This window comes from Periplaneta americana, chromosome 9 (assembly GCF_040183065.1).
Source record: "Periplaneta americana isolate PAMFEO1 chromosome 9, P.americana_PAMFEO1_priV1, whole genome shotgun sequence".
In the NCBI taxonomy this organism is placed as follows: Eukaryota; Metazoa; Arthropoda; class Insecta; order Blattodea; family Blattidae; genus Periplaneta; species Periplaneta americana.
This window is the reverse complement of record NC_091125.1, coordinates 167,705,164-167,777,188: the sequence shown is the minus strand read 5'-3', so window position 1 is coordinate 167,777,188 and position 72,025 is coordinate 167,705,164. Positions and strand designations below refer to the sequence as shown.

Below are 72,025 nucleotides of genomic sequence, written 5' to 3'. Positions count from 1 at the left end.
TGTGAAGTTGTTCAGTTTTAGTCTGTGTCACATGTTCTAAGTGTTAAGTTGTTTTAGTCTGTGTCACATGTTCTAAGTGTTAAGTTGTTTTAGTCTGTGTCACATGTTCTAAGTGTGAAGTTGTTCAGTTTTAGTCTGTGTCACATGTTCTAAGTGTTAAGTTGTTTCAGTCTGTCACATGTTCTAAGTGTGAAGTTGTTCAGTTTTAGTCTGTGTCACATGTTCTAAGTGTTAAGTTGTTTTAGTCTGTGTCACATGTTCAGAGTCTTAATTTAATTAAACGTTAAGTGCAGTAATGTCGCGAAAACGAAAAGCATATTCAGAGAGTGAAAAGCTTAAAATAATTGACTGTGTAAAAAGCAGAGAAACAAAGGCAAACTTGTCGCGAGAATGCGGCATTCCAGAAGGTACAATTAGAGGGTGAAAATATCATTAATGTTATATGGAATGAAAATGGTGGTGAAAATGAAAAAACGATGATGAAGATGTGGTGATGAAAATAATGTAGAAGAGAAAGACAATATTCCAAGAGTTACTGAAGTGATATCTCATGTAGCTCTTGCTTCTCTAATAGAAAAATAAGCCCCAAATATGACCCCAACACTAAATAATTCAGCAAAATTATTGCCTCCAAACTTAGTACTATCTAATTTTCTGATAGCATGCATAATACTTTTGATAGGAAAGACAATGATTTCCACTGTAAAGGAAACAGCTCAGTTAACGTTCGCTTGGCAATGTTTTCCAACGTTGTATGCTCAGCGATGAATACCATAGTGGAACCATAGCTTAAGAGTTATTTAAGGTAGTGTTAGGAACAACCTTCGACAGCCAGTCAGTATTTACAGAAAATAAATGCAAGAGCTCTTTTATGTTCCTATTTCAATAGTAATCCAATATCCAAACTTCGACGTTACATAGTAAGGATATTCTAACCACGATGCTGGAATGGGAGTTCAAGAAATGAAAGTATACATTATTGCCAACTCTTAATAATAAACAGTAACATATTTTGTTTCTTTTATTCTCTATTATTATAATATATATTAAAAAATTCTCTGACAAATCGCACTGTATCAGTTCAGATGTTTGATAGTTAACTGTTTTAACTGAATAGACTACAGTGGACTATAGTGGACTTTATGTTGTCAGCAAACAGCTGGATACATTAAGAAGACTGATTGAGAGTTAACTGTTAAAGTCTGATATTGTTTAGCAATATTCCAATTACAATTGATTAAAGAGAAATCACTTGATGGCAAGAAAGAAACAGAATTTCTATGTAATCTCTTGCTTGGAATAAAATTTAACACATACTTTCTCAAATAAAACATAACATAGAGAAATATAACAGTATCTATGTCCAAAAACAGGTTAAGAGGTCTGCTAACTTTATTATTCATTATTTACAACCCATTCCATTTATTCTTTTCCACTCCAAGCACCGGGTATAGTGTTTACTGGAAATTATAACTCTCATTTTAAACTCTAATGCTCACACAGTAAGAGGACCAACATGATCAATTCTTAATATATTTGCACTTTCAACATCAGTCTTGATTCATGTTAGTAGTTAGACCAGTACTTCTCAAACGATTTGGGTATCATAATTTATAACCTCAAAAATATTTATATCTCAACATAATGGACCTCCATTAAGAACTTTAGTGTAATACATTCCTTCATTTTTTAAATAATGCTTTTCTGCAGGATTAATATACAGGCAAAATATACGTTATTTACAGAATAATATTGTGCCTGGCATGTCAATAACGAGTCTCTCTTGTTTTTTTTGTTCTAAGTTCTATTAGCATAAAGCAGGGTATATGCAGTATTACAAAATGAAGGAAAATACTTCGTGTTAAATCCTTATGTTCATGAAGAATTTTATTGTGTGAAGATAAAGGTGAGTAAAAATGTTATTACTCTTTGCTTCAATATGAATGCAAAATCTGTTTTGTTTCCCTCTTCATATACTTCTCACCTTATAACTTTCTATTCTTTTATAATTAGTACATCATTTACTGCACAATGACACACAGTTTAGATCAATATTTACATTTTGATTTATTTCTGTATGTTATGAAAATTATTGTAAGTTTAACCACAGTCTAGTATATACAGTCACGAAGCTCAATAATAGTAAATATGCATCCATACATAGTTGCTAACCACTAGGATCGCTACTATCGCCTCATCACAGACAATGCGAAATAGTACCTGCACAGTCTATTGTTCCTAGTACCCTCATAAACTCAAGCTTCGTGATTGTATGTACGAGACTGTGGTTTAACACTGAAAAATCAATTGAAAGAAAGAAGAAATTTTGCATTTGATAAAGGACAGAACTAAAATAAATAAATAAACACACCAACAGTAATGAAAAAATAAGAATTAATAATGTACATCCTTAGACACAAAAAATGACCAGCTACCATATATTAAGTCCCCTTTGGAAGATTTCGGTTGATTCTGTGAGCTTAGGTTTACACATGAAGGAATTTCTTATGCACGACTCCTCTGTTTTTCCTTTGTTTTGATTGTTGTTTTCTCTGTCTGTTTAGTATTGTTGATTCAGCCGAATAATATAAATCTAATTCATAGAGGTAATGCTAGTGATAATGGTAATGTTATGTGACTTGTTCTGGTAAAAATAGAAAGTTGTTGAATATGACTATTGAAAATAATGAGATGAAGATAAATGAAGCTCTTACAGGTCAATGAATAATCTATAACGAAGATATATTCAAGGAATAAATTATGTGCAAAATAAACATTCTTTCCTTAGTCATGTGAACCAGGCGCTGATTGAAGTGGACTTTGACAAATTCACGCTACAGGAGATCGGTCACTTTTTGTGTCTAAGGCTGTACATTTTTTCCCTGCACTTAACAACTTCTAAAGAAAATTATCTTTGTTATTTGTTAGCCTCATGACTGTAGGACTGTATTTTAAGGCAGAAATATGGTAATCTGCAGTTGATTTTAAACATCCTTAAAATATACAATGAACATTAATTCTTAAACTCCATATACTAATAAATTAAATATTCCATGTACATTATGGTTTTCAAATTAGTCATTTAGTCATCTATCTGTTGTAAAAACGAAGTATCATTGATTAATAAACCTTTACATAAAGTCCAAAATATTAACTGCAGTTCTAGAACTGAATTTTGTATCACACTGTATTTTATACACTCTGATTTCAATGTCGACTTTTCAGATTTTATGGTGTGCAGAATGTCGACCATAAATGGAACCTTTATATAGGTACGCATACTAGCTATTGATGGTGAAATGAATTGTGTTCATTTGCAACAAAGGAAAAAAAAAAAAGTTTACTACTAAATAATATTTTGTGATATAAGTTAGTAATTTGACAACCAATAGCAACAATGATGCATTTATAATTTCGAATGTTTCATTACAACAGGATACGCGATATATGAATCACGTTCATGAACACACATATAGGTATAAATATTAACACCCAGTTTGAGAGAGGTAAAAGTTGTTCAGGAAGGAGGGCGGAGGTGATCTTTCTTGAATAAATTTTCATTCCTCAGAAATACAAATCAACATATACAAGTATTAACCACGTAAGGTGTTTCAGTGTAGGCTACATTATTAAGGAAGTAACAAAGTAACAAACTGATGGGGGAGGATTATTCTGACCACTCAAAAATTTAACTTCTTTTTTTATCGGTTAATGGCACAGACTTGACAATAGAAGATAATTCCTCACCAACTTCTTATTCAAAGCACATAACTAGAGTGTATTCTGAATTTGTCAATGTTTATCACACTCACTAAACTTGGAAAATATAACTGAAATGTTCCTGGAATAACAACTTACAGCACATTAAGCCATTTTTCCATTTGCAGTGTATATTGAATCCTTAACAACACATTTCCCTCCTAACAAAATATTATTTCCCTCCAACAAACAAAGCAACCTCAAGGAACATATGAATGTTGTTTTGTACAATCTAAAATGTCTCATGCTCTGTATCTCGAATTCAAGATGATGTAGTTAAGCTCTTGTTCCAGAGAACATTCCAATTGTTTCAGCAGCAAAGATAGAGAAAATGAAGCGTACACAAAATGGAGGTCAGATGGTGAAGTACTGGCCAGTATCACTGTAGACAACCCTGAATGGAGGGAGGCCTGTCTATCTCAGCCTCTGACTATACACTGATATGTAAATATATTTACACGTTTAATTCCCAGTAGATGAGTATGTATAATGAAACATACACGACATGTTACACAGGAAAATATAACTAATGTTAATCATATTGTTTATTACAGTGAAGCTCCAATTAATATTGTCTTTGATTATCATTTCCACTAACCGCTGTTTCCTATTTAACCTCCTGAGTCCTGAGAGTATAGTATACTATACTTCATACATGATTATGATATAAGATGTATATGCAGAGACCAGAAGTATAATATAATATACCTGTATTTGTGCCATAACTGTAACTTGCAGAATTTTTTCAGCATTTTCCTCATATCAGTGACTTTTTTTTTGAAGTGTAGAATTATATTAAACTTTAAAAATAAAACAACAAATGTCTCAGGACTCATGACGTTAAGGCAGGAGATGGGTCAAATTTTGGTCATTTTTCGAGATTTTTTTTTTTTTTTTGCAAAAATAATCAGTGACTTTTCACTTACATGTTAGCCAAATGCTATCAACGTAATCGTCCTCAAAATTCATGCTTTAGTTATATTTCACAATAATTACAAACAGGTTTTCATGACGGAAAAGCAATATTTTACGTCATTTTCCCACACTTTTGGTTTTACCGCATTTACTCACATTCAAATACTAAGACTCCAACAAATTTCATGCTAAGAAGTTGAAACTTTCACTGCATATTCTGTAAGATATGGTTAACAAAACTGCAGAACCTTTTTTTCTTTCGGATAAAGTAAATATTTTCAAGTGTTCGCATAGGCTTCCGCGGCTGGTGAACATGGTGTGTGGATAAGCTTCAGGGCTTCTACCACGTTGTCTTGGTGTTATTGGCTGACGTTTCGACCGCTGTGTTGTGGCCATTTTCAGAGCAGTTGTTAGATAAGGAAATAGTCTGCCAGCTCTTATATATATAGTAGTCTCGATGGGGGGGGGGGGGAGTACTTGCTGTGATAGGTCGTAGGTTCTCCTTCTGGAGACTATAAGAGCTGGCAGACCATTTCCTTATCCAACAACTGCTCTGAAGATGGCCACAACACAGCGGTCGAAACGTCAGCCAATAAGACCAAGACAACGCGGTAGAAGCCCTGAAGCTTATCCACACACCAAATATTTTCAAACTTAAAAAAAAAAATAAAATATACTACCTAGACACTAAAAAATTAAAATTTTTTGAACTGAAGGAAATTCTTTTCAGGTCAGAATTTAAATTATGGCTCTGCTGTTAAATTTTATCCATGTCAAAGATGCTGTACTTTTTTTTTTTTTTGAGGCATGTAATTTGTGGAAGTAGATACATTTTGAAAAAGCGAAAACTTTTTGAAAACTCAATAACTATTACACTGATATAAGTGGAACTTAGGGGCATTAATACTAACAAGATGATGATGTTTGCTATATATACAAAAAAAAAAATTAAGTTCCTAACTTAAAAAATGAAGTAAATAGAAATTTCACAAATTTCATTCCTTAATACGATTAAATTTGATTATAATCAAAATTCAACCACTCATCATTTCTGCTAATTTATACTGTAAGTAGATTGGCTATGTCAGTTGATATACAGTGACAGACTGCAAACATATTCATTCCATGTTAGCTCATTGCTTGCAGTCACTGTAATGTAAATATTTTGTTAGTTCAGCATTTTTGTTTCTGTATATGATCACGGCATTCTGTAGACCCTCTGTCCTTGTAACATAAGCATCTAAAGAGCGTGTCAGCTGTTAAAGTTGGTATACCAACATGGCATCTCTCTGAAACAGGCAATTCGTTATTTATTCAACTTTACAGTATTTAAAAATTATTCTGGTATAAGAAATGTAACATATTTAATCATTAATTCAAACTTCGATATTCTCCCACATCATACATGGAACTGATGTCTGTGTTGCGTTATTTGACGATCAAATGAAAGTGAGAGACGAATTTTACAAATTTACACGCGAAACATATTAAGTATTATTATTCCGTAAAGTACGCATTTTTTATTATTTATTTATATATGTATTCTTAAAATAATGTTTATGTGTCATGTTAAATTTTGCTTGCTTTTATTTACGTAATGCACAACTGAGTCAACACAAAAAAATTATCTTCGTACACAATCCACGCTATATTTACAATGGTTTGGAATTATTTATAAAAGAATGTATTCAAAACTAATTTAGAAACATGTTGAAAGAATTATTTTTGCACCAACAATGGATGCTCCCTGGACAAACTGATCGTATTTTAATTATTTGGATGAAAGAAATTTATCTTTGCACCAAAATGTATGCTCCCTGAACTAAAATGATTGTATCTTAATTATTTAAATACAATTATAATTAAGGAACATGTTAAACGAATTATCCTTGCACCAAAACATCGTACTTTAATTACATTATAGTTTCATCTGATATTTTATGAGGTTGTTATGACTGAGATACCTACTGTTAATTGTTTTTATTTATAACGGTAGGCCATGACTGACCAAATACATAAGGACTCATGCTTAGAAGTGTGGAGCTCGAGGTTTGGGATAACCCACAAGCCACAAGTCGTATTAAAGATGTTGCATTGGTAATTATCCAATGTGGATTGTTGTGTATTATATACAGAACTCTGTCCACATCTGTGGAGTAACGGTCAGCGCGTCTGGCCGCGAAACCAGGTGGCCTGGGTTCGAATCCCGGTTGGGGCAAGTTACCTGGTTTAGGTTTTTTCCGGGGTTTTCCCTCAACCCAATATTAGCAAATGCTGGATAACTTTCGGTGCTGGACTCCGGACTCATTTCACCGGCATTATCACCTTCATATCATCAGACGCTAAACAACCTAGATGTTGATACAGCGTCGTAAAATAACCCAATAAAATAAAATAAATACATATACAGAACTGTTACCTATTAAGTATAAAACTTTCGCAGTGATTACATCATGTCTCTAGAGTGGTGTGTTACAATTTTGAGGTTATTTGTAATGATTTAAGTAGATAATACATTTTCCCTCCCATCTGTGATGTAGGAGAATATCAATCACTATTATATTAAATCAATGTGATGATGTTACATTTCTTGTAATACAAGATTATGTTCAAAGTTATAACCTAGAAGAACGATGTTTTTATGTGACTTGGTATTATTTTCGTAACAAGTTGTCCCTATAATAGTTATTTATGATACAAGTTCGTAAAGGTCATCTCTTTGTCACGAGTGTAAAGTGTGTGAAATGAGGCGAAACATTAAATAAATATTTCAAGGTGGATAGGTTGTAAGATCACGATTTCACTTCATGGCCGTCTAAATTCAGAACCATTAAGAAATAAGTATCCATGGAATTACAGCCTATTTTATTTATGATCATGATTTCATGGCCCTCTAAACTGGTCATATAATCAACAAAGAGATTAGGAAAAATTGAATGCTACATCTTTTTGCAATGAGTAGGCTACTACAGATGTAACTTCAGAATAATACGGACTAAAATGTAACATGAATGTTAAGTTTGTTACTTATTTGTATTACGTGTAATAGTACATCATGAAAGATCGAGGTAATGCATTAATTTCTTGTTGAATGAAGTTTGTACATTGAATAAATGCATTTTCTTTGGCAGTGCATAAAGTGATTACTTACTTTTTTATGCATTAGCATTTTAAAGGCTCACTTTGCACACTATCGCAGAAAAAAAATGGGTCATTTTCATAACTATAGCAGTTTTGTGGAAAGAATTAACGACAATCGAAGCTTCACTGTATTCTAGATTGATGTGAAATATAGAGGCTCCATTATGTTATATTATACATGATATAAACTTTACTCATTTTTTAACTTCATTTCACCAACTTCCTTTGAAGGAGGTATGCACACAACCAGTCGATGAAATACTGCTCTAAAGTAGTAATAATATACAACAAAGATTACGTTTATATCACACTACGTCCTGATGGCAGCAACACAAAGATGTTAAAATTCAAGGCAAATCTGTCGGCTAGTTGCATAACAAGCTTATTGCTTAATATCTACTTTGTTTAAAGCTAGGTATATAAACAAATGATGAGACTATACAGACAGTAACTTCAGTTGTGAATTTTTTTGTAATTATTCACAGAGAACAATAAAAATTTAGCCTGAGAAAGTTGTATTGGATCTCTGTTAAGAGGGTTTCTATAATAAACAAGGAATATTTACAACAATCAACATTGTTTCAATTTTCTTGAGATAGTTTGGACTTTCAGAACAATGTATAGCATGAAGGATGCTAGTGATAAAATAATTGTCTGTAACTGTATTCAAAATCAATTACAGCACTTGCATGAAGTAGCAATGCTTGCAGACATTAGACTTCTAAATTTCAGAGGATTACAAATCAAGCATAATGGAGTTTATCACGATCTATACTTTACTTTTGTTGTCACAAGTTTTCAAATTCGACAATTTCATTATTAATTTTTAAGAGAAACATAATGTGCAAAGTACAAAATCCTTGAAACATATACAATCAGAGAGAAAATTATTTCATCTAAGGATAGAACTATAGCATTCCAGTGCTTGGGATTTGAGACATTTATAAATGAAAACGTTACTAACATATATACTAATTCTGCATGATTGTCTATCAATCAGTGTCTTGTTATATCTACCCAAGAAAATCCAACTTGCTTTTATAGAGCATCTTCGTCAGTAAGATTTTCTTCTGACAAGTTCATGTTCAGTCCCATGAAATTTTTTAAGTGAATGCAACTTTACTCTCTTATTGTTCAGCTCTGAACGTAAAATATCTAAGTATATCCATACAGAGTTGTTTCTTTGGATTCTTACAATATGAGAAACTTTATACAATAAGCAATGAAGTAGAAGTGACACTCGAAGCCGAAAGGCACTCCCTGCTGAATATTTCGTAGCATTATTTAGAGATTTAAAATATTCCATCATTCACCATTTTCATAATTTAGCAACTACAAAAACGGAGTAGTCAGACCATTTTAATTTTATACAGCATCTTGCCAAAAAAATGTACATTTTAAAAATGTATTTTCTTTTTTATTGGCAAATTCCGTATATAGGGTCAGACTTGGACTAAATAAATATTTAAATGGCCTTTGTTTGTACCTCTTAACATACAATACAATCCTTCAAACAGAAGTTTTAGAAACCATTTCTTGGCAAACTGCATTTCACACTCTTGGTGTACCATTCACACATACTAATATGATCATCAAAATTACAATTTTACGCTCTAGTAACTGAAAACTATATATATACTCACTGGCACAAAAAGAAAAACACTACATTTTTTGGTAGTATTTAATGTATTCATACAAAATGGCTGTATGCTTGTGAGAAGAAAACAATTGAATTGCTAATTAAACGAAATGTCAGTATATCATTGTATACGTAGTAACCAAAATATTTTTGTGCGAGATCGTGCGTATTTGCTTGTTTTCCGCACAGAACCAATACGCGGTAAGTGTGAAATACCACATTCAGTATTCCCAACGTAACACACATAACAATTTCCCTCTTCTTACCGCTTAAGCACGACATTCATTTTACTGCTTTAGGCTTTTAACATATTATTTTTAGAGACGTTTAACATAGTAATAATTATAAATTGGAAACTTACCACTGCAATTTCACCTAAATTGCAATGTTAATTATTGTTTTTAAATATTTGCAAAAATTAAGTAAAGCCTACTACTCCACGAAACTTATTGCATTCCTGATACAAGTAACATTAAGGAAGCCTTGAAAAAATCAACGAGATTCCAGATGCCAATGTTATTACTGCAATATGTTATATAAATAATATTGTTAAAATATTAAAATGAAAAATAAATCATTACATAACCTTACCGTTTGTTTTAAGTTCGCATTTATAGACTGGGGGGGAAAAAGAAAAGACAGACGTATATCACGGCCTGCTGGAGTATAGTAAACACAGAAAACATTTTACAGCAACAATGTTGAAAGATATTTTGGTTTTCCGAAGTTGGCGTCATTAAACAGAAACCAACATGGAGATTTCATTGCAACTAATTAGAAATTCGTCTTTCAGGTATGTAATAAACGATCTTCGCACAAAATAATGTACGATACACGAGCAGTATGTTTGTTTTCATGTTCTCAGAAATTAAAAAAGCTAAACTACGTTTCGCTTTTTCAATCTTTTCCTCGACCATGAAAACGTCAACATACCGTTCTTGTAACGTATATTACTATTGTTATGTATGGTTATCAAAGCATTAATTTAGATCTTTTAATAAAAAGTAGAAAAAAAAACAGAAATGTTTTGCTTTTTGTGCTAATCAGTAATTAGTTGAAAAACAACCCATTATAAGTTCTCAATAATGAAAATTTGTACAGGCAACTAATATGTATAATTATATACACATTGTCACATGATAGAATTAACACTTCATGACTGAATATTTCACCTCCAGCCCAAGGCTGATTGCTTCACCTTTAACTTAGTACCAAATACAAAATGTGACAAAATAAACAATAGCTCGACCTCACTATAAATTGTGGTACTATAGTTCCATTGTCTAAATTCAACTTCATCACAATAAGTCAGCCAGCAGATATTTATGTCTTACAAATATTAATTAATAAACATTGTTTCTGCAGAAGTCCAATCTACACAACATGAGGCAAGTCCAACTTGTAAAAATTCTTCCAGAAGATATTACTCACCAGTATATAATTCAATAGCCAACAGATTGTATGCAAAATGCCTTGGGGCAGGTTTTCTCAGAGCACTTCAGTTTATCCTACCATTTCCATTCCACCATTACTCCATTATTTATACTGTCGGTGACTCAGGAGAAGACGAGAGCGGACTGAGGAGGAAGGGGTGTGAACAGATAACGTAAGACAAGTGCAATATTTGTACTGCAGTAAGCAGAAACATTAGGTCTCCTTCTGTTCAACTTAGCTTTAATTTCCATACGCATTGTTACTAATGTTTCCTGCACGAGTAATAACCTGGCTACTGGGATGCTTATCTGAGCGATGTTTATAATAATCAACAGCGATTGTCAAGAAGGTCACATTCTTTCCGCTTGTCTTCTCCTGAGTAACGGACAGTATGTAGTAGTTTTACTTAACGATATTTTCAACTGCAGAAGTTATTCATCATTGGAAGTCAACGTGGGTGAAAAATGGCTAGCAAATTTTACCTGCAGCCTTTTATCAGGGACAGGGTTCTTTTACATGCTCTCCAAGCTTCATTTCCCTCCCGGAGGAAGCCATTCTAATGATTTAACACCCTTTAAAATCCACTGCCCAGGTATGAGTCTTTAAATGTTGGAGCCAATGATAATAGTAATCTTAGACCACGGAGAATGGCTCCATTATTGTCACCATTTCACTATTTCTGAATGATCTTTGTATTTTAAAAGAGGCACAAAGTAAAAAAAAAATAATTAAGTTAATAATAATTCTGAATAGTTTGCTAAACATTTAAACGTTACACATTAAAAACAAAACAGCACATCTGTTATATGAAGGTCATTCAAAAAAATAATGCCCCACATTTTTTTTTCTAAAACACTAACAAAGATAGAAAAGTGTATTTTGAGGGCTTGAAAGCTGATGTTTCTCCTGAATGCGTACAAAACTGCAAGTCATTCCAACAGAGCTGTAATGAACTGTTGAAATGGCATTTGTTGCAGATTCCCGTTAGAAGCAGTTATTGAATTTCTGTTCTCAAAAACGTAAGTGTGAACATCCATAAACGTTTGTTTGCAGTGTATGGTAGTCATGCAGTTGACAGGCGCACTGTTGGACAGTGGGGTCAGAGAGTTTGGGCATCAGGAAGTACAGAAACCAAGCTTCGGGATCTGCCACGTGCTGGATGTCCTGCATAGCCAACACTCGAGAGACAGTGATCACGTGAAAGTCATTCATGTGTATTATCACAACACAACACAATAATTAATTGATGAACTAGTGGACTTACTCGTGTTAAATATGAAATATTTGTCCGGCTTACAGCTGTTTCAGTGCTTCACGCATCATCATCAGAGCCTACTATATCGCGGCGTCATCTCGGACTTCTCTGCCTGTTAGGAGGGCGTGTTTTATTGTTGGAAGGTGTTGAAGTGTGGAGTCGAATAGTGTGCGTGTACTGAAATTGATCTGTGTTGAGGATTTGATCGGGGTGTGTTTTAGTGTGTTTGTATATTTCGTATTGTTCTAGTGTGTTGAGTTTTTGGTTCTTGGGTTGTGTGTGTAGGATTTCCATGTCCGTATTTATGTTATTGTATGTATGGTTAGTATTGGTTATGTGATCGGCGTATGTAGATGTATTGTGTCCTCTGGTTATAGCTTTAATGTGTTCTTTGTAGCGTGTTTGGAATGATCTGCCTGTCTGTCCTATGTAGAACTTGTTGCAACTATTACATTTGAGTTTGTATACACCTGTGTGGTCGTATTTATTTGTTTGTGTTTTCTGTGTGTTGAGATGTCTTTGTAGTGTGTTTTCTGTTCTGTATATTATGTTGTATTTCTGTTTTCTGAATGAAGATGCGATCTTATGTGTGCTTTTGTTTTCATATGTTAGTGTGATGTATTTCTTGTGCTCTTGTGTGTACATCACACTAACATATGAAAACAAAAGCACACATAAGATCGCATCTTCATTCAGAAAACAGAAATACAACATAATATACAGAACAGAAAACACACTACAAAGACATCTCAACACACAGAAAACACAAACAAATAAATACAACCACACAGGTGTATACAAACTTAAATGTAATAGTTGCGACAAGTTCTACATAGGACAGACAGGCAGATCATTCCAAACACGCTACAAAGAACACATTAAAGCTATAACCAGAGGACACATTACATCTACATACGCCGATCACATAACCAATACTAACCATTCATACAATAACATAAATACGGACATGGAAATCCTACACACACAACCCAAGAACCAAAAACTCAACACACTAGAACAATACGAAATATACAAACACACTAAAACACACCCCGATCAAATCCTCAACATACAGATCAATTTCAGTACACACACACACTATTCGACTCCACACTTCAACACCTTCCAACAATAAAACACACCCTCCAAACAGGCAGAGAAGTCCGAGATGACGCCGCGATCTAGTAGGCTCTGATGATGGTGCGTGAAGCACTGAAACAGCTGTAAGCCGGACAAATATTTCATATTTAACACGAGTAAGTCTACTAGTTCATCAATTAATTATATTCAAGTGTTAAAAGTGGTGTATGCAAGATTCAAAATGGACAATACAATAAATGGCTCTATAGCTGTCAGTAATCACTGCAAGTGGTTGTTCAATTATTGAAGCTCTTAAATATTCAAGTCTGTTCAAAATGGGTTTCAAGAAGTCTCACCAGCAAATAGGGATTATATAGAATGGACACTGAGCGAATTTTCCTGTGTTTTGTTTCTCTGTGTGCAGGCGTTTAGTTCCACTTTCAAGTGCTAGAGGTTAGTGTAATCGAGCATATGCTAAGATGATAATTGAGAATAGAGTTTCAAACATCGCCTACCTTATTGCATAATCCAGTAACGCTTTGCTTCAAATAAATTCAAGTTAACAGCTTTTCCTTATTTCTCAGTGACAAACTAGTTGTAATAATAATTTTTTATATTTCAGATATAATAAATTATATTATAAAATAATATAATAAATTATAAAATTATGTATCAAATTCATTTAATATTTATATATAATATAATATAGGGATATGGTTTTACTTCTCATAAGAGTTTTGTTTTTCCATTTTCAGTGCTATCAAATCATTACATATTTCAATTGTTGTTGAGGTCAACGTCTCAATTCTCATTATAAAGGAACTCTAGAGTCTAGACATTACAGTTAATGACGGATTTATTATTTTATGGATCCAATTTATTTTGAGTACATAATGTACCTAGATGTATTAATTATATGTGTTGTATTAATTATATGTGTTATATTTCTGCTGTGTCGACTGCTAACTGGTGTGATGTCAGCACCAACTCTAGGGAGAAAGCAGAATCTCACTCTCTAGCTGGCTTGAAGGTCATTGAAATCAGTCCGGCTACATCAAAGGTACCGACGCGAAGTGTCCATTCTTTATAATCCCCATTCACTGGTCTCACTGTAGACCTCAAACTGCAGAGGTAAGCCATTTCTTCTGAATTATTAGAGCACTTTGTAGTCGAAGGAGAGCCCTTTTTATCCCGGATCACTAGAGGTGACAAAACTTGAGTGTATCAATTTGATGCCGGAAGCAAAAAGACAGTCAATGGAGTAGCGTCATTCTCAATCGTCCAGAAAGAAGAAATTCAAAACAGCCTGTTCCACAGGATTGGGTTGGGATTGTGAAAGAGTCATTCTTATGGATGTGATGCCAAGAGAAGCAACCATCAACTTAGAGGCATACATCAACACCCTGAACAAGCTCAAGAAATGCTGGCAAGAATCCAGCAAAAATGTTGCTCTACCTTGACAAGCAAGCCCTCACACAAGTCTGTGAACTCGGGAACACAACACCAAAATAGGTTGGACCGTGCTGCCACATCCACCCTACAGCCCAGATCTATCACTGTCAGACTTTCGCCTCTTTGTATTTCTTAAAAATACTTTGGATAGAACTCATTTGAAAAGTGGCACCAGCATAGGTAATACAGTGAGGAAGTGACTATGCACACAGGACAAGAGCTGGTACTGGCAAGGAATATATGCACACATTCCATGCTGGCGTACGGCCATACAACGTGATGAAAACTTCGTGGAAAAAGAGTATGTGAAGAAACATTAATTTGCATTGTTACCAAACTGCAACAACTTTCAATAATATATTCTGAGAAAAAAATGTGGGGTATTACTTTTTGAACGATCCTCATGTATTATCTGTAATGCTATTTTGATTGTGTGATTTTTTTTGTTTTAGAAGAGCCGTTGCATTAAAGAAATCACTGATGTTTAAAATAAGTAATAACATAAATAAAAATATCTCTGCTACCCAAATACAATCTTTTGGAAGCTGACAGTATTAGTGGATGTACTTGGGACAATTTCGTGTTATAGAATGCATACACGAAAACTTCGGCATATTTCATTATTTTCAGTTGTACCTTCTAAGCTTACCAAAAACTTTAAATTTCTCCATGAAAATCATGCCAACAAAGTTTCACTGTATGCACATGTTATTTTGATTTCACTACCAGCGATGTAGACTGTTCATTAGAAATCCCAGTAAATTTTTATTGCTTAAAGGGAACTTTAGTAAATAAACAAAAAAACATGCTCATGCCGAACATATATTTTTTTTCAGTTGGTTAACGACGCTGTATCAACTACTAGGTTATTTAGCGTTGATGAGATTGGTGATAGCGAGATGGTATGTGGCAAGATGAGGCCGAGGATTCACCATAGATTACCTGGCATTTACCTTATGGTTGGGGAAAACCTCGGAAGAAACCGAACTAGTTAATCAGCCCAAGAGGGGGTCAAATCCACGCCTGAACGCAACTTGAGACCGGCAGCCAAGCGCCTTAACCGACTGAGCCACTGAACATATTCTAAACCCTATGTCGACATCCGCCGATGTTTATTTTCCAGTAAAATTCTTAGTTAATTTACATCTTTATTTCGATTTAAAATAGTTTTATTGTATTTTAGTGAATCTCAATTATTTTGCTCATGTGACGGTAATTCCCTAAATAAAATGTTGAAAGTAACATTTCATTTCTTATTGTTATTGTTGTAGTTTTGTTATTTTTAGTCTGTCTTATCTATTATTGGCAACATTTTTAATACAGTAGAACTCCGTTTATACATTTTTATGGGGTCTGAAGAAGTGAGAAAATTTGCTGATGATTTGGTAGTGTTAGCAGAAGAGGAGACGATACTAAGGGATATGCTACTGGAGCTAAATGACAGCTGTGAGCAGTATGGGATGAAGATAAATGCAAATAAGATGAAGATCATGATTATCGAAATAAAAATAAAGAGGGTAAACATGCGAATTCAAAAAGAGGCAGTAGAACAAGTGGACACCTTCAAATACTTGGGGTGTAATATAAGCAGTAACATGAGCTGCTGCCAGGAAGTCAAAAGGAGGATAGCGATGGCAAAGGAAGCTTTTAATAGAAAAAGGAGCATCCTGTGTGGGCCTCTGAAAAAAGAACTAAGAAAGAGACTAGTAAAGTGTTTCATGTGGAGTGTGGCATTGTGTGAGGCAGAAACATGGACATTACGACGAAGTGAAGAAAAATGACTGGAACCATTAGAAATATGGATATGGAGAAGAATAGAGCATGTGAAATGGACAGACAATATGAAATGAAACTGTGTTGGAAAGAGTGGATGAAGAAAGAATGACGCTGAAACTGATCAGGAAGAGGAAAAGGAATTGGTTGGGTCACTGGCTGACAAGAAACTGCCTACTGAAGGATCCAATGGAAGAAATGGTGAACCATTTAAGTCAATTTAGTAAAAAGTATATAAGAGAAATTTAGAACTTCATACTTCAGCCATTTTTTGAGTCTATAATTTACAACACACAGTTTTTAAGATGCAAGACTGTAGGAAATCTTAGCTGCTTAGAATCAAAACTGGCTGATATATTATGTTTCAAACTCCAATGCAGAAAAATTTACGAAATTGACTTAATGAGCAGTACGTACCTTGTTCTTCCTGTGCGACCTTCATTTAACATGTGATTATTTTTACACACTTACTTACTTACTTATGGGTTTTAAGGAACCCGGAGGTTTATTGCAACCCTCACATAAGCCTGCCATTGGTCCCTATCCTATGCAAGATTAATCCAGACTCTATCATCATATCCCACCTCTCTCAAATTCATTTTAATATTATCCTCCCATCTACGTCTTGGCCTCCCCAAAGGTCTTTTTTTCCTCCAGCCTCCCAACTATCACTCTATATGCATTTCTGGATTCGCTCGTACATGCTACATGCCCTGCCCATCTCAAATGTCTGGATTTAATATTTCTAATTATGTCAGGTGAAGAATACAATGCATGCAGTTCTGCATTGTGTAACTTTCCCCATTCTCCTGTAACTTAATCCCTCTTAACCCCAAATATTTCCTAAGAACTTTGTTCTCAAACACCCTTAATCTCTGTTCCTTTCTCTAAGTGAGAGTCCAAGTTTCACAACCATAAACAACAAACACAAAATATATATACAGTAGAATCCCTATTATCCGAGGTAATGAAGGGGGTGAACTGAGCGGTTAATCGAAAAAGTCGGATAATCCATACCATAAAAGATTTTCGTGAATTTAGTGAATAATGCTTCCACTTTCGTAGTTGAACACGCTAGGTATTGGATCAGAAATTCACTGATATGTCTGGTTGTTAACAACGGGATTTTAGGGAGCAAGAAAATGTCTTGTAATTGCTATCTGTGGAAAGATAGGAATATTGGAGGTCTCATATTGTAGATTTAGATACTTTATATATGCCATCCATGATTTTTATTAAATTGCACATGGTTGTGACTCCAGTCTCGTATTCTGAGATGAGCCACAGTTTCTCGTTTCCCGAAACCACTCAGTTATTTGCGCTTTTTATAGCCTACTTTGCACAACACGATTTCTTTTGATACTCGTGGAAGACATTTTATATAGAAGTTATACAGTACGACAACTTGAACAGTAGACCATACTGTGTAAGGGTAGTCTTGCAATAGCCCTCACTAGTAAAATAGGCTAAGTTGCTAATATAATGAACAGTAGCATACTCCATATATTTCTGTAGGAAAAAAAGCTAGAGAGAGACAGTCGGATAATCCACCAATCGGTTAATAGGGTGACGGATAATTGGGGTTCTACTGCATATATTTTGAACTGCTTGTTTTTGTTTGCTCCTAAGAATTAAACTATATCTTGTGAAATTGTGATAAGTGTTAGTATCAATACATTTTTATGGATAATCTAATAAACAAATTGATTTAGAACATAAAAATGGTATTTTGTATCTTCTGGGGTTTAAAATATGATCGTGTTAAGTGTGAAAAATGGATAAACACAAAAACGTATATCCAAAATAAATTAACATGGAAAGTACAGGAATTTTGAGAGGACCTTGGAGGAGGGGAGGTAGAGGGACAGCAATGAATAAGTGTGAAGCTCACTGTATATCGACATTATAATAATAATTACACAATTTATAATCCTGTGAATCCCTGATGTATAATTTGTGTTGGGCAAGCCCTTAGGTCCACATAACACAGGAGTTTACTCCGAGAGCTCCAGATCCCCTGTGGTATCCCAACAAATCTCCAGCATCATCTCATCACGGGTGTAGTACAGACCAGCCTCTATCCTAAGGAGCACCATGGGCAATGACTCTGTTGGTTAATTGGTCTATACAACTGGCTTCATAGGGGTGAATGACGAACAGTCAAGTGCCAGTAAAAAACTATTAATAATTGAAGCGGTCAGTGGAATAAGTGCTGAAGTCCAAGTTTTTCTGAAAATGGTGTTTTGAGTGTAATTTACTCTTAAAGGCAAGGCGCAAATTATGCACTATTAAAATGACCGATATCCATGCCCGTTACCATATTACAGCGGCATAAAAATTTCAATCCATGGAACAAGGTCCGATGTCTGTGACTTCGGACATTATTGTATTAGCCAAGCTATGAGTATGATTCGGAGACTGTCTCATAGAGGCACTGCAGGTGGAAAAAGTGGAGATCCCAAGTGAATGGACTGAATTTGTTAAATGTCACTTCGAAGTTGTTGAAATGACACAAACTGATTTCAAAGACTTTGATGGGTATTTCACACAGTTTTTCAAGAAAAGCGCATCTCAAAATGGTGATGTTTGAGGTATAAAAATACAAGATTTTCCAATACCATCATTTGCACAAACACCAGGTAGAGGTCAGTAAATTAATGAGAGGAATGGTCATGAGCAGCTTCCGTCTCCTTCAGAATAACATGACTCCCAACCTCACTGTACCACAGCTATATCACGGACAGCTACCCATTAAAAGTGGAAAGGAACGTGATGTATCTAAACTCCTGAAATATCTACCAGAGAATGCACAACAATACTTGCAGAGTATTAAGGGTGAGGAAGGCAGTTTCTCATTACATTGAAATAGTTTCTTTATTATAAGTATCATTATTAATCATATTGGTGTCATATCTATTTTTTTCTAGACAGTTCAAGTGATGTATATTCTGAAAATACAACTTATTCAATAAATAAAATTCAATATTTCAGATTACTGTGCTTGTCTTTTACACTTGCGTAGTACAACAATGTAATAAGGACCGAAGTCCACCACTTACCATCCTATTTATTACCCATACTATTAAACTCAGACGTGAGTGTTCGTTATCAGTCAGAGTAGTGCACTATGACCTACAACTGTGCAAATTTTTGTTAGTGTTGGTCTAATGTTTCAGGAGATGTGATTTTTTTTCGTCTCCTCAAAAATTTACTTCTCTGGACTTCGGTACTTATTCCACTGACCGTTCAATTACAGATATAGATAGGCCTAGTGTTATCATTTGGTATAAAATAAAATGTTAAAAAGAAAGAAAAGTAAAAAATTAAAATGAAGTTGGAGAATGTAATCCTATAACATTTCAGATAATTTTTCAAAATGAATTAATATTAAACCTGTCACGGAGCTATCGAAAAACAACATAAAAATGTACTGGGTTTTCTAATAAATGCTAGTGTACAAATTTAATTATTACATCCTAATATTCCAAGTGTCTCAGCAAGTCGAGATTTTAAATGGATTCTGGAACTACAGTACAATGTGATGTATACTGGCTGTACCGAGAATAAACAACACAACACAAAATTATGAACACACACACACAGTCACACTCAGGAACAAAATATGAACAAGACACGTAAGACATACAAAACCACAATAAACTTCAAACGAATAATTCGTACCAAATATTATCTTATAACTTTCTGATGGCAAGACGTATTGCTATAATAACCACATAAGTAGTGCGACAACTCAAAAAAAAAAAAAGGCAATGAATAGTATCAAATTATATCTCACATGAGGTGAATTGCCAGAATTTCACTACATTCTGTAAGTGGTTTTACATATTTCTATTGACTGAACCAAAACCTCCTTCACTTAAAATGTTTAACATAACACTGCGTCCTTAATGTCAATGCCAATGACTTTGGAATCTCATAATTTTTTTTTCAGTTAAGTAGGAAAGTAAATAAAAAACTGAGATTTTAATTAAATCACAATTATGATATCAGATCAATACTTCACAATAGGTGAATCCAACTGGAGTTTGTAAATTCTGCCAAAAAATTTGGAGTACTGATAACTGTTTGTGTAAACTCTGCCAGAAAGATCTTGGATATGATAATCTCTATACGTAAATTGCGTCAAAATGTTCTGTTTTGTTTCCATGTTATGTTAGTTCTAATATAGTTCCTATTCCAAAGTGATAGAATTTACAGATTATCTGGTAGAAAATTACCTGGACGAAGGGTGTAAAGTTCCATCAACAATATGGGACAAGGTGGATGCAACAGCTGAGCAAACCACAAATGATCGCAAGTCTTTTTAAGAACTTTTTAATCAAATATTTTATTCCCCTCATATAAATTTATTTGTTTTTCTTGCACATATTGTCGTTGGCTTACAAGAAAACACATTTAAGTAAAAAATATTACTCTGAAAAGAAGGAATTTTGAAAGTTCTTGGCAAACTTGAATCCTCAAAATATTATTTTTACTTAGTTGTTTCTCTTTATGTGTATTTCGTTTTCCCATTCTAAGTTTATAGACATACATTATACAGGGCATATCAAAAGTCCGGTAACACTTTCAATATTTTATTACACAAAAACTACACATGATAGCACTTTCAAACACACGTCAGTTTAAAGTCAAACTTTCAAAGTTCTGTTTACACCTTAGAGAGATTCAATGTGTGAACCACGAGTGACTCGGAAAATTAACAAGCACAACTGTCGTGTTTGGGGTACACAGAAACCTCACAGAATCATTGAACATGAGTGTGATTCACCAAAGGTGAATGTTTTCTGCACGTTGTCACAACGAAAACTGTACGGACCTTTCTTCTTCATTGAGGCTACTGTGACTGGACATTCATATCTGGACATGTTGGAGCAATGGTTGGTGCTTCAACTTAGACAAGATCTCGATGACAATTTCATCTTTCAGCAAGATGGGGCTCCGCCACATTTCCACAATGCAGTTCGTGCTTACCTGAATATGGAGATGTCTGATCGTTGGATAGGACGTGCTGGAGTAAGGGACAGATGTTTCATGATATGGCCACCAAGGTCACCCGATATGACTGCATGTGACTTTTTTCTATGGGGGTAGCTAAAGGACCGTGTGTTTGTACCGCCTTTGCCACGTGATTTAGAGGAACTAAAAACCAGAATTCGAGAGGCTGCCGCCACGGTCACAGAGGATATGTTGAAAAGAGTATGGGAAGAGTTTGATTATCATTTGGATATCTGCCGAGTCACTCGTGGTTCACACATTGAATCTCTGTAAGGTGTAAACAGAACTTTGAGAGTTTGACTTTAAACTGACGTGTGTTTGAAAGTGCTATCATTTGTAGTTTTTGTGTAATAAAATATTGAAAGTGTTACCGGACTTTTGATATGCCCTGTATATATACCTTTTTCTCAGAAGTAATATTTTTTACTTAATGTGGTTTCCTTGTAAACTGACGTTGTGATAGTTCATAACAGAAAGGTAGATAAAATATCAAGTGTAAATATAAGAAACAGAAAAAAATGCAAACTGTTTCTTGAACTACTCCACAACATTGTTGAGCAATACAAAAAGTGACACTGCTCACAGAATGGATATGGTAAAACTAGCATCCCACAAATAGTATAATTTTATGCAATAGTTCGTGGTTTCAGTAATTTTTATTCTGAAGCAACAGCTGTGAAGAATTATGTGAAACCAAACAATTTTTAACCAAACCAAGTTTACTGAAAGCCTGCCAGTCCCAAGTCTGGAGAAAGTGGGAAGGAAAAAAATTTTGTTTCGTTGGTTTTGGCAGAATTTACACATGGCCTTAATAAATACCACAACATTTTTGGCAGTACTTACATGCACTTTTCTGGAGTTACCCAAACCTGAGCCAAGAGTGCTACACTGGGCAACTGTTTTACATTATGACATTTTATTTCAAATTTACAGAATATAACACGCTCGTCTTGTAATCAGAATTCTCGCTTTTTCGTTAAAAGGTAGAAACAACTAAAAGTATAATGCATCAATAATGTAAGTTAAATGACAGATTCACTAAGCACCACAGTATAAACCAATATCTTTGGTTCTAAGTGGCATCCAAGAATCATGAGGTGACGAATTTAGGACATTAAAATAAGATACAAAACCGCATATCTTCTCTGTAAATGCATCATTATATTTGATGTCTTCCCGTATTGAATCATACTATGAGCTTTTTCTTTTCAACTAAATTCCGAACAACGAAAATTCTCCAATCTTTTACACAAGGAGGCCACTTGGTAATTAATAACAAGGCTGTGGTATGACCCGTTACTTACACAAATTAAGAATAAAAATAAATTTCAAAATTATGCAAGTATTTTTTTCACCAGGTTTACACAATAAAATTTAAAATACAAATTCAATATATACTGTCTACACTCTAAGAGATATTAATTCTCTCTCTTTTCCTGTCACTTGATGTTGATTCGTAACAGAAGTAACAGAATGTACTATACATGAAATATCAGTCTCAGGAAAGAACTTCTTTACACGACTAGAAGCCGGCTGTCATGGCACGGCAGGAAGAAACACGCACACAGAGATTATCTCGGACTCTGCTCCAATGACGTCATCACCTGGTCCTGCTTGGAGAGGTCAGGCTGCCGCTCCTCGTGCATCGGTTCGTCGGTGACGGGCAGTATGGCGCGGCCGGGCGAAGGACTGTCAACTGGTCGGAATGTGAAACCAGGAGAGTCTGCGCTAGACAGTGACTCAGGGGTTCCAACTGAACTCAGAGATCCGGGAAGGGGACTTGACGTAGCATCTGGTCTGCCCACAACCGTTATAGAAAAGTCAATTTCTCATCTACCACTTGTTTTTGGAAATGAACAATATCATGAGGCATAAATGAAATAAAATAACAAGACACATGATCATATCTGCAATCAGGGTTTAAGGTAGAAAATAAATAATTGTCGCAAAATTGCACAAATGAAAAATTATATTTGTGCAAATTGCAAAATGCTTGTGAAATATTATAAATAATTGTGCAGAAAGATAAAATTAATAAATTATGCAGAAACAAAAAGTTATGTAATTTGTTTCTTGGAGTTTTATTACTTTCAATCCATCTTATCATAGTCTAAATATATTTATGCTCGAGCGTGCCGAAATGTAGTAATTATACACCTGGTAGCAGCCCTTTAATGCACCTCATTAAAGTACACCTATAGTTCAGTTGTTCAGCCAATCAGAAATCACCATTGTATTATAAAAGCGCAAATATCGATATTCTCGGATATGCAATAGAAAGACAACTAGAGAAACGTCACGGAGGCTGGAAATCCAATACTGTCGCAGAAGGTTATGTTCTGCTACTATAATAATTAGCGGTAATTGTAAATATTATTCAAATAAATTCAATTTGTCATCTTGTTTTTCAATGTCTAATTTAATTTCAATGTTATATCAAGATTAATATTTAGTTTACTCTCTAGATTATATCAAGGTCAATGACATTCGTTCCTCGGAAAAAATCAATACTTTCGCGTCTGCGCACATCTCACAATTTAGAACGTCAGTTCCTCTCCGCACTTAGATAACCGTAACATGAATACTTATGAATAATTTCAAGTTACAAATATGGTCGAGCATAAAAAGTCGTATGAAACTTGCCTATAATGGTAATTAAGACGCTCATATGAACAAACATACTCGCGTCTTAATTACTACCATTATAGGCTCGTTGCATAATGTACTATTATGTAAGTAAATCATTAGACGTAGGTATGTTTAGAATCAATTATTGCTGCGTTTACATCACATTAAAATACGTTATTTTATGGACACTCTGAACACAGAAATCCTTTACTAGTAGGCCCTTCAAGATTTATTGTTAGCAGAGTGCTAACTCTTTTACTGAAAGGCGGTTTCTAATTCCAGTTTTTACAAGTTCATGCAACTAAATCCTCACTCACAATTTACGGTATGTGATGGAATTATATAAATTAATTAGAAGAAACTGTTCACTTAACTTACATGAATTTCACCAACTCTTTGAAATCAATTCCTGAACATCTATTGCTCAATACTTTTTTCAACATTGCCCATGCCATTAGCATTTCATTTAAATTCAGATTAGTTCAAACACATCTCTGATTTCATTTTCTCCATTACCGTCTTCGTTTCTGAAGTCCAATGTGGTTGTCGCATTTTGCACATTTACATTCAAAGTCTGTTGCATTTTGAGAAGTCGAGTAGCAAAATGCGACAAATGCGACTGTGGCTTAAACCCTGTCTGCAATGCATTAGTAATTTCAGACTAATAAAGAAAACAGAAAAAAGTAGCATACTAAGAATGAAATACAATAGAATCTCCATTAAGAGTCAGGTGAAGCCACATTAAAACAAATGAACAGCTAAAGAGAAGTGCAGCCACCTGAAGTCAAGAATAACTCTTTAAAAACAAGTCGAAGAGTCACTTCAAGTTTAATGAAGTCTCCTGAAGTCAGTGCTGTTTTGTAAAGTCACCTGAAGTTAAGTGAAGTCACTTTCTGTCAACTGTAGTCACCTGATCTGATGTATAGTGAAATCACCTGTCAGTGTAGCTATCTGAAGTCAAGTGCAGTCACCTGAAGTGTAGTGAAGTCACCTGAAATTAAGTGAAGTCACTTTCTGTCAACTGTAATCACCTGATCTGATGTATTGTGAAATCACCTGTCAGTGTAGCTATCTGAAGTGTAGTGAAGTCACCTGAAATTAAGTGAAGTCACTTTCTGTCAACTGTAGTCACCTGATCTGATGTATAGTGAAATCACCTGTCAGTGTAGCTATCTGAAGTCAAGTGCAGTCACCTGAAGTGTAGTGAAGTCACCTGAAATTAAGTGAAGTCACTTTCTGTCAACTGTAATCACCTGATCTGATGTATAGTGAAATCACTTGTCAGTGTAGCTATCTGAAGTCAAGTGCAGTCACCTGAAATTAAGTGAAGTCACTTTCTGTCAACTGTAATCACCTGATCTGATGTATTGTGAAATCACCTGTCAGTGTAGCTATCTGAAGTCAAGTGCAGTCACCTGAAGTGTAGTGAAGTCACCTGAAATTAAGTGAAGTCACTTTCTGTCAACTGTAATCACCTGATCTGATGTATTGTGAAATCACCTGTCAGTGTAGCTATCTGAAGTCAAGTGCAGTCACCTGAAGTGTAGTGAAGCCATCAGATGTCAGTACAGCTACCTGAAGTGCAGTCACCTGAATTAGGTCCCGTTCACTGGTGCAGAATTTCTCGAAACAGACATTTATTCGAATCAATTTCATCCTGTAAGTAGTGTACACATGGTTCGAGTTTTTCCTGTGCATAATGATATTTAAGTTAATGTACAGGAACACATCGAACTGTGTGTACACTACTTTCTGGATGAAATTAATCTGAATAAATGTTGTTGTTGTTGTTGTTGTCTAGTGCCTTGCATCTGGCAATGAAGCCATTAGCAGTCGTGCTTTCCAATACTTTTGAACTGTAGTTTCTTCTGATCTTAATGCTTCACAGGTCTTCATTCATTTCTGCTGGATCGTTACACAGGACACATATGGGTGAAGCTGAGATGCCTATTCTGTAGAGATGACTTGCTAGACAGTCATGATTTGTCAATAGTCTGAAGGCTGCAACTGCTGTTTTCCTTGGTCTCTGGCGAATTATATCTGGGTTGGAAAGTAGTGTAATCCATTTTTTGTCTTTAGCATTTGATTCTATTTCTTGTAGGTATGAATGAGAAAATTTTGTAGTGATCAAGCGTTTTATTGAGGAATATGAGAAATTAAATTTAGATTTTTGTTTTATTGTTGTGCCTTTCTTGGCAAGTGTGTCTGCGGTTTCATTCCCCATGACTCCACAGTGTGCTGGAATCCATTGGAGATGGACAATCTTATTAACTTTTTGGAGTTGTGTTAACATTTTGTAGCATTCTCTTATTTTTGTTGACTTCTTTGTAGCATTTGAACATATTCTCTGAATTGCAGCTTTAGAATCTGCAAGAATTACTGTCTTGTTATATTTATTTAAGGGAAGATTTAATAATTGTCGGAGAGCAACGTGTATAGCCTCTATTTCACCATCATAATTTGTTGTGTCTCTGCCAACAGAATGATAAAAGGAAAAATGTGTACATGTAACTCCAGCTCCAGTAAGGTTTTCTTGGCGGATCCATCGGTATATATGTGTAGCCATTCTTCTGTAGGGTATCTAGTATTGATCGTTTCCAGTGCTAGAAGTTTTTGTATTTCTTTTGGAGTGTCTGATTTACTTATTTCCTCTGTTAATTCCAAACTGAAGGTAGGTTGCAATAATTCCAATGGATTTTCTCTTATGAGTAAATTTTCTCTGGTGTTAGAAATGTTCAATTTGGATTTAATCTGTGTTACCTTTTCTAAGAAACTACTATGAGTTTTAAGGATTGAAGAAGGGAGGTTCTTTTCTGTCCATTTAGAGTTTGGCAGTCGTAACATTTTCTCATGTTGGAGCAGTGCTTGTTCTTCTATTTTTGTTGTTATTGATGGGATCCGTGTTAAGGCAAGCATGGCATCAACAGGTGTGGATTTAACTGCTCCAGTGATTAGACGAAGAGCCTGATTTTGTAGTTGTTCAAGTTTATTGATGTTAGCATTTGCTACTGTTATTAATGCTTCAGAACAGTACAAGAGGTTTGGTTTAATATACATTTTGTAACTGCCACATTGTAAAAACTGGTGCCCGTTAAGAAAACAGTTACATGAAAGCGACAACATACATGAGTATGAGTCCTAAAGATAAACATTCCGGAGTTAAAACTGTCCCCCAATCGGATCTCCGGGTGGGGACAACTTTAGGCAAATCTCACCATACCAATTTCTGAATAAATGTCTGTTTCGAGAAATTCCCGTATCGTGTGAATGGACTCTTGTAATGAAATAACCTGATGTCAGTGCAGATACATGAAGTCACATGATGCTTAGAAAAGTCATCTGAAGTGACGTTATCTCAAGCCAAATATCACCAAATATCATCACTTGAATAAAGTAAAGTGGCTAAGACAACTGAAGACCAAGTCTTATAATGAAATACACTATAAGTACCTACATAAAAGCAGGTGAAGGCGGACAGTTTTATATGTTTTTATTTAAATACTTATGTAAAACTTTAATTCAGAACTTCACTTACATTCTACTCTGCTACTATAGTAAATTCTTTACTTCAAACTTATTTTTAAACTAACTATCATATTTCTTCGCATAATCGTCGCATTTTTAATGTCTTCTTTTTCGAGTGAAAATATGTTATTGTTTTCTAATGCCAGGCGTTTGACAAACTCATTTGACCTCTTGCACTCCAATATTTTTCAAATATATTATCATGGTCAGCTTCCACAACAACTTATAAATTACACTTGGCAATTCTATCTTCATACATTGAACATTAATGGAACTGTTGCTGGAATGACAAAAACTGCGAGAATTCAAAATGTCTAACTTCATGAATCTATCCGACTTCAACCACTTTTACCAGTAATTAAATTACTAAACAGAAAAGCAAGCAGTTGCATTAGCACAACCAACCTTGAATGAGCCATGAGAAGTCCCCCTCTCTCCACACTATAGCAATTCGGTCGTTTGGTGGGAGGAGAGAGATATTGGTCCTTCTCTTCTTCCAGTTCAAATTTTCGCTTCACTGCAGGGCCAAGAGAGCTGGGACGCATATTTATCGGACTTTGACACCTTCTGAAAAATACATAAAATCTTAAAATAAAGATAAATATAACAAAATAACGGATCTTGTAATAATACTGTGAATATTTTCTGAATGAACAGGCTATGTTGGTAATCCAAATAATAATAATAATAATAATAATAATAATAATAATAATAATAATAATAATAATAATAATAATAATAACAACAACAATAACAGTAGTAGTAATATATCGTGCTTGATAAAGTAAAAAGTGCGAGTACTGAATTTCTCTTTGTTGAAAGTTGGGTTTTTAATGGTATGTATGATATTTTATGCTAGCCTACTACTAAGATTTATTACAAGTGAGGTTGACCTCAAGTGAAGTTGACCACTGGGATTCGGAATTAACAAACGTAAAAGATAAAGGGAAATGAAACGAGCAAAATAATGATTCGATTTGTACATTAAAACAAAAATTTATGTGTTAACATATAGATGATAGTGTAGAATTTGAAGAGAGGCCTTCAGAATTTCCATCGCAATCTTCTGAACCTCATAAAAGGGAATTTAAAAAAAAACGTAATTTTTTGTAAACAACCCCTTGCTCCAAATAGTAAGCCTGTAACATCCCAGTTGTAAAGCGAAATGCCATATTTTTCACTGAGCTATGGAAGACAAGGTACATATTTAGCTCGCTTGTCATCATTTATCTGCAGTGCTTGATTCGTGTCTCGTTCAAAGCAAATCGTAGGGTCTAAGACCATCGCTTTCTGGGTTCTTCTATTGATGGCAATTATACCGACTCTTCTATGAGAATCATCTTCAGACACACAATGAATCTCCTCATGTACTTCCCATCCTCTGTTTCTTAGCAGGTTGGCAATTGCTGTACGGGCATGATGGTGTCTGTTGTTACACAGTAGCTCTCCCTTCTTACAGAACCCCAGTACGTGGCCAAGTGTTTCAGTCACGTTGCAGCCGGGATGGCAACAACAGGTAGTACTGAAGGTTCTGCCAGGGACAGATCTCACTGCGGTGACGTTGCAAGACTCTTGATGGCATTGATGTATTCCGAGGACGAAAGACACTTTTTAGAGGAGATCCAGGAGTTGGCTTTGGGGCATTCTTCAAATGTACACACACCTTTGCCTTTATGTGGGAGCTGGCACCATGACTGGAATGATTGTTTTCTGAGAGCTTCTCTGAGATGTTTTCCTGTAGTTTGAGGAGTGACGCTGTGTGGAGCAATCTTCAGGCGCGTGAGAGATGTTTGCTTCTCCTCTTCTAGATTTCTCATATGATGTAGATGTGCATCATTCACATGTTCCAGTCGCCTACAGATGTTATAGTGTTGAATACTGGCTTCCCATTCAACTCTCAGAATTCCAAGACCTCTTATGTTCTTCGATGCATACAGCGTGGCATTCAGAGTGTCATCTGGGAGGGACAATATTTCCTTGATTACACTTCTGATAATTTTATCAATATTTTTCAAAAAATTTTCAGAAAGTTGGCTGAGTGGAGCGCATTGCTTGTAATGACGCTATAAATTGTGCACAATTATTAACCTAATTCTGGCACTCGTGCCAGAAAAGATTACCTAGCAACTAGTATTCCATGACATCATCACCGCCTTTACAACACAATTTTATATAACGTACCTGTAAGAAAAAGCTTCAGAAGAACAAAATAACATTGTCTTAGAAATGGTTACTTAGGAACCATGCAATATATTACGTTATATCCAGTACTCATGTCCCTACTACGTCATAACATTACATTTTGTAAATTTATAATAGTATTTTTTACACATGTTAATGCTAGAATAGCATAAAACGTTGTAAGTAACACGTGTGTAATCTTCATTATAAACATTCGTGAAAATTCATATTCACTCGTGCCATGATTACCTAGATTATACATTAGTTACATAAATTACTATTATATGTATGTATTCAAAAACTTGAGAAGTGATATTTTAATTTAGAAATCTTCTCACTATTCGTGAGCTGCCACAAGGGACAAAGAGTACTTAACCATATAAATGTTTACAAGTTCAGTGAACCATTGATTTTGTTTTGACAATGAAACTCCTACAAGTACATAGCTGCAAATACATTTTGTGATTGGTGGAAATATACCTAGTTTTAGAGAGGCAAGTGTTATAAAAAAGTAAAGAATGCTAATGAACTTGGTTGCATTTCGAATATAGGTGATGCTTCAGGAGAGCAATTGACCCTTTCAATGCAGCTAAAGTTACAATCGGAATAATAGATGTAGGTATTCCAAGCCTCTTAAACACATCTTTCATGAAGAGAGTAGCGGTACCTCTTGCTCCAACCAGAAGTCCGATTACTTCAAGCTCTTCTAGCTGGTACTTTTGGAGGTAATATGGAATGGTAGGATTGTAGATATTCTTTTTTTTCCTTATCCACTTCTGCTGGCTGTTTCTCATTCGTTTCGAAATGCACAGTGGGATCAATTATGAATCCAGATCTTGTAGATTCCTTGAAAGCTATTATATCTATGCGCCGTGTACTGCCAGTGACGGAGAGACCATGCACTTCTTCAAAGATGTTGTAATTGGCATCTTTAAAGGCAGTGGCTATAATTGATCGTACTTGGTGGTGTCTAGTGTTTCGCAGACCTTCGCCGTGCAGACAGGCTCCCAGGACGTGTGCAAGAGTTTCAAACTCGTTGTGGCAATGCCTACAACGGCTGTCCTGAGATCTTCCCAGCACAGCACGCACTGCAGCAACATTTCTAATCATTTTAATGCCATTGCACCATTCACTGTTGGAGAGTCCTTCGTGTTTACAAATCCATTTGTTGGCACTAGGATATTGCTTAAATAAAACTAAGCCTTTCACTTTCTGTGGATGACGACACCAAATATAATTTTTTTTTAATCCAATGCCATCAGGTTGTCTTTTCGACATTTCTGGTCGTCTTTCCTGGCCATGGCTTAGTTGTAACCCACTTCTGAGGTTGGGGCACCTGGAAGGCAGAGTTACATTACCCCGATGATGTGATAGGATGATTATGATAATGTGGTGCCAGGAGAGGTCTTAAATCTAAACTTAACCTAAATTCCAGACCATGGACGAACACAGGAATAATCCCCTTTAAGGAAAATTCCTGTCCTCTAACCGGGAATCGAACCCGGGACCTCATGAACTATAGCCAGAAGCTCTGACCACTTAGACCGTGAAGCTGGCGACACCAAATATCAAATTCTCTGTTCCTCAGAAGGTTACGAATCTTTGTAGCATTTAAGAAATGTTCATTCTTATGAAATAAGGCATCTTCTGGAACTGAAGGCCATGGCTTGTCATAATATTGTTTTGTTTTTTGATTATGTTGTCCACTGTAACTTAATAGCTAAATTGAGATTGAATAAGATAATCATTATTTTCAGACTAACAACTTATTACTGGCGCGAAGGCTGAGGCAACACTTTTTGAAACATTACATAAATTGTTAACAACGAATACACCTTTTAAATGGACAAATGAGCAATAATTAGTTTAAAAAATTAAACAATAAGATTTTAAAAAAATATATGGTACATCATTTTGATGACAGCAAATCACTGATTCTAAGTTGTGATGCATCAGCTTAGGGTGTTGGAGCTGTTTCATCAAACTTAACAGCTAATAAAAATGAACAACCAATTACATTGGCGTTTTTTTTTTGTAGGTTATTTTAGGACGCTTTATCAACATCTCAGGTTATTTAGCGTCTGAATGAGATGAAGGTGATAATGCCGGTGAAATGAGTCCGAGGTCCAGCACCGAAAGTTACCCAGCATTTGCTCGTATTGGGTTGAGGGAAAACCCCGGAAAAAACCTCAACCAGGTAACTTGCCCCGACCGGGAATCGAACCCAGGCCACCTGGTTTCACGGCCAGATGCGCTGACCGTTACTCCACAGATGTGGACCATTGGAGTTTTCAACAATGTCATCAACACAGAAAAATTATGGCCAAATTGAAACAGGACGAAAAGAAAAGTGAAAAAGTGGAGAAGAAACAGGAAGACAAGGGAAAACAGGACGAAGAAAAACATGGAGAAGAAACAGGAGAGGCCGGAAGGAAATAGGATGAAGATCAATCTTCTTAATGTATCCATCTGTTTGCTGACAACATAAAGTCCACTATAGTCCACTGTAGTCTATTCAGTTGTTGTTTTTCACGAGAAATGAGGGGTATTTTGATCGGTGTTCATTATAGATGCCTGTTGCTAGTAGCCAGAGGTGGGGTGTAGTCAATATATACTGCAGGGCTGTGTCTTCTGCAACTGGCACTGATGATTTTAATTTACTTCTTTTGTGCTTTATGGATGGACAGTATAGAAGAATGTGTTCCAGATCTTCATCATGATTATTACATCACAGACAAGTAGGATTATCAGAAATGTGAAATCGGTGTAGGTACAATTGAGTGACAATGTGACCTATTCTGGCTCTTGTTAAAAATGTTTGAACATGTCTGGGCAAGTTCTTGTACATTTCCAGGTCATTTGGTTCCTTTTGTACACACTGTAAAATTTTTCTTTGTCAGAAGAGAGCCAATTGTTGATCCATAGGTTTATAAAATGAGACTTGACTGAAGCAAAAGCACTGGATAGAGATATCACTTGAAGAGGTCTTGGTTGCAAATATGTTGCCTGTTTTGCAATATTATCGACTTTCTCGTTTCCAGGTATACCACAATGACTAGGTATCCATTGAAATGTTATTTCCTTTTCGAGTTCTTTTAGTTTACTCAGTTACAGGATGAAGAGAAACAGAAAAAAGCGTAGAAGAAACAAGATGAAGAGATACGAAAAAAATGAAGAAACAGGACGAAGAGAAATGGAAATAAATGAAGAGACAGGACAAAGAGAACAAAAAGGCATAAAAAAAAACGTATAAGGAGAAGAAGGAAAAACAAGAAAAGAGAAGAGTCAAGAGGAGACTAAGGATAACAAGGGAGAAAAGATAGTCTATTAAATTTGGAGTAGCAACATGTAGAATTTAAGCTAGATTCAATTTTCAAAGCATCGTGTTTTGTTATAATATTTCAACATCTGTAAAAATCCGAATCATACTTCTTCTCAAATACAATGTTAATATGTAGTCACACTTGGTAACTGGCTATAGCACTCACGTTGTGTATTTTCTTGTTGGGCTGGGTGAAAGACTATTCCATGGTGGCACATTACTGATGTTTGGGGAAAACTGTCGACCAAGTCCAGGGCGTGTGGGTGAAGGGGAAGAGCATCCTGGGGAGCAATTCGGAACGTTGAGCTGTAACGGCGGAAGGATCATTCGTGTAGGTTCTGACCGTCTGCTGTCCATGTGGTCCGACTGTAAAATTTAAAATGAACACATGAGTTGTTATCAGTGACACTTGATGTGTAATGCTCTTTCTAGAGCAACACAATTCAGCTTCACAATGTATAAAATCAGCTTTGCAGAGGGTGCTTACTTACAAAGCATTATCTTGGTGTTAAACAATGACTTCTGTAAAGTTTAAGATTCGTTAATACACACAACTACTAATACATGTTGAATCTTTCGTACACTACTTTTAACACTTGAATATAAATAATTGATTAAATGGCGATCTTACTCGTGTTAATTATGTAAGCATGTGTGGCTTACAGCTGTTTCCATGTTACTTGACACCATCCTCAGAAGGATTGCCAATGGGATCACCCATATCTAGCATACTAGCAGAGATATTTTTACACAACATAGGACAAACATACATACTCAACAATGAACACAACAAATATGCAGACAACATAATATACTGGCACAGATACGTAGACGACATACTCATACTATACAAAGGAAACAAACGACAAACACACAAAATACACCAATACATAAACAAAATACACCTAAAACTCCAATACACACTGGAACTTGAAAACAATAACTACATAAATTTCCTAGACATCACCATAACAAAAGTTGACAACAAACACACCTTCAAAATATACAGAAAACCAACCACCACCACCACACACATACACAACACATCTAATCACCCCATACAACACAAACATGCTGCATTCAGGACAATGGTACACAGATTACTCAACATACCCATGAACCAACAACACTACAATGAAGAAGTGAACACAATCAAATACATAGCACAAGAAAATGGTTACAACCCAAACATAATAGACAACAACATAAGGAAGACAAAACAAACACAAAAACACATAAAACACAACACGAACACAAGAACATAAGAAATACATCACACTAACACACGAAAACAAAAACACACACAACATCGCATCCTCATTCAGAAAACAGAAATACAACATAGCATACAGAACAGAAAACACACTACAAAGACATCTCAACACACAAACAACACAAACAAATAAATACAACCACACAGGTGTATACAAACTCTCATGCAATAGTTGCGACAGTTTCTACATTGGACAGACAGGCAGATCATTCCAAACTCGATACAAAGAACACATTAAAGCAGTAACCAGAGGACACAATACATCTACATATGCCGAACACATAATCAATGCTAACCACACATACAATAACATAAATACAGACATGGAAATCCTACACATACAACCCAAAAACCAAAAAGTCAACACACTAGAACAATATGAAATATACAGACACACTAAAACACACCCTAATCAAATTCTCAACACACAGATCAATTTCAGAACACACACACTATTTGACACAACTCTTCATCACACGAACGCACCCACACAACAGGCAGCGAAGTTGAGACAGCGCCGAGATCTAGTAGGCTCTTAGGATGGTGTCAAGTAGCACCAAAACAGCTGTAAGCCACACATGCTTACATAATTAACACGAGTAAGATGCCATTTAATCAATTATTTAACTACTAATAATACTGTCATTTCAAAATCAAGCTACAGGTTAGCAGTATAAATTAGGTATTACTTTTCCTCCAAATATTTCATAAAATTATTATTTATTTTACTTTCAATACAAGCAGCGGGTCATACCTTGCAGTCTACAGTCAATCCAGGCATAATTGTGAGGTCTTCGTATGACTGGGACATCTGCATTGCTGAACACACTTCTCGTTCATGGGCAGTTTCTCTGCCCATGTCTACACGGTCTTCCTGCTTCAACTGACTGACACGAGGTGTGTGGCGTGGAGGTCCTGAAGGACCCTACACAACAAAATAAAAAGTTCGAAAATCTGTTAAGTCAATTTACATTGAAATGTTCACATGAAGAAATATTTCCCCAGAATTACCTAGACATTTTTAAATGCTGCGGAGTTAATTTGAAAGTCAGTTTAGAATTGTATGGGAAGTGAGGAGGTAGAAAGTGAGTGCAAGTAGTGAAAGTGAACCGTAAAAGTTATCCAATAAAGTGATAAGTGAATTGAACAAGAAATAGCAAGGATGTATTACACACATTAGAACATTGGAACAATAAATGAGACAAATATAATACGATAATGTAGATGAGATAGTAGAAATATTAGTGAATACTAGTCAGAGATAAAAAGGTTTTTACGATAAACAGAAAATTAGGGATAACAGTAATGAAAGATGACAATGATAGTAGCAGAGATGGATGAGTAGATGTAGACGAGAATGTTTCTCTATAAGAGTAAGGTAGACAATATTGCATACTATTCGGGAATGAGATTGAGGGGAGATAAAGATGGTAAAGCGTTAAAAATACTGTACATCAGAAAGGATGGAGGAAGAAATAGACAGAAATAGGGTTTAACTTTAGATAATTGGAAGATATGGGGAGATATAGATGACAGGAGAAATATAAAGGATATGTGATTGAATGTAATCAAGGGAGTGGTAGACCGTATGCAGATATGTGAGGGAAACCCCTACCGGAAAGCCGTATGATGAAAATAAATATGAATATGAGTTTAGAATTACGAAGATATGCTATGAATAACAATGCTTCCTAGAACCATGTCAACATGTTAAAGTGGTCTATAAATGAATGGATCTTAGAAAAAAACACACACAAACTCTCTCTCCCCTCCCCTCTCTACATACATACATATATATATATATATATATATATATATATATATATATACATACATACATACAGGATGTTGTTATACCGCCAGCATTCCATTGTAAGATGTTTAGTTGATTCTGTACCATTAAAGTAGTCCCCGCCCGGAGATCTGATTGGGGGACTATTTTACCTCCAGATAATTTTACCTTAATGGTACTCATTTCATATTGGAGTTAAATGGCAAGTTGTAGCCGATTTAAGTGAACACCATATTTTAACGTTTTGGTGGCTACTTCATTCACACACAACCCCCAGAATGTCTGGAGGACCACACCTGCTGTTGGTCGACGGGTCCATTGGACCTAGCTGGGAGATCTTGTTGATCACCAGCTTTCCCTCCTTAAGTCACTGGAGGACGATTTTAGTGCCATAGCAGGTCAGCACTAGGAACAGAAAAGTAGAAAGAGGATGAAGGAAAAGGAAATGAACACCTAGGCCTCGACTGCTACTTACAGACCTGTTACTAAATCTACGTATTACTCTGTGAAGAGATTTATTAAATCTACATACTTAAGACTTCAACAAACAAAATTTGATAACACAATCCCAAGGGAAAAAATGGAACTCCCTGCATCAAAATCCACAGTTAATTCCCGATTTACCACGAAAATAGTCTGTAGCTGCATTTAGATTGGCAACAGGCCATGATTGTTTGGCCAAACACCTGCATAGAATTGAAATATATCAGTCCCCTAACTGCCCATTGTGCAATTCCAACCAAGAAATGGATTCGGAACACCTCAAAATCTGTGCTTCAGTGGCTGGTCATGATAATATTTTTGAAAAATATTGGAGTGCAAGAGGTCAAATGACTTTATTGTCAAACGCTTGGCATTAGAAAACAATAACAGCAACAACATACAGGGTGTTAAAGAAAGTATCCAATATTTTAGGAAGTGATAGAATGCATCAAAACAATAAAATAATGCCTAATAAACATGGGTCCTACAACACATACTTTCTGAGATCTGAACACTTGTTCATAGGAGGTGCTCAATATGTCCATTCATGGCAATGCACTTCACTGCCCTACAATACAGCAGACTACCAGATAATCATATCGTAGTTGACACCCCTGGCATGGAATACTGATACGTCGCAAGGAATACTCAAAACGAAAGTGTGTTTGCGGATATGAGCGGGGTTCAGCAGAGATGATGATGTGAATTTTCGTAATCAGCATGTGTAGGCTGATGAAAATCCCCATGCAGTTGAAGAAACAAGGCATCAGCACAGATTCTCAATCAGCGTATGGGCAGGTGTTCTTGGCGATAGATTAATAGGGCCATACGTGCTACCACAGAGATTAACTGGGGATCATTATCAGGACTTATTAACGTATTGAAACAAATTTCAAAGAGTGCGTGATTCCTTACGCCGAGGGGCAGAGGAATGCATTGCTATGAATGGATGTAACATTGAGCACCTCCTATGAACAAGTGTTCAGATCTCAGAAAGTATGTGTTGTAGGACCCATATTTATTAGACATTATTTTCTTGTTTTGATCATACTAACACCTCCTAAAATATTGGATCTTACATCCACTCTATATATAATTTATACCTCCAATTGACAACTTAAGAAAAAAAGTTCAGGTCTTAAAATATCTATGCATGAATTAATTTTTTAAAGTATCATGAAATGCCAGGCAAAGCACTTGTCTTTCATACATCCAAAGAGAATTGTAACACCTTCCTTTGTCCAATTTATATCTGCTTTCCTATAATATAAAACTTGTCAATAAAAGGACAAATATAGTAATGATGATTTCCGCCATTTTCTTTGTTTTTTTTTTTTAACTGGTTATTTTATGACACTTTTTCAACTGCTATAGTTATCTAGTGTCTGAGTGAGATGAAGGTGATAATGCCAGCGAAATGAGTCCAGGGTCCAACGCCGAAAGTTACCCAGCATTTGCTCTTATTGGATTGAGGGAAGGCCCCAGAAAAAATCTCAACCAAGTAGCTTGTCCCAACCAGAATTTGAACCCGTTTCAACTCATTTCAGGTCAGGTCAGGAATGCTAATCATTACTTCACAGTGGTGGACTTTTCCTTGCTGCTTCCCAAAATATACATATTGCAAATAACAGAATATTAAAAAACAGCACGATTTGCCACAATGATTACTAGGAGAAATCTGGAACTTCATTTGAAGTATTTGAATTCAGTAAGGCAACATACTTCTTGCATTAAAATTATATCTAGACCTATATGAAGGAACCCATTTCAAACTCAAAGTCATCTTCTCAATTTCTTTTTTCTTTGAAAACTACAAAGAATTAACCAATGAAAGATGTGCTTAATAGTGGCTGAAGAAGGCTCACTGGCAATTTATCTGTATTTGTTTCTTTTCCACTAAAATGGTGTGATGCTTTATGTCTATCTAAGCTTTGAACAGGTGTACACAATTTACAGACTAGTGCCAAAAGTATTTTAGTCTTCTTAATATTTTAATATGAGCAATTGCCGACATTTTCATATATATTTAAGAATAATTTAGGCTTGTATAAAACCTTAGCACAGCCAGTATTAAGCTATGGTAGTGAAGCGTGGACTGTGAAGAATAAAGATGTCAGTAGAATAACAGCAAGTGAGATGAGGTTCATGAGAGTAACAGCCGGATATACTTGCTGGGATCATAAAGAAATGAGGACATAATGCAAGAACTTCAAATAGAACCCATTATACAGTTCATCAGCAAATATCAACTTTAGTGGAAGGGTCATCTCGAACGAATGAATCGATGCAGAATTCCAAAAGCACTGTTTCATTACCATCCGTATGGCAAAAGATCTCTAGGCCGTCCAAAGAAGAGATGAACTGAAAATTCTAGTTTGAGACCGTAACAGGTCACTTGGCCTAATACTTATTAGGATGATGATGATGATGATGATGATGATGATGATGATATAAGAATAATAAAACCAGAGTGAACCAAGTTCACCTTTTTTTTTTAAGAAATAAAATTGTTCACCAGGGTTAATAACTAGTCATTTCATATGTATAACACAATTTAAGTTAGGAAATACCCTAATTATTAAGTCTACTCTGAAATTAATTTAACTTTCCAGAAATTAATTATGAGCCAGGAACTTTAAGACTCGATTTCTCAAGACTATTCCAAACGGACTTGGACCACTCTGATTGTGAACCCCGCATATTATAGTCTATTGTTAGTGATGGCAAATTTTGACAACCATGAAAATTTTATCATGCAGAATATATTACAATTTTTACATGTAGCTGGCCACAGACTGGAAAGTCCGGGGTTCGATCCCAGGTGGTGACATGATTTTTTCTCGTTGCCAAACTTTCAGAACGGCCCCGAGGTTCACTCAGCCTCCTATAAAATTGAGTACCGGGTCTTTCCCGGGGGCGGCCAGAGTGTGGTGCCGACCACACCACCTCATTCTAGTGCAGAGGTCATGGAAAGCATGGGGCTCTACCTCCATGCCCCCCAAGTGCCTTCATGGCATGTTACGGGGATACCTTTACCTCTTTTTTTTTATTATATTATATTATGTTAAAGGTTACATTATGTTATGTGATTACAGTATAATACTTACTGGCTTTTACGGAACCCGGAGGTTCATTGCCGCCCTCACATAAGCCCGCCATTGGTTCCTATCCTGAGCAAGATTAATCCATATCCCACCTCCCTCAAATCCATTTTAATATTATCTTCCCATCTATGTCTCGGCCTTCCTAAAGGTCTTTTTCCCTCCGGCCTCCTAACTAACACTCTATATGCATTTCTGGATTCGCCCATACGTGCTACATGCCCTGCCCATCTCAAACGTCTGGATTTAATGTTCCTAATTATGTCAGGTGAAGAATACAATGCGTGCAGTTCTGCGTTGTGTAACTTTCTCCATTCTCCTGTAACTTCATCCCTCTTAGCCCCAAATATTTTCCTAAGCACCTTATTCTCAAACACCTTTAATCTCTGTTCCTCTCTCAAAGTGAGAGTCCAAGTTTCACAACCATACAGAACAACCGGTAATATAACTGTTTTATAAATTCTAACTTTCAGATTTTTTGACAGCAGACTGGATGATAGAAGCTTCTCAACCGAATTATAACAGGCATTTCCCATATTTATTCTGCGTTTAATTTCCTCCCTTACGATGCTGTATCAACATCTCAGATTATTTAGTGCCTGAATGAAATGAAGGTGATAATGCTGGTCAAATGAGTCCAGGGTCTAGCACTGATAGTTATCCAGCATTTGCTCAAATTGGGTTGAGGGAAAACCCCGGAAAAAACTTCAACCAGATAACTTGCCGCGACTGGGATTCGAACCTGGACCACCTGGTTTTGCGGAACCCGGACCACCTGGTTTTGAGGTCAGACGCGCTAACCATTACTCCACAGGTGTGGCCATTACATAATGTTATGTTACATTATATTTATTATATTATTTTATATTTGAGAATACTGAATCGACGTTTATATTCTAAGATGGAAGGACAGTTGGAAGAAGAGCAGTTTTGCTTCAGGAAGGGAAGAGGTACGAGAGATGCAATTGGACTGCTACGAACAATCAGACAATATTTGTGGACTTAGAAAAGGCGTTTGACAGAGTAGATTGGAATAAACTGATGGGGATCCTAAAGAAAATTGGTGTAGAATTGAAAGAGAGGAAGCTGTCCAGTAATCTTTATATGAAACGAGTCATAGTCAGGATAGGAGAAGAAATGTCAGAAGGAAGTGAAATAGGGAGAAGGGTACATCAAGGATGCCCTTTATCACCTACCCTGTTCAACGTCTACTTGAAGGATTTAGTAAAGAACTGTTTTCAGAACATGGGAGGAGTGATAGTAGAAGGAAGAAGAATAAAGTGCATGGCGTCGTTAGCAGAAGAGGAGATGATACTAAGGAATATGCTAAATGACAGCTGTGAGCAGTATGGAATGAAGATAAATGCAGACAAGACAAAGACCACTGTGACAGGAAGAAAAATAAAGAAGGTAAACTTGCGAATTCTAAATGAGGCAGTAGAGCAAGTGGACAGCTTCAAATACTTGGGGTGTACTATAAGCAGTAACATGAGCTGCTGCCAGGAAGTCAAAAGGAGGATAGCAATGGCCAAGGAAGCTTTTTATAGAAAAAAAAAAAAAAAAGCATCTTGTGCGGACCTCTGGAAAAAGAACTATGGAAGAGACTAGTGAAGTGCTTTGTGTGGAGTGTGACATTGTATGGGGCAGAAACATGGACATTACGATGAAGTGAAGAGGAACAACTAGAAGCATTTGAAATGTGGATATGGAGAAAAATGGAGCGTGTGAAATGGATAGACAGATAAGAAACAAAGCTGTGTTGGAAAGAGTGGATGAAGAAAGAATAATGCTGAAACTGATCAGGAAAGGAACTGGTTGGGTCACTGGCTGAGAAGAAACTGCCTACTGAAGGATACACTAGAAGGAATGGTGAACGGAAGAAGAGTTTGGAGCAGAAGATGTATGTATGTATGTATGTATGTATGTATGTATGTATGTATGTATGTATGTATTTATTCACACTGCAGTGGGTATATACCTGGTGGCAGTGGTAACTAATTATACTCAATAATGACAATAATAAACTTATTAATTAAAAATACAATTAATAATAATACTAATAATTAATACTAACAATAATTAATAATAATAATAATAATAACAACAACAACAGGGAATATACTAAATTAAATGAAACGATCACTTAAAATAACATTTGAAATAAATCTAATTTGTATCTTAAAACTAAGATCGAACTAAAACCCACGAGTATGATATGTTCATATCTGCACAAGTACCTTTCAAATTACACTCATTTCGCTGTCAACTCACTCACTGCACTGGAACTACGACACATTTCACTGATTCTATCCTGATTTCACCAACACTTCAAAACCATTTCACTCTTCAAATACTATGCACTGCCACTATAAACTATAAAGCTTCACTGACAGGAACACGTTTCACTTACACAGCACACTTCACTGACACGACATACTTCTTCACTGATACAACACACTTCACTGACACAACATAATTCTTCACTGATACAACACTTCAATAACAACATATCATTTACACCCTTTAAATACTGTGTATAATTATCGTCTATTAGTAAGGTCCTTAAGCCTATTTTTAAATACATTTTTGGTTGTTGGTAAAGCCTTTAGTAAGTCTGCAGGTAAAGCATTCCAGTCCCTGATAGTACGATTGAGAAAAGAAAACTTTCCAGTGTCCGTCCTCTGCCTTCTTTCCCTCAATTTATATGAGTGGTCGCTCCTTGAAGAGCAATTTGGCGGCTGCAACCTATTTTTATTTCTCTCCAGGCAGGCTCACCTCTGTATGTTTTGAACAGTGCGCATAATCGAATTCGCGTTCTCCTGTCCGTGAGTGTGTCCCATTTTAATGGTGAATTTTTTCGACAACACTTAAGAGCCCATTGTCAGATGATAGACGACATTAAGATATATAAATAATATGCGGAAGGCTGAAAGTAGGAAAGATCAGAGAATGCTGCGTTAGTAGTGAAAGGCCTGCCCTTGGGCAGAACACTGTAAATAAATGAATATTATATTATATATATTATATTTACTTAAACACTTACCCCACTATGACCTGGACTGAAACTTGCACTGAACCTCCGAGTTCTGGGTTGGCTTGCAAAAATGCTGAATGATGAAGTATCTCTGCAAAGACACAAATATCAAATGTTAACTTTCAAAATTTACGTAGATGAACATGTGCACCACTGACACAACACACTCTTTCCTCTCTCTCATTCCACTAACACTCTCCACCTTCCCCTATCATTTGCAATAGTAAAAATTGGCTGACGTGAAGTCTTAAGGGTAGTACAAGTTTCCGATACTGATATAGGAAGGGCTTGGGCTCAGGGGCCTGGCTCTATCAAGACTGAGGTAGGATGACTCACCTGTCAGCATCACATTCACGAATGCCACTTATTGGATTTAGCATACAAAGGGCACTAGGAAAGACTTACAATATAGGGAAATGGTTGGCCAGACACGGCTGGCACCAAAAGGGATGGAAAAGTGGAAAAGGGGGTTGTCCACACCTGTGGAGCAACAGTCAGCACGTCTGGCCACGAAACCAGGTAGCCTGGGTTCGAATCCTGGTCAGGGCAAGTTACCTGGTTGAGGTTTTTTCCGGGGTTTTCCCTCAACCCAATACGAGCAAATGCTGGGTAACTTTCGGTGCTGGACCCCGGACTCATTTCACCGGCATTATCACCTTCATTTCACTCAGACGCTAAATAACCTGAGATGTTGATACAGCGTCGTAAAATAACCCAATAAAAAAAGGGGGGGTTAATAACCGGTCTGGGATGCATTACGACATACCTCTGCTTGCATTCCATGCTAAAAAGTGAAAGTGAAGCATTTTAAAATGTTGGAATGATCGAAAACTGAATTGGGCAATTATCCACTACAATTTCGTTCAATGACTTACACTTAATCAGTACATGAAAGAAATGACTCCTGTGCTGGGTGAAGACTGTCCACTTCGGACAACAATATTTCATTGGCATAGGGAGTGTAAGAAAGAGAGTTCTAAGGTGACTGATATACCGGCAGATAGAGAAGACTCTACATCAGCAGTTCAGATGACCCTGTATTATTGTTTCAATGTAGGAAAAGGTGCTACATTCTCTTTCTGAAGAGCAAATGACACGTCATGTAAAATGGCGCCGGAAAATGCTGAAGATATTTTAAAATGTGATGTTACAGAACATAAAAGCATCATCACAGGTGACAAAACATGGATTTTATTATTATGACGTTCCAACCATGGCCCAAAACCGAGTGTGGGTATTGGAAGATGAGAGTGCAGCAGTGGCTATGAGGAAGTCCAGGTTCTTCACTTCACGGAGCAAATTGTATTCGAAACACCATGTTATTGTTAGTGACTGGTAAATCCGGCCCAGTAACAAATTTCACCCACTCCACTTCTAACAGTCCGCACACTGTCAACAAACACGTGACAAACAGAGGTAGAGGGTAGAGAAGAGACTGCCCTGCTACTGCTACTGCTGATAAAGAAAACATTTTACTCACCGGTGAATCCTAATGGTGTTGCTTCAATTGTTAGCCTCAGAAACCGTTTTAGCTGTATTTGATAACAGCCATCCCATTAACTGAGCACATTAACCTGTTCAAATATTTTGTTTACTATTACATATTACTTGCTTATTTTCTGTTACAAAAAAGGGCGCTATATGAACGGTTGGATACACTTAGATAAATCACACGAGAAATGCCGAAATTCAAACATTATCCAAAATGACATATTGCAAGAAAGGGACGAATTCACATTGCATATTTCTGACAACAAGATCAGAAGGAAAATAAGTTTCAAAAGATTTCTAAGACCCTGGTAAATTACTACGTACATTACTTCGCCGAAATTAACTATTTCATCAAACATTTGTGACAGGTGGTAATTAAAACATTATTGGAATCTTAGGACTGCAGTGTCCTAAATGTAAAATATCAATTAGCAAATACACATTAAAGCGATCTGAGAGTATTCTGAAAATGACTATAACTACATCTAAATAGTAAATACTAGTTCGCTATTATGTAGTTTAATTAGTAACGGGAAAACTTTATGCCAATCCAGTTGCAATCCTTTCAACAGCTGTAAATGAATTAACATACTCCTTTAATAAATTGCGAGTTACTCACACTCTTCAGTAATTTCAAAATTGTTTCGATAAGCTAACTGCAAATTAAAAGGAAGTGCCAGCCAGCATATAAATAATACTTTTAAGAAGTCGCGTTGTGAAAGTAGCTAGCAATAAATTTTCACAAGAAAGAAGTGTAGGGTCTGCAGTTACGACAATGTGTGCTTCCCAACTAGGCAGTCCGAGGTTCCATTCCTGACGTGGGGTGAAATTTATCTCTATGCCACAGGACTCGGTAGGTCTTGCACTTGTCCTGTAACGTCTCCACGATGGTCCTGTATTGTGAGAGATATGCCATCCCCTACATCTCGTTGGCTTGTTGAGTCGGTTAAGGCGGAGATAAAACAAGACAAAGAAAGAAGTTGTGTAGAAGACCTGCCGAAGGATAGCGAGACTCCCTCAAATCATTAAGAAATGGACAAAGGGCTAAAGTAACGAAGAAGTTCATTACGCGTCATCATCAGTAATTATCAAATCAGGCTTGGCATTGAAATCAGGTTCCCGCTTTCAAACTAGGCAGAGGGAGTCGGATGTTAACACCAAATGAGTAAGTCCAAGGCGACATTTATTATAACTAAAAACTTGAAACAATTATAAAGAAGAACACATTAACTAAACTAAATTGTTATAACAAAAACTAAAGCGCCAATAATATATTACAGAACGCGAAAGCGAAAGATCACCATACCAAATGTTTTCAATACGTACAACACGCAGGCAGGCAAGACTGAGGACCTGACCACCTGACAACCATATACTGACTGACAAACTCTCGCTACTGAAGCGTGTGATGGGTGGGGAGCAATTTTCACCCCTAACTTCTCCAAGTTCTAGGGTCGGATTTACCAGTCACTAACAGTAAGTAGTACAGTAAGGTGTGCTTGCCTCAACTCATTCAGGGGCTCAAGAACCTTTGCCGAAGATCATGGCTCAACATTGGCTACTGCACCATAATGCACCTGTTCACAGAGTTAATCTCACATCAATTTTTTGCAAAACCAGGGCTGATTGTGCTTAATCATCCTCCATACAGCACTGACCTTGGACTCTTCCCAGAGGCGAAGATGAAGTACAAGGGTACACTTTTAGACTGGATGAGAAGTTCCTGGCAATACGGGATGAAAAATGTACAAAACTGCCAGAAGAGAAATGACAGAGTTGGTTCAGTCACTGATTTAGATGAATGGACAAGTGTATTTGAGTGTGGTGGAAATTATTGTGAAAAGTACAATGATACTGAAAAACTTTCTTACTGCCCTTTGTATGTAGGGCACACAATGGACCAAAGTAAGCATAAGTGCAAGGACCAGCTCTCGAGAAGTCACCAGCCTTATTTCACAGACCATAACAATGCTTTGTCATAAACTCTTTAAAGAAACTTTATGAATAGCCCATTTACACAGAATTCTTAAGATAAATTGCTGTACACAGATGAAAGGACTGATGGTACCCATGCCAAAAAACAAGTTTTCCAGTATCAAGATAATAAAATCGTGTATTACCGGAAAATCTCAAAGCAGATACTTTGCAGCATCGCAATCCTTTCCCCTTATAGGCTACTTCGTATAATGAGAAAATAAAAATGAAGAGAGAAACTCTGAAATAAAACAGGTTGGCACTTAAAGTTTAATGCAAAATATACAATTTTGCGGATTTTCGTAAATTACGGTACAAAATTAAGAAATAAGATAGGCTAAATTAAATTAATTCTTTGAAACATAATTGAGGAGGGTTTTTGCAAAAGTCGATAGATGCAGAAATCAAGATTTTACAGAAATTACACTAAGTGACAGGATCTATCGAGTTTTGAAAAAACCTGGAAGGTTTGGTAGTCTCTACACACAGTATGAATCAAGTTCTGGTAAATCTGATTTCATAGATCGATTCCGGAGGTAGAAAACATACGATATACATATGTAACTCATTTTCGAAAATTTCTGCATCTATCGATTTTTGCAAAAACGCTCCTCAATTGAAAATAAACATGTACTGTAAATGGTACGTGGTTAATTCTTTACAAGAAGTGAATAAAATGGGACAATTTTTCTTTAATTATTGTAGCCTTCAGTAAGGTCTATATACACTGGTAAATACGTGGTTTTATGCACCAAGGCTCTACCAACTGAGCTACCCAGGAACTCTACCAGACCCCGACTCAATTTCTCCCTTTATATCCACAGACCTCAAAGTGGGCTGACAACTGTCAAGCAACCAACATTGAGTGCACACAAACTCTGTGAGGCTTGAATTGTAGTTTTCTGTTAACGAACCATTACTAACTGCTGGATAGAAGAGGAAGAAGAAGAAGAAGAAGAAGAAGAAGAAGAAGAAGAAGAAGAAGAAGACCATGGAGAGGAATGTGAGGCCTGGAGATGTTCAACATAAGAGCTCTCTGGTGACGAAGAGTGGGATGGGCTGGAGTCATGATGATGATGATGAAGATGATAATGATGATGACGATGATGATAATAATTTAACTTTACTGATCTTGAAGCCCTGGCTGAGAATCAGTCATTGTCTTCTCTGTCGCTCTCACACACACACTTTGGCAAATATTGACTTGTGCTGCATTCGCTGAAAGTTGACATTTGTGGATTCACTTCTTTAATACTCCTCTGACTTTTATTTTTCCAATTTTTGCTACAATAACCTTCATTATTTTCATTTTCTCGCGACACACCAGTTGAAAATGGCTGGTGTAGTGGATAAAGCATCTGACTTTGGATCGAAGGGTTGATGGTTCGAGTCAGAGAGAGAGAGAGAGAGAGAGAGAGGAAGAGAAGAAATGAGAGAATTGCAGAGAAAGAAGAAGAATAGCCTAAAGAAGAGAGAAAGAAAACTAAAGAAAGAGAGAACAGAAATGAGGCTTTTAAGCAAGTGACATCCAGTAATGAAATTTTTAATCTAACAACTGATTCTTTTATTTCCTCACAGAAGCGCTGTCCTTCTATGCCCAAGGTTGCGGGTTCGATCCCGGGCCAGGTCAATGGCATTTAAGTGTGCTTAAATGCGACAGGCTCATGTCAGTAGATTTACTGGCTCCTGCGGGACAAAATTCCAGCACATCCAGCGACGCTGATATAACCTCTGCAGTTGCAAGGATCGTTAAATAAAACACAACATTTAACATCCTCACAGAAGGCACTACTCCCCACTCTAACCCCCCCCCCTCCTCTTTCCTCAACACCCAAATGCTTCCTGTGGTAGGGAAACAGTGATTCACTTCTACATTTTATATTGATGAAACAAAGAGTCTGTACAGGATTTCATTTTGAATAAAACTTACTTAAGAACAAGACCATCCAGTTGTATGTAGAAAAACAATACATGTGAATGATGTGAATTATCAATGTACCAATATCATATAAGATGGACAGCACTTCCAGCAGCTACTGTGAGGAGGGTGAGTACCGAAAGTTATTAACAGGACTATAAAAATTTTAAGCTGGCTCATCAGCCTAGCAAAAGTTTTACTTGTCATCATGGTCGAACTACTGAAGAGCAGTTTAAAAAATCAGAATTTCTTTCGCTTGTCACAGAAGAGCAGACTTCCCCGATTATTAATGTAACAGAGTATGTAAGGTTTAATCTGGCAAAACGTCGTGAGTGCACAGATACAAGTAGTGGTGGTAGCCAACAGAAACACAGGGGACATTTACTGTGGCAAAAACTTAATTTATACATATGATAAAGGCCAAAAAAAAAAAAAAAAAAAAAAAAAAAAAACAAGAACCACAAGAATAATGTAATAAACGAATGATACTACAGTCATTTGTTCTTACTACTACATCATTTTGACAACATAATTATGTTGCCTGAAGGCAGCGTGCAATATAGGCCTACAACTATAATCTGATGTAAACCCATGGCCATGGTCAATAAAAACCTATAAACATGACTAACATATTTTGATTACATGTTCATGAGGCCTAGTCATTAAGAGAAAAGGTATAAAACGCATGCCAAAATAATACACTGAACATGGCCGAAAATAGAAGTGGCGGTGTAAACTCAGTCGTATATTAAGGTAGGCCTACAGGTAATATTCAAAATCTTAGAAAGACATCTATAAAAACACAGTGTCTGGTTACAGAAATAAAACTCTTCTACTGTAAAATACGGAATTAGTACCGGTAGGCCTATTCTATTTATTTTACTTATTGCAACAAAGTTGAATTTGTGCAAAAATGTTATGTTCTAAGCCTAAATGTATAACCAAATCTAATTTCATTTTACATACTAAATAGTACTTTCGTGAAACATAGCTAGGCCTATAGTATTATCATGACCAATGCGACACTTTTGGAGCTCATTGAATCAGCCTATTTCATACAACATTACCTTAAGAGTAACAAGAATGAATGATTAAAATAACATTTAAAACTAATGAGATACAGGCCTATAGTCCGTAGATTACACAAACTGGAAATTACTCATAGAGGGAGGCAATATACAGCCTATAAATTGCTACTAAATCTAAACCAAATCCCAACTCATACGAGTACTTCAGACATATAACATATCAAGCACACAGCACTGGAGAAAATTAACAGCTCAAATTTGTACGGAAGATGTCAATCATCATGACAACTCTCTGTGACACCGACTTCAAATAAAAATTACCTTGTTGATGATGATGTGGATGCTGTTGTCATGGTTGTATTGAGTTCGTTTATCATTGGAGCACTACTAGAGCGTTTCAAACTCACGGGTGAATCAACATCCATGATGATCAGTGAATATTTTCACTTAAACTGATATTGATGGTACGGACAAAAGCACATACACCAAAGTTCATACAAATTCTTCTGTCCAACATTTGATTAAATACGGTATCACTTTTTCTAAAAAAAAATAGTACGAACAAAATCTACATTTACAAATAAATTATGTAACTATATATAATTATAAATTAATGTATTATATATCGATTATTTACATTTATTGTTAAATTTTTAGCACTTTTATGTGCATAACTCAACCCGACCAACCCTGGGAACCGCTGGAAACTGTTACGAATGTTGTGAAGTTAGACACTATGTAAAAGTAACCAGAGTGTATCGAAACTTGGAGAAATCGATTTTACCATATCAGTTTACTAAAATATTCTTAGTATACGTAGAAACCACGAAAGCGCTGTAAACACAATCTTAAATTTATTCACCAATTTATATATCATAAATGTAGAGACATTCAATATATCGGAGCTATGTAAGTCTATCCAAGTGCAACGTGGACTGCAATAAAATGGAAGTGTAAGAGGTCATATTGACCTTTGTACTATGTTATCAAATTGTGGTGGCATAAACTGATGTATTGTAGGCCCTACTACAGTATTTTTTGCGTGTATAAGACGCACATTTTTTAAACTAAATTATTGATTCAAATATTGGGATGCGTCCTGCACTCTAGATAATTAAAAGTATGCTAGAGGCCTACTTTACAAAAATTTATGGTGAATGTTACTTATGTCCCGCCCACTATATGAGACATAGGCCAGTTTTACACTAATTCTAAACATATTTAGTATAACTTGTTGCTTGTGTTGAGTTTCTCCTAGTATGAATCTGGAAGATGCCAGATTTAGACCTAGGCAACCTAGGTAGTTGTCTAGGGCGGCAGTTTCCAGGGGAGCGGCATTTTCTCTCTCTTCCTTTTTTTTATCTTTCATTTTCGTTTTACAGTGAAATTTATTTTTGCAGCACTTCTTGGTAAATCATTTCTGAAGTTTATTCTTGAACACCTAATGGAAGTCGGATAATGTATTGTTATCACATTGTTGTGATCATGGCGAGAGTAAAAGAAAAGTGTGCAGGTGCATAGTTATATTGTAATGCCGGTATCACGTTATTATACTATAAAACTGCTTGTATAAACAAGAATGCATTGTTGAAAATCAAATTGAATGAGTGTTTATTATATTATACAGTAGTTATGAATGGTGACCAGAATTCTCAGTTACATTTCCAATATAATATATCGTCAATAATACTATTTAATAACTTTCCAGCTTGTGCACTATATAATTCGAAAGGTTTATTCCGCAAAGTGTTGGAGTTCATTTTTCATTTCCTATCGAAGTAAGATATACCGGTACTCGTAATAATTATACTTATACCACCAACAAAACCAATGCTTAAAAATAAACCACAGCTTGCCTTTCACAAATCAATTTTGTTTCAACAATGAACAAGTTTGAATATATATTTTTTTTTGCATCGAGTCTGATGTGCTTCGTCAGATTGACTTTGATGACATCGTCAATGCTTTCTCTGTAAAGAAAGTGCGAAGGAAATCTTTATAATTCACAAGTTAGATGCATATATTTTGACTCCAGTAATTTATTGTTTTCTGAATTGTAACATTTCATTTAAAACTAATTTAAACCAAACATGGCCTGTATAATAACTGCTCATGAACTGTTTGTAAGAGTTGGGGGCGACAAATTTTAGCACTGTCTTGGGACGGCACTATACCTAAATCCGGCCCTGAAGACGCTGTGCCATTGTTGCCGAGTCATGAAACGTCGCGCCCAACCATAACTCGCCTTAAATTCGACGCGAGAAATATTCATCCTGTCTGCTATCATACGAGCCTCGAACTGCAACATTTCAATAGAGACTGCAAGTTCATCAGTACAAATTTTTCGAACATAATCCACGAGCTCTGTCTCTAGTTACGGATATTTCGTCTTCTTTTTCCTAAACGATTGTCGGTTTTTAGATGTTTTTCGAAGGCCTCCTTTGCTTCAATCCACTGGCGAACGTTTACCTTGTTAACAACAAATTTTCTCCTTGCAGCCCTATTCCCATTTCCTTATGCATAACGCACCACTTCTAGTTTGAATTTTGCAGTATAACATGTCTGACTTTACCGATTCTACTACGGTACTTTCACTTACTCTTACAAGCAAACGTTCTGATGGGTGTACATAAAAGAGTTAAATTTTTTTCTTGCACCATGTTAATAATGTCAAAAGAAGTGCTCATACAAATTTTGGGCACTCGACCGCAATTACGAGGCCGTCCAGAACGTGATTTTCCTTGGGTTCTTTTGTAGAAAAAAGCACAATTTCATGGAAATATTTATTGAAACATATACAGCAATTGTTGCGCTATTTGTCAACGTATCCCCCACTGGAATTGAGACATTTGTCATACCATGGGATCAATTTTTGTGTCGTAGAAGTCAGCCGCCTCAGTCCGGAACCAGCGTTTGACTGCGTCTGCACCTCTCTCTGTCGATCCTATGATATGAGAAATGTCTCAATTCCGATGGAAAATATGTTGAAAATAGCTCAATAAGCTGTGTCCGTTCTAATAAATTTTTCTAATGAAATTGTGTTTTTTCTTTCTGTTAACGACCCCTGGCGAATTAATTTTTTTACGGCCCTCGTAATTGCGGTCGAGTGGCCAAAATTTGTGTAAGCACTTCTTTTGACATTACTAACATGGTGGAAGAAAAAAATTTAACTTTTTTATCTGCCCCCATCAGAACATTTGCTTATTAGCAGACTCCGTCTGTAACGAACACTGAATACTACCACACAGCTCTGCCTGCAACCCCTACTGTTACAGATGTGGGCAACAGGATCCCAGGAATTTACGATGTTGTAAAATGTATCAATGTGTTTACTGGTATCTCTGCAAGAATATAAGAAAATACTTTTTTCCCAAATTTATAATCTTAAAACTGGATTGCGTCTTATACACGCGTAAATACGGTATGCATTACGCTTCATTGTTGTGTATGCGGTATTAGCATTGGAAGGGGAAGTAGTATACTACTGCCGAACTAATCATAGATTGGTTTCAAGGTTGCAGGTATGTTCCTGTCCTGATTACCTGTACACTTGAACGGGACACAACACTGTAATAACAAGTGCTTGCTTTGAAATGCATTTTCATTTATTTTTACATTAATGTATAGCGGAATAACTGGCATGTTGCAACCTCTGGACTTGTCTATCAACGATCCTTTGAAGATGCATTTGCGGCGATTGTACCGTGAATGGAGGTGCAGTTCAACGGAAATGACACCCACCGGGTGCTTGAAGAAATCTTCACTCTCTCAAATGTGTGAATGGGTTGTGTCTGCATGGAACTCAATACAAGCAGATATAGTATCGAAGAGTTTCAAGTCACGTTCATTTCGAAAACGATGAACGGGAGTGAAAATGACGCTGTGTGGTGAGCTTCTGATGGTTTTATTTTATTTTTTTATTTAACGACGCTCGCAACTGCAGAGGTTATATCAGCGTCGCCGGATGTGCCGGAATTTTGTCCCGCAGGAGTTCTTTTACATGCCAGTAAATCTACTGACATGAGCCTCTCGCATTTAAGCACACTTAAATGCCATCGACCTGGCCCGGGATCGAACCCGCAACCTTGGGCATAGAAGGCCAGCGCTATACCAACTTGCCAACCAGGTCGACCTTCTGATGGTGAAGAATCTACCGGTAGTGTCGGTGATATGGACGAATCAAGTGATGAAGTACAACTGCTGGCGTGAAAACAAAAATGGGGACACTGGTTACAATTTTCATGTTATCTAGGTATGTAAAGTTGGGAATAAATTTTTGTAAAGTAGGCCTCTAGCATACTTTTAATTATCTAGAGTGCATCCCAATATTTGAATCAATAATTTAGTAAAAAAAAAATATGCGTCTTACACACGCAAAAAATACGATAGCCTACTGCAATATTAAACAGCTAGAGCATCATCATCATCATCATCATCATCATCATCATCATCATCATCATCATCAACGTGCAAGCATTGGGCCTCACTGGCCCATTACAGTCTGTAGTGATCTACTTTTAGGCCTTCCAGGAAGTCGATGACCTCTTGGTATACATGAAAAGATTCATTTGGGAAATCTGGCTGTTCATTCTATCCACATGATATTTCCATTGAGTTCTATAACTATGAATGCACTGCAAACTTGGTTCAACTTTCAACTTTCTGCTCCTGGAGAATCGGAATATGTATGATAAGAACTCTCTTGTGTTAAATTTTAAAGTACCTTGTTAACATGTTTCGATCTATTTTCGGTCATCTTCGGAACTGGTCGTTGTTGGTCTTGGCGCCTCTTGTTTCCTGTGTGGGTGCGTTCATAGTGTAGAGTCAAAGAGTGTATGTGTTTTGAAATTGAGTTGTGTGTTGAGAATATCGTTGGGGTGTGTTCCGAAAATAGGTCGAAACATGTTAACAAGGTACGTTAATATTTAACACAAGGAAGTTCTTATCATGCACATTCCGAAGTGATACAGTATTAAAAGTTGTGTAATCAAGATGTATAATCCTGGAGAATGTCTTCATTTCCTTTATGATCTCCTGCTGTTCATCTCATAAAAAACATTTCAGCAGGTGTCAAGGGGCGTACACAAGGCGGGTTACCGGGTTTGAACCCCCCTTGAACTTAAAAAAAAATACACATTTAGATTTGAATATTTTTTTATCCATAATCGTTTTCCCTTTTCTAATTTTCCACTGTCAGAGTAACAAAATCTACATCGACATAAGGCATCGTTCCCCTACCGATCCTTCAACATAATCCCTGTGTTTGGTGCTGTGTCACATTCGAATTAGAACAATGCTATCCTTATTATAGAGGGACCTACTGCCCAGTACCAACATTATAATAAAATGAAGCCGACACAATATGAAATTTAAATTTTTGTAAAATATATTGAAAAGATTGTATTGACAGTTCTGCAGTGCAGATGTTAAATATTGTGCATTGTCGATTTTAAACTCATTTTAAGAGTGGTAACATCCGTTCATTAGTTTGAGTTCTGACTTTATTGTGAAACGTTTGTTTAACGTTTTGTGCATTTGACAGTTCATATTTTTAATAATAATAATAATAATAATAATAATAATAATAATAATAATACACATTTAAAATAGCGATAATGTAAATTGTAAACAATTTTAATAATGACCCCCCCCCCCTTGACAAAATTCTGTGCATGCAACTGGTACTTCCGGTTTGTTCCTACTGGTCCTTGCCTTCTCTTATGGTAGAGCTGCTATGTAGCTTTGAAATGTCGAATATGTTTACAACTTGATAAGATAAGAATACCCAAAAGTCTTGCATAAAATTAACCTTGTGGAACCTATGAGTATAGCCTGCAGTACGAAATGCTGTAATATCAGTAGCTATTAAAAATGAGCTGCAATCTCTTTTTTTTTTATTTAAGGAACAACAGTTCTTTAGTGATCCCTTTGGGAAGACATAAAATAAAAACATTAACAACTAACATGAGAACTGTTATTATTTATTTTTCAGTAATCTGTAAATACATTGTAGAAGAATGGGAGTTTTATTATGCCCACTTTAGACCGCAGCAAACCACCATTGCATATACAACACAATTCATATTGTAAGGCTTATTTCTCATATATGTGATGTAACATCTCAGGGTTTATACAAATCTGGCTTTCAGGTAGCAGCTCCCTGTAAAGCAGGTCTGAATAATTTCAAGGAAAAATTGTTCCGGAGCAGGGTATCGATCCCGGGACCCTTCGCTTAGCGCGCGAACGCTCTACTGACTGAGCTACCCCAGGAACTATACACGACACCGTCACAATTTTTCCTCTTATATAAACACAACTCAAATGAGCTACTACCTGAAAGCCAGATTTGTATAATACATTCGTTACTGGAGGTACGTTAACAGAAAACCACAAATTAAGTCACACAGTATTGTGTGCACTCATATTTGAGTTCTGGCGTCTTGTCAGCTCATGTGAGTTGTGTGGATATAAGAGGAAAAATTGTGACGGTGTCGTGTATAGTTCCTGGGGTAGCTCAGCCGGTAGAGCATTCGCGCGCTAAGCAAAGGGTCCCAGGATTGATACCTGGCTCCGGAACAATTTTTCCTTGAAATTATTCATCTCAGGGTTTTCTTCCCCCCCCCCCCAAAGCTGAGACATTTCCATTTAAATTCCGAAACCCTAATCATAGGCCTATCTGCATAAATTCTCTCTAAGAATATTAGTTAATCACCAACCAATACTCAATTTTGTCACAATTTAATTTAACTGCCATAATTAAAAAAAATTGACAACACACGACTAAACATGACGTAATTATTCCTCAAACAACGCACTCTTTCTCTTAGTACAAAGGTTTTTTTTTTTTTGTTTAATAAAGATCCCAGGTCAACTGTATATTAATACTCGTTGGTATACTTACATGACTCTATAAATCTGAAAAGGATTTGTACATTAAAACAAAAATTTACGTGTTAACATATAGATGATAGTGTAGAATTTGAAGAGAGGCCTTCAGAATTTCTATTACAATCTTCTGAACCTCATAAAAGGGAATTTGAAAGGATTTAAGGATATTACATGTAAATTCTGGTAAACAACCCCTTGCTCCAAATAGTAAGCCTGCAACATCCCAGTTGTAAAGCGAAATGCCATATTTTTCACTGAGCTATGGAAGACAAGGTACATATTTAGCTCGCTTGTCATCATTTATCAGCAGTGCTTGATTCGTGTCTCGTTCAAAGCAAATCGTAGGGTCTAAGACCATCGCTTTCTGGGTTCTTCTATTGATGGCAATTATATCGACTCTTCTATGAGAATCATCTTCAGACACACAATGAATCTCCTCATGTACTTCCCATCCTCTGTTTCTTAGCAGGTTGGCAATTGCTGCACGGGCACGATGGTGTCTGTTGTTACGCAGTAGCTCTCCCTTCTTACAGAACCCCAGTACGTGGCCTAGATATAATCCTATGTCTGTAGAAGTGGAGTTTCCTAAAGCAGGCTTAAATATGAAATCAAACAGCAATGGGGACAATCCATCCCTTTGTATTACTTCGGTATTTACAGCAAAAGAGTCAGATTTCTTTCCTTAAACGTTCACTTTTGACTTAGAACCATCACTCCATGCTTTTGTTAGTCTAAACAATGTCAGGTATATGAAATTCATTTACTTACTTACAAATGGCTTCTAAGGAACCCGAAGGTTCATTGCCGCCCTCACATAAGCCCGACATCGGTCCCTATCCTGAGCAAGATTAATCCAGTCTCTATCATCATATCCCACCTCCCTCAAATCCATTTTAATATTATCCTCCCATCTACGTCTCGGCCTCCCTAAAGGTCTTTTTCCTCCGGTCTCCCAACTAACACTATATATGCATTTCTGGATTCGCCCATACGTGCTACATGCCCTGCCCATCTCAAACGTCTGGATTTAATGTTCCTAATTATGTCAGGTGAACAATACAATGCGTGCAGTTCTGTGTTGTGTAACTTTCTCCATTCTCCTGTAACTTCATCCCTCTTAGCCCCAAATATTTTCCTAAGCATCTTATTCTCAAACACCCTTAACCTATGTTCCTCTCTCAAAGTGAGAGTCCAAGTTTCACAACCATAAAGAACAACTGGTAATATAACTGTTTTATAAATTCTAACTTTCAGATTTTTGGACAGCAGACTGGATGACAAAAGCTTCTCAACCGAATAATAACAGGCATTTCCCATATTTATTCTGCCTTTAATTTCCTCCCGACAGTCATTTATACTTGTTACTGTTGCTCCAAGATATTTGAATTTTTCCACCTCTTCGAAGGATGAATCTCCAATTTTTATATTTCCATTTCGTAGAATATTCTGGTCATGAGACATAATCATATACTTTGTCTTTTCGGGATTTACTTCCAAACCTATCGTTTTACTTGCTTCCAGTAAAATTTCCGTGTTTTCCCTAATCGTTTGTGGATTTTCTCCTAACATATTCACGTCATCCGCATAGACAAGAAACTGATGTAACCCGTTCAATTCCAAACCCTGCCTATGAAATTCATATCTCCTTGAAATAGCTTCCATTAAGTCACAACTCTTAAAATAGAGAGAGATCCTTCATTATGAGCAAGACATGAACCAGTCTTTGATACTTCACGCATAACACGAGGAGTCTGACAGGGTGATAAGGAGGGACGTAAAACACGACCTCTACAGCATCCAGTGACAGATTGTCATATTTATGAGTATAATTGCCACAATATTTGTAAAATGTGTATGTGTGGGTATTTGTGATGAAAAAGTTCTATATCAAAAGAAACAATTCAAATAATTTTTATGTTGTTACATCACATTTTGTGTTTCGGGTAAAGTAAACTTGATAATTTTGTTGCACTGCCAAAAAGAATGATTTGGGGTCATTTTAAGCCGTGACATTACTTTAACACGTTTTTAGATCCAATAAAATTGAAATATTTGCTTCACTGTGTGTGAAAAGGCAACACTCCACTAAAAATGACAACTTTTTTCCCTAATTATTTTTTTCAACCAAATTTTGAGAGCACGTTTACTATGTAAAGGACTTATAAAATCCAAATTTTGAACTCCCAAATGTTTTTGGTTTTTAATTTTTTTTTCTATTTTTTTTAAGTAATATTTTCAAATCCAAGTTTTTAGTAGATCTCAATTTTTGAGCTTCGTTTTTTGGTTACATTCACAAGACATAGATAAATATTTCTATGCATTCATTTTATGAACTCTCTTATTTATTCACTTTCAAAAATTTTTTTCTAGATTTTAAAAATGTTATTTTTCTTATAATTCATGAAAAAAATTTTAATAAAATAAACTAGCAGCAGTAAAAATTTCACCCAGATTGATTAATATTTAGCATAAAAAAGTTGGCGTTCAATAAAAAAAAAAAATAAAGTTACGGAAAAATAGATTTAAAAGTAAAATTAATATTTATGTAAATTAAAATTCTCCTTTGCTACATTCATCTAGTAACTTCAGGGAGCCAACTTTAGAACAAGAAGTTACTAGATTTGTAATAAAAAATTTGTAAAAAAGAATTCTTTGATGAAAAAATAATTTTGACAGCTCTTTAAATGCCACACCCTTCACAGCCTTTTAAAAAAAAAAAAAAAAAAAAAAAAAACATATTTGTAATCAGAATGGACCTAAAGTCATTTGGGATATGAAAATATATATTCTAAAGAAGTGAAATGGCCAATAATTTTTTTAACAGTTTTCATGATTTTCAGTGGAGTCTTCCCTTAATAAGAAATAAAATAGATCAAAACCTAAAAATCTGAGCTCTAACCCTGTCCGAAGTTAAGACTGCAAAGTGACCCATAGTTTCGCAATTATACTTCTATAGAGTATAAAAAATTAAATTATCAATAATCAAGTTTCTACCAATGAGAGAGGGCATGGAAGCGCAAGCACATACCTGTAATATGTCCCGAAAACTAAGGACAAGTTCGTAACACCAAATCAAAACAAAATATAGTAAAACTTCTTTTATAATATATTTCACACTTAAGCATTTTTTAAACATACCTGTATTCATTTTTTTCTAAGGTCCCAGCAAAATTCCCATCTTAATTTATTTCGGTTCTATGTTTATTCGCTTTTTACACTTATATACTCTTATTTTAAACCACAAGAGATATGAAACGTCATTATACGTTCTAAATCAATTTTGCTCTAAATTAGGTTCGACGTGAAAACGTAAGAACGGGATAATACAACATGCGTTCATTGTTAAGATGTGGCCCACTTCTACTCGTAAATCGGCAGAAATTCGAAGCTATTCACGCTTTCCTGCAACAATCTTGCTTCCTTTAATGATGCTGTTGCTACTTAAACAGTGAAACATTTTGTAACACATCATGATGTAACTGAACAAATTATGGAACAGTTATCACAGTTTGAGGGTATGATTTATTCAGTGGCGGCTCGTGAACTTGTGGATTGTGAGAGCTGCAGTAGATTTTGGTACATACAGTAGCGTGCAAATTAATCCGAACAACGTAATTACTTATGCAAAAACACTCAAACGGGATAAAAAAAGGATCTAAGACATACCTCAGTAATCTATGTGGCCTCCCTTGTTCCTAATAACAGCTCTGAGACGATTTGGCATGGATTCCACTAATTTCCCACAAATATTCTTCATTTCTTCATCGCGAAACCATACACCAATGAGGGCAGAAATCATCTTCTCCTTTGTAGAACAATCCATTTTTTGCATTCTTCTTTTGCAAATTGACCACAAGTTCTCAATGGGGTTGATGTCGGGTGAGTTGCCTGGTCAGGGGAGTACCTGAATATTCTTCTTGTTGAAGAATTCTGTAGTTTTTCGAGACGTATGGCATGGTGCCAGGTCTTGTTGGAACACACCTCTGCCATCCGGAAATGATTTTTGCGGCTGGGGTACGATTCTGGTTTCCAGTAAGTGAATATATTTGTCAGAATTCATCATTCCCTTGATAGGTATTAATGCTCCAGGCCCTTCATGCGTAAAACCCCAAAACATTACTTTAGGGGGGTATTTGGGTGCTTGTTGGAGATGAGCTGCTGTTACTTTTTCGGATCCTTTCCGTACGTAAGAAACACGTTGGCTGTGGACCTCGAAAAGAGACTCATCGGAAAAAAGTACATTCTTCCAGTGATTCACTGTCCAGTGTTGATGTAATTTTGCCCACATTAAGCGTTTTTTGCACATAACAGGGGTTAGCAGTTGCTTCTTAATAGACTTACGAGCCCTTCGTCCAGCTTCCAAAAGCCTACGCCGCACTGTTGTGACGTGAATATTCGCCCCAATGGTAGCCATTAACTCGCGGGTTAAGTCGACAGCAGTTAATCTAGGATTTAATTTACTTTTCCTGACAATTAAACGATCATCTGCAGGTGAAGTCTTCCTTTTCCGGCCACAGTTTCCTTTTTTCTGGGGTGTGATGGATCCAGTCTCCCTGTATCGTTTTATGATCGAATTAACAGTAGCCAAACCGATGTGACATTCTGCAGCAATTTGCCTCTGTGTCATAGAAGAATGCTCTGCTAATGTTATAATTTTAGACCGTTTTCGTGGAGTTGTATACATTCGTGAAGACGACAGAATGTACACAGGATTGCAGTATTAAGTCTTCAACAGAACTGAAATGCTTATAAGTACAAAATGACAGGCAAAATGTCACATATTATAAAAAAAATAATGACAGACCATCAACAATGGAATTACACGTACTACAGATGTCAATTAAAGCGGTATGAGCAGCTGTGAGGCCAACAATGACAGAAAATGTAAAAATATGTCGTGTTCGGATTAATTTGCACGCTACTGTACAAATTTCACTTCTTGATACCATTACTAATAAGTATAGGACAAAAATAAATGCACTACATATCGAAAAACCAAAACTTCCTGACTTAGTTGGGAGATGTCTGTGGCATCATTTGCTAATTGCTATAAAAACTAATACCATCGATTTCAGTCTGAATTTCAGATCAGCAGACACTCAACTTGCAATCTACCAGTGCATAACCTACTGAATTGTCTTAGAATTACCTTTCAACAGTGGCATGTTCCAAATGATTTTTGAGAGGCTCGTTTAAATTACTCGCGAACTGTAGCAACCCACGAAATACACCATGGTTCTTCGAATTGTTTTTTCACCATGTCCCCTAAGGGGAAGTTCATATTGATCACAAAATTTGATACAATCAATATTTTTTTAAAATAATTTCACGATTTTTTCTCACTTCTTGATTATGTTTGAGAATGTTTGTTCTGTTCGTTTCACTTAATTGCACAGTAATATTAGTTTTGCCTAACATAGCCAATGAAACAACATTTTTCAGGTGAGGATGCGAAGATTCGTGCATTTTGCTTTTCAGAGGCAAATGCCCTAAATGTGTCACACCACTCCTAGTCCATGCAGCATCACCACCGAAGAAGAGGCAAGGAAAACAAAACACAGTTTTTTTTTTTGTTCACATCCACGTAACCACAAATGCTTAGCGTAAATTTCATTGTTATACTTCCTTACATATATGCACTATTTCGGCTGGATGAAGCTTGAGTAAGATTTAAGTCGGGTAACGGACGACCCTTTAATTTCACTTCATTACATCAATATTCTCCGCAAGGGAAAGTTGAGAAAAATAAAATTAATATTCTGTAATTCACACACACTCATGCTTGCAAATTTGCACTGGTTAAGTTACGGTACTAAGACGTCACACTAAAGCAACACTCAGATATACTGATGGTCAACAATTTTCTAAAACTGGAAAAGAAGTCTCTTTCGTATTTTACGTGCTATATAAAAAGGATTCTACTCGTGCAATCATTTTGAGTTAAGGCAAATATTATGTTCTGCTGGAGGCTAGATACATACGTAATAATAAGGCAAGAGAGAATATTAATTTAGTTATATTAACTTGATAAGATTCTACAGCAATAAGTATGTGAAAAGAAAATAAAAAAATTTTGTCATTAAGTTTCAAGGGAATAGAGAATCCATTTGACGCAGCATTACAATAGCGGTGTGGAAGGGGAGGAAAGATCTTCCCTTGTAGCCTGACTCTGTGAGCCACTGCAGCGAAATATGGGTTTTAAACAGCAGCAGTTTCCCTCTGCTTCCCTTCACCTCTCTACCCCCTGACCTAGCAAGAGACACTGTTTACGAGCTGTCCCACCCTGCAGATCCCAGGACGACTTTGAATGCAGTGTTAATTCCAATACAGTTGATGCGCAAAAAGATTATGCACAAGATAATAGTACATATTCCCGGCCAGATGAAATATGTTGTTGTTTTCTAATGCCAGGCGTTTGACAATAAAGTCATTTGACCTCTTGCACTCAAATATTTTTCAAAGATATTATCATGACCAGCCAATGATTTTGAGGTATTCCGAATCCATTTCTTCGTTTGAGTTGCACAATGGGCAGTTAGGGGACTGATATATTCCAATTCTATACAGGTGTTTAGCCAAACAATCATGGCCTGTTGCCAATCTAAATGCAGCTACAGACGATTTTCGTGGTAAATCGGGAATTAACTGTGGATTTTGATGCAGAGAGTTCCATTTTTTCCCTTGGGATTGTGTTATCAAATTTTGTTTGTTGAAGTCTAAGTATGTAGATTTAATAAATCTCTTCACAGAGTAATACGTAGATTTAGTAACAGGTCTGTAAGTAGCAGTGCTGCCCTTCTTTGCTAAAGCATCCGCATTCTCGTTTCCCAGGATTCTACAATCCTGGGAAACGAGAATATAAAATATGAGGAGATGAAATATAAAACAATTTACCAATAAAAGCTGTAACAATTCTTCTACAAATTAAAATAAATATTATTTTTATTTTCCTGTCAAAGCAGGAAGTGCTGCAGCTCCGCAGCTTTTATGGACGAGCCCCCCCTGGATTTATTCCTTATAAGCAAAAAACCAAAATAACTTTTTTTAGTAAAATATGTTAAACTGCTGCTTATCAGTTAGGAAATAAGAAAGGTAAACTGTACATCCTTTCACTCATGCTGTTATGTGTGTGCACCATGCTACCCACAAGGCTATTTAATACAGGGCGATCCATATAAACCTTTTATAATTGAAGATTGCGATCCCATAATGCGCCAAGTCCATTTTTATGAAAGGACTGGGCTAGTTTTTTTTTTTTATCCACTGGTCTATGGACTGAGCGAGTTTTCAAATGACATGCACAATAACCAGTGACGAAACTAAGGTGTAAATACTGGGTAGACTGAAAAAAAATCTGCTTACCTTATATCTTTTTATACAGCAAATGTTTCTCGGCTTTTCTATCAAAATATTTTTTGTGACACAGACCCTACAAAAAGATGATGACCATTCATTTTCATCCCCAAAGAGAATACAGATATAACAACACAACTTATTTGTCTCAGAGCACCCTGTAAGCCAAGGATATTTCTTATATCACGAAAATTGAAAATTCCTATCTTGTCTTCCTCCATCCGGTATTTTAATATGTAAATGTAGTGCCGATCTCCTATCTTTGTAAGCACATTTTGTTTCATATGTCCAATTAAAACGATTTCTCTATCAATTCTACAAATAAATAATAATGACCTCAATGTTCTCTCAGTATGAACCATTTTACACAAAATTAATATGTAACACACATGCACTTTTGACTAAACTAACACTCAACAATACAGCCCATTCATAGAACACCAATGTAGCGCGGCATATTATTGTAAAGGTAAGTTACAAGGTTAGCCTCGTTTAGCACGGAGATGTAGCGAATCGATACCCCCTCCCCGGTCCCCCCCACAAGCTTACAAGTGAAGCCTTTAGAGGCTTGTGCCCACGAGCCTCGCCTCGCACTGAACTCTCGGATCCTGGAATAACTGCCAACAGTGAACTTAATATGTGGAAGGATGGGAGTTAAACCAAGTGTTACGATACATTATTATTACGAACTTACAGGCTCGCTGTTACTAGGAATAATAACTCAAATTTTTTGTGTAGTCTAAGTATCAAAAGTCTCTTAAGAGCTTTGCCACTGACAATAACCTAACCTTTTAGACAACCTTTAGGGGTTGTTTTAGAAGAAAAGAAGCTTAAAATATAATAAAAGAGGGCTCAAACTTAAATCATGTATGTATAAATCATAAAAATGGCCAAATAGACTGAGCAGGTTTCGGGATCAAATTCTTCAATTTCTCTTTGGGCGTTGGTATGAACTTGAAATTGAATATTATGATCTCGTGATTCTGGGAGAATTTATATTGGTACCTCTGGAATGACTGTCGTTCATTGTTGACATTGATAATCACTATTTTGCAGAATGTATGCAGTGATTAATTTTCCATAATATGTCTTTCATTGTTGACATTGATAATCACTATTTTGCAGAATGTATGTAGTGATTAGTTTTTCCATAATATCTGTCGTTCATTGTTGACATTGATAATCACTATTTTGCAGAATGTATGTAGTGATTAGTTTTCCATAATATCTGTCGTTCATTGTTGACACTGATAATCACTATTTTGCAGAATGTATGTAGTGATTAGTCTTCCATAATATCGCAAACATGCAGTACTCACTTTGATACCGTGTTTTGGCAATAATGCACTCGATTTTACAAGTCTGGTTCCTTCAATTCCTGCATTACATGCACTCTGCATGGTCGTAAATGCGATTTTTTTGCTGCTCTCTGACATGTGACATATGAATAGTGTGTCTCCTGGCTTAAGGGGTTAGGTATGATGAATTTTTTTCTGTGTATTTATGCATGTCATATCTACAATACGATGCAAAATCACTTCTCTACCTTTGATAGATAGGCCTAGTCTCATAAAAAATAAATTCATTTAAAAAAATGGTCAAATATCAGTATTCTCTTCCAACACAAAATAAAAAAAAATATTATTTATTATGGAATGTAGTTGAAATAGCATGATATTGTAAACATGAGTTTCAGCAATAAAATAAAAGAGAGAGAACATGAGAAAGTTAACAAGTTTATGAGTTATGAGGGAAACGCTTCATCACTTCACAGTGAATTGCCACCATTTTGAATTTTGGGGGGGAAAAAAATATATAAAAAAAAAAATTAAAAATAAATAATTTTTTTTTAAATCGTAAAAATATTTTTTTCATATAGCAGGAGGACAGTGTTTTACACATACCAATTTTCATTATTGTACAAGATACAGTAACGGAGGAAAAAATGTTTAATATTTCCAAACATTTTACTGCTGTAAGCTGTACCTAATCCCTTAATCGGTGCAACAATTTCTTTGGTGAGTTTAGTAAACATTCTCGAACATCGTCGACATAAGACTGAGGCATTGCAGGTGCAGGTTTTCCACTATTGCCAAGAAGCAAGCCAGTTGTCTCCAGCTTTCTCACTATAGACAAGATTGTTGGCTTGCCTGGAACATTGTGCACACCGAATTCTGTCCAAAATGCAAGTTGCGTTTTAACCAGATAATTTGTCATCCAGTATATTCTTAGCACAAAAACATGCTGTCGAACCAAGTACTACATGTTTGTGATATTACGGCAAGCTAATCACTACATACATTCTGCAATAATAGCCAATACCAATATCAACAATGGACGACAATCGTGCCAGGGGTACCGATATAAATTCTCCTAGAATCACAGAGAATAATCATCATCATCAATAGCTATCAGGGTTTAGGCCATTTGGCCTGTTCCGTCTCAGGTGAAAAGCTGGTCTCTCCATCGCTTCTTCAGGCGTCCAAGATCTCGTTATCCAAGGGGTTTGTAATTTAATAATCTCCTGGGCAGTCTATCATTTGGCATCCGTAGAACATGCTCATGCCAGTTGCTCCGATACTTGTGGATTGTCTCTGTAATGGCTGCGATATTTAGTTCTTGTCGGATGTCTTCATTGTATTTATGGTCACAGAGAGTGTAGCCTGCTAGTGGTCTTAGTAATCTCATCTCAGCTGCTTCTATTCTCTTCAGTTGACTAATTGTTAGAGTCCAAGTTTCTGATCCATATAGCAAAGTTGGAATGGCCATTGTTTTGTAGAATTTCAAAATTGTGTCTTGCCGGACCTTCTCAAACAGTGTATTTCTAATTGTTCTTAGCAGCTGTTGAAATTTGGCTAATTTATTATCTACATCTCGAGAATGAATATAGGAGAGATTACAGCCAAGGTAAGTAAAAGCATTTACTTGCTCTACTCCAGAGTTATTGATAACTATTTTAGTTCCTATAGAATTTTTACCAATAAAGGCCATGGTTTTTGTTTTGTGTATAGAAATTTCTAAATTGTACTCTTTTGCTTTTTGATATAACCTATGAATTGCCATTTGTAAGTTGTCTTCGGTGTTAGCTAATATAATTACATCATCTGCGTAGAGCAGAGTGTTAAGGGGTTTGTTATCGATCATAAAATGTGTGGCCAAATCAATTTCCCAGTCCTTAATAAGTGCATTAATATATACATTAAATAAACAAGGAGACAGCGGACAACCTTGTTTTAAGCCTTGATTTGTTATCCTAGTCGTTAGAGAATAATATAACATTCAATTTAAAGTTTATATTAACTCCCAAAGAGAAATTATACCTCATTAAAATTATAATGGTTCATATGGATCACAATGTATAAAATAAGCATTGGTTCAGAATCACTACTTAAATGGCAATGGAGTAACACAAAATGGTCCAGTCCTTTGTTGATAACGATGACAATGCTGGTGGTGCTGTTACTGGAACAGGAAGGGAAGTAGAATGTTCTTGAAATTTAAGGTTTTATTCGGATATTAAGTAAAGGCTGCAAAATCCATGCACAATTCCAGTCAGAATAGCTGCAATTGAGTTCAGATCTACTACTCCACCTGAAATTACCTTTCTGGGCTATCTGTCAACTGCAGATGTTCCCAATAATGTTTAGTCAACTAAATAAACGGCACTGTCAATAAAGACATTACACAGTGGCGATCATGGTATTGCTCAATGACCTGAACACGAAGCAAAATTATGGCTCGCTCTTAAATCAATCTGGAAATGGTACTTTCTAGAAGATTTCTCATGTAATGTAAGTATTGTTATGAAGTAAAATAAAATATATAGCAAGATTATTTACAATCTCACATTTTGCACTGTTTAATATAGGCCAGTTCACCAGAAGAAACGAAAATCAGAATATCTTTTAATACAATTTTTATTTGAAACTTGCTGTTTTTAAAGCCTTCTTATTTATCTTGAAATATATTAGATATAGAAATAAGAAAAAGAATATATGAAAGATAATGGATATGTTGAATGGAATACATTTCATTGATACATCCACACTGACTACAATCATAGAAAATGCAAGATGGTCACTTGAGTGTTGACCATTGTAAATACAGAGCTTAAATATAATTATTGTTCTTTTTTTTTTTTTTTTAGTTTTTGTTTTGAAGACAGTTTTATTTTACTTCATGATGTATATTGCAGAAAATTGACTCTTAGTGGAGAAGAGTTATCAGTGATACATTTACATAAAATATATTTATTTTCATTATAATATATATTTTTTTCTATATATCTTTTAGTGATTCGAGTTAGAGCAAAATGGCAATACCAAAAATTTCTACAATCATTTTGCAGAGAAAGCAATCCTTTGTGAAATTTTACAACTGATTACATTATAATAACCCCCTGGAGAATACTTTGACTCCTTAAACTCAAAACAGTAATAATAAAAATAAAAATAAACATAATAATAATAATAATAATAATAATAATGGTAAGAATAATCATAATGAAGTGACTAATAATAACAATAAAGAACTAATGATAATGGATGGTTTGCTACAATGCCATATCGTACTGAACTTACCATTAAGTTCCCAGTAGTAACCAGCAATGCAGATAGATAATGTTAAGTGGAGTCCAACGATATTTACTTCAAATTAACACAATTCGCTCTGATGCAAACACAACCCTCAACTGTTTGTATTAATGCGATGCTTCTTAGAAAAAATAAAAACCGATCAAGTCTCTGTTCTGACATTCTCTAAGTGTCCTTACATTCTGAGAAAAAATTCTCACAGCATCCTGAAGAATCTCGATCTCACTTTTTCTCTTGATCCAGTAATCTACCACCACTCATTTATATTATAAAATTATTAAAAAAATTACTCATACTATGACTATTGTTCTGCCTGAACGAAAACTTTCAAAATCGATTCAATTACCGAAGCTACCCTTACTTTATCAATTACACTGAAGAACAGTTCGTCCATTCAAACACATGCCCATGTTCATAATTCTGAGGGGTGGGGAGGAAGGAGAAATCAATAAACTTGTAAAGTAGAAATCTTACAATGGCCATAGTTCTGTTATTGAGCTTTCACTATCTTGTGTTATGTCTACTTTTAAAATGTATTAAAGCTATTTCTGTAGAAAAAATAAAAAATATTTGGCAGTTGTTCAAGAATCAGGCACTAATGCATTTAGATATTGCTTGTCACACTGTCTACATATAATGCCATTTCGCTTCATAAAATATTTTGACATTTTGTACAGACTGTGCGCACTGTTATTAAATGTTTCTTATCAAATAATTTTTCCCCTCTTAGAACATTACGAGTCCTACACGACTTTTAGGCCAAAACAATACTGGTGGGGTGATTGCAATAGTCGTAGATCAATTTGTCGGAAAAAAAAAAAAAGCATAACAAGGGAAGATGAGAGAAAATAAAATTAAACGGAAAGATAAAGAGATGAAGATACAAGGAAAAATTAAATATACATAGAGGAGATAGGACTGTTTCCTCAGAAAATACATTTCCATTTTTTATTATTGTTTTCCCCTCTGTTGTAACTGAAAAAGTGTACTAATTTTCAATCATCTCCCTCTTCTTTATAATAAATAAATGTTTACGAGATAAGAAATGTGTAGAAAAACTGTATGCTTCAATTTTATCTATTTACACATGAAGAAACAGTGGCTGGGTTATAATCAGCAGATACACCAATAGCAAAGGACGTCCTGCATAAATTAATTTTACCTAGGAAATGGAATTTATTGTACCAACTATCCCTTTTCTAAATTTCTTAATTCTTCATTCTGTATAATCCCATTCTGTTACTTCCCAATAAATTACACAACAGCTTTCATTTCAGATAATTATTTCACTGTTATCCATTAAATGATATCAAATTTAACTGCACGGTTCTGTCATTTTTCATTGTTCATTACTGTCAAACAGAGCTGGATCAAAAAAACAAAAGACTCGATTACTCTATAAAGAAACTTACAACTGGTACTGCATGATGTCTTGTTAACTTGGACAGGATTAAGTGAAGTCGTCATGTAAAGTATATAGGCTTATTCAAAAGTAAGTTACATTTTGAAATAGATGTAACATTTTTAAAAATTAATGTACACACAAAATAATAACACATTTATATGTATCAAACAACGAGATTTGTTCATTTATCGCACTCATTTGTTTTGGTCAACATGGTAACAGGTTTTGTTTATAATGTGTCAAAAGTAAATTTACTTCTTATTGAATTTTTAAATCACTATCACTGACTGTGTTTTAAAATGGTTTTGACTTCAGTATTATTATGAATATAAAATAAGTTTAACATACAAAAATTGAGAACAAAACGTAATTTAACTAATACCTGGCCAGCATGTTCCCCTGATTTTTGGCTGTGCGGTTATTTTTTAAACTAATTTCACAACTACTGACGAACTAAAATATTCAATTTCGCAACAAATTGAAGATATTCCACTAGATCTATTAGTAGCCTAAATGCTGTTCACAACATAGAAGAAAGATCGTTGCTTGTTGAAGAACAAAATGGTGGACATATTCAACATTTAAACTGAATACAATAAACCCCATATCTTTATGAGTACAAGTGTGTCCTTGTTTTGTGTATATCTTAATTCTTAAAAAAGTTATGGCGACGTCAAAATGTAACTTACTTTTGAATAACCTTGTACATTACTGCTTTTCACAAAAGTCCTATTTTATAAAAGTTCAATATTTGAGTTTTTTTTGGAGAGTTTTAATTATAACATACGAGTAGATCACATTTTATGTTCATATATACATTTTGATTTTTAATTCTGTGCAAATTCTTATTTCTTTCAGATATTGCAAGTAGTTTTGTGTGTGTGTAAAACGTGTTTTAAAATCAATTTCAGACTACTCCAACTAGTGAAACAAATTCAAAGCTTCAACTCACTTTTATATCACAACACATGGGACAATTTAAACTTTCAAATTTCTGAGTGAAAACTGAGTCATGTAATGGGCTGTATTTGCATCAGAATACAATTTTCAAAATTAATTTTTTTTTCCTTGTTTCCGAATGAAATTTCTAAATCAGAAGACGCATTTTCTGATATTGCTCTTGCATGGTATGAAAAAGGATTTTGCATCATTTTGCCCTTCATATCATGCAAAATATGAAGTTTCTGCATCACCAAAGTACTTCCATCAGTACAACACTCCAATGTATTAAGAATAAAAAGAAGACTAAACGTGAAATCCTGCTTCATATGGTGAGTGATCCTGATAATCATATCAGACGTAATAATAATAATAATAATAATAATAATAATAATAATAATAATAATAAAAGTAAAGATAATAAATAATTGTAATAATAATAATAATAATAATCATAATAATCGTCAATTCATATTTATATAGGAATTACAATTATAACAACAATAAAAATAATCGTAATATATAATAGTTCATTATTACATAAGCACAAGATAACAGTGTAAAGTATTCTGCTTTCCAACCATTATACAATTTTTTTTTTTCCCTTTTCTTTTTTTGAAAAATGATGATTACATACAATAATATGATCCAGTCACAAACTAATTTACTATAAATTTCACTGAAATAATTTAATACCTCTGTAACCATATATATTATATATTATAGGGTCTAGTGAATATGTACAAAACCCAAACTCACTTCTGCCAGGCATTGCCATCTCTGTGGGAGGGAGCCCTAGGTAACCTAACATCACAACGGACTTATGAACAATGTTGCCGATCCTTAGGCTGAGGAACAAAGACAATACACTGCAGGATGTAAGCAACACAATGACTGTCAGCTTTAGCCCAGTTAAATTAAGGCATATATAAGCGATTTACAATGTTCACGCACAACATACATATAATCGGCTGTCTGAAAACAAATGCCATCTTTCTGTCCTATGATCTATTCCCTACAAAATCCATCACAAACTTCTCTTATATTAAAAATACACTGGCTTCATGCTCCTCGCCCATAGCCCACAGGATGATCAGATTTCAATATTATACTATTAACAAAATTTCTTTTTAAACTAGTTACACTGGCAACACAGTTTTAGCACCACAGACAATACCTGCCATGTAACGTGTCTTTAAAACACAACAGAATACTTGTTGAAAACAACCCCCCTAAAAAAAATAATAATAAAGAAAAGATATTGTGGAGGAAGATGCAAAAATAATCTGTCAATACAATAAAAAAAAACTGTACAAATATAAACTATTAATTCTCAAACATTTGTGGTCCATTACTTAACATATAATCAAAACAATGCACATTCTATCAGTTCTCAACAGGCAGGTCTCAGCCTTTTGGTACACTCCACAGACTCCTGTGGTGTCACTCACTAGAACACCACAGTGATGCAGCCTTCTAATTCTGGTAAAAGGCAAACACCGAGAAGGCTAGCAAGTGCTCGCACCTGCCTGCCCTGCAAGGCGCCCGGCCAGCGTTCCATAAGAATGCGTGTCCTATGCTATGCAGCAAACATACTGACACTATATAAAAAGTCATGTGTACATATTAGATGC

At 35.7% G+C, this 72,025-nt stretch overlaps 2 protein-coding genes across 4 annotated transcripts in view; both read right to left on the bottom strand.

Annotated features, from left to right (window-relative positions):
* Window positions 1–12,593: 12,593 nt before the first annotated feature.
* LOC138706709 (PPP2R1A-PPP2R2A-interacting phosphatase regulator 1) lies at window positions 12,594–49,944 on the bottom strand. Of its 2 annotated transcripts, none has more exons than XM_069836309.1 (6): window positions 49,536–49,944; window positions 42,813–42,894; window positions 35,148–35,318; window positions 33,287–33,486; window positions 28,023–28,184; window positions 12,594–23,261 (listed from the first exon to the last, which is right to left on the bottom strand). In XM_069836309.1, exons 1-6 carry the CDS (start codon window positions 49,637–49,639, stop codon window positions 23,036–23,038), a joined length of 945 nt encoding a protein of 314 aa, XP_069692410.1. In that variant the 5' UTR covers window positions 49,640–49,944; the 3' UTR covers window positions 12,594–23,035. The 2 variants fall into 2 exon arrangements, with proteins under 2 accessions (XP_069692410.1, XP_069692411.1); XM_069836310.1 differs by having other exon boundaries at window positions 23,066–23,256.
* Window positions 49,945–67,575: 17,631 nt separating this feature from the next.
* mtgo (miles to go) overlaps window positions 67,576–72,025 on the bottom strand; it is a 466,045-nt gene continuing 461,595 nt past the window's right edge. For both annotated transcript variants that reach the window (XM_069836312.1, XM_069836313.1), the window contains one exon: window positions 67,576–72,025. This exon is cut by the window's right edge and continues 1,331 nt beyond it. The gene's annotated coding sequence lies outside the window, so the exon portion shown is untranslated.

Excerpts from the sequence above, each read along its gene's own strand:
- LOC138706709 (XM_069836309.1), bottom strand. The coding sequence starts at position 49,639 with ATGGATGTTGATTCACCCGTGAGTTTGAAACGCTCTAGTAGTGCTCCA. Across the intron at positions 42,895-49,535 it reads TCCACATCATCATCAACAAG|AGATACTTCATCATTCAGCA; the intron begins GTAATTTTTATT and ends GTGTCTTTGCAG. Across the intron at positions 23,262-28,022 it reads CTTCTCATGGCTCATTCAAG|ACCAGATGCTACGTCAAGTC; the intron begins GTTGGTTGTGCT and ends GGTTGTGGGCAG.